General features: G+C 41.8%; 1 protein-coding gene and 1 pseudogene across 1 annotated transcript; both read right to left on the minus strand.

Annotated features, from left to right (window-relative positions):
* Positions 1-32217: 32217 nt before the first annotated feature.
* Positions 32218-45727, minus strand: LOC116219967 (alpha-tectorin-like). The gene is made up of 24 exons (XM_031564338.1): positions 45718-45727; positions 45545-45663; positions 45093-45371; positions 44815-44910; positions 44528-44681; positions 43789-44045; positions 43555-43701; positions 42870-43449; positions 42179-42762; positions 41495-42056; positions 40783-41381; positions 39855-40419; positions 38011-38207; positions 37667-37876; positions 37374-37562; positions 36965-37254; positions 36359-36627; positions 34556-34675; positions 34200-34384; positions 33827-33987; positions 33206-33451; positions 32774-32936; positions 32498-32600; positions 32218-32264 (listed from the first exon to the last, which is right to left on the minus strand). Exons 1-24 carry the CDS (start codon positions 45725-45727, stop codon positions 32218-32220), a joined length of 6132 nt encoding a protein of 2043 aa, XP_031420198.1.
* A 12659-nt stretch (positions 45728-58386) lies between these two features.
* Positions 58387-59358, minus strand: LOC116219969 (annotated as a pseudogene).
* Positions 59359-71538: the final 12180 nt, after the last annotated feature.

Here is a 71538-nt window from a genome sequence, read left to right on the forward strand (position 1 = left end):
TATTGCAGTCATTTTTCCACATTACATGTATATACTGTAAGAAGTCAAAATTAACACGAATGCCATGTCCCCTGACAGGGGCCCCTCTACCTCTACCACGGCCTCTTCCTTGTCCTCGTCCTAGTCCTTGCTGAGGTTGTTGGTGGCGGCCTCCTCAATCCATGCTTGGTATCAACTTCAATCTATTGACCTCTTTTATAGGTTGAGAACTACATGATTAGTTGTGCACAGAGAGTTCACACAGGTGCTGACGATATAGAATATAGAGAGCAGTTTCAGTAGGCTGCTATTACAGTTTTTCACAATTGTTAACACACGTTTCTCAAAACAATAACGGCTTTCTCAAAACTGCACACACAAAACTGAAAACCTCACACACAAAATGCTAAACCTGACACTCCCTTTGCAAGATGACTATTTGCCATCAAATCTCTTAGCTGTTCACAAAATGGAACTCGTGTTTTCATTTGGTACACACAGCCATATTTTCAAATGACACACACATACCATTCATTGACATGCCCGTATTAAGACTTCATGGTGCCCCTGGGCAACAGTGACTCTCTGGTGCCCACCTACCCCCACCCCGCAGAACACAAACCATACCTATCCACCGGGGTGTATTGGTCCTTGAGTAGAAATACTTTCTTACTGTACTCAAGTATTATTTCTGAGTATCTTTACTTTACTTGATTGCTTTTTTATACATACTTTTTGCTTAATACTGCTCCACTACATTTTCCATACATTGATGTTACATGTAACTATGTAAGGAATAATGCACTGGGAGCAAGTCAGTTATAAGAAAATAAACGTTCGACAGGGGGATGCTACCGTTTAACCCCCTGAAGTGCGGTTATTTTCCATAACTCACTTGCTCCCAGTGCATTATCCTGCTTATATCACAGCAAACTTGCCAAAGTAATTAATGCATATGCTGTAAATTATGTTTAATGTGAACTTATGTTATTAGAAATCATAACTCTTTTGTTGACATTAATGAAATATCATTACTAAACAGGTATATTATTCATCTAAATCATAAGAAAGTTTATACTTTTACTTTTGGTACTTAAGTAGGATATACAGACTTAAATCTGCTATAATCTACACAGAAAAGGAGAACATGAGCACATGTACAAAACAAATCAAGCTTTATTTATTTCATCGAACTCGCCCAAAAACAAGTCAGAAGCCTGCCAAGTAGCCTACGTCTTTCAATCAGTAGCCTATATGGCGACATTAATAGCACTTTCTTAACAATGCATAGTATAGGCTAGTTATCAATCTTCATTGCAATTATAGCACACCAAAAAATGAAATCTGACATTACAAAAAGCAATCCAACGTTGGATTCAGTTATCATTAAACCAACTTACAGCACCGCAAATAAGCATTGCAGTTCACAAAACTTAAATAGCTAACAAGAAGTGATGACGGCTATCAAAAACATCGGCGAGGTTATGCATTTAGTAACACACACGTACACTGTTCAAACCTTTGCAAGCGCAGTGAGTCTACTAACGAACTATCATTTCAGAACCATTGGGAGCAGACAGCACACACACACTTTGCCTTCTGAAAAACACAGATTTACACTGTTCAAACCTTTGCAAGCGCATTTTTTTTATTTTTTAAAGTGGCAGCATTTCTACACTCCTTATCTTTTTTCAACTGTCGTTTTGAATTACCGCTAAATTGCTGTCGCTTCATCTTGATAGTTCTGTTGGTGCCTCTTTCGCTGAGTTTGTGCATTGTGTTTGGAACGTCAAATTGTGCTGACGTGGGGTCAGAATGAGGTTGCTTGGTGCCCCTGGAGTCTTGGTGCCCCTGGGCAGTTGCCCAGTTGCCCATATGGTTAATCCGGCCATGTTCATTGAGTACACACAACTAAGCATTTGCTGCACACTACCAAGCATTTACAAGTGCATTTTCATCACCTAATTTTTTATCAATAATTTTGTGTTACTTCATAGTGGCATACGTTATCACCGGGGAATTACGGGGGAGAGAAGTTAGAATATTACGATTCCTAGGAATAATACAAGTCGACACCGTAATACGGAGTCCAAAGTTGGTAAGGCTCCGTCAATTCGAAACTGAAAGTCCACAACTATCTCCATTACTATATGCGCTCCACAAACGTCTCCCCACAGTTACACGTCCGTCCATCGTACCTTACGCATGAAGGCAACCTATTTTTACAGTTTACAGGGAAATAAGTGAGGGGAGCTGCACGGCATCATCACTGACAGTTTCTAAGGTCAGTCTGAGGATTCAAGTGGTTATCTATACATTTCCAACGTGTCAGTCAGTCAGCCAGTATACTGATGACTTGCTCACCGCCGCAACTGAATTATGGATTTTATGCAATTGTCATTTTTATACCGTCACCGTGTATCAAGAAATGTCATGTCTGATTTTTTTGCTAGTTTTTTGTTTTTGTCTAGTTAGTTTGTTCATCATTTAAGTATGGTAGGCTTACCGTTCAGAACCAAACTTCCGTAATTTTGCACAGATGTTTCACTTCCTCACCTTGTCCTTACTTGGGCGCATTTTGGATAATCTTGTCAGAGGTTTTTTTGGAGCCTACCTTTGGTCGATTTCAGTTATTTCTTTATTTGGTCAGGGTCAAGGAATGGCGTTGGACGATTTGATGCTTGTGGCTGAAGCCGTTGTTTCAGACATTGGGGTTTTATTTGGGGATTTTTAAATAAGCTCGTGGTATCTTACGTTTAGCAAATCGTAGTTGCCCCATCAGGCGGTTCGTAGTTTTGTTTTGTGCAGAATACAATTTATCCATGCAAAGGCATTAAAAAGTTCGAATTCAATTTCACGTGTATGCAGCTCAAGCCTCAGCGGCGACCCCAGATCCACAGGAATTGTATTGCTACTTATGGGCAGCAGAGAGCATCGTTAGCTCGAGGGAAATACTTTATCCAAAGTGAGTGAAGTAAAAAGAAAAACTTGTGAATTAACGTGAATAACAAGGTTTTTACTTTTCACGTTTCGATGGTTTTATGTGTATTATCCCACTAGTAAGGCTTATCTTAAAATTAAATTGTATCTGGTGTGCACATTTCTAGGATTGTCACTGCCCGTTGTAACTGTATATGTGACCGACTAATCTTCGAAAAACTGAAGTAGGATGCATACACACATTTATCCATAATTCCATATGTGTACTTTCGTGCATACACGCATCGCCTTCATACATTTGTTGCTGTATGCAACATTTGTTACTGCACGGTAACTGTATCATGAACTTTATTCTAAACTTGCACAGAGGTCTGCTGAAATGTAGTTAAACAGTAGCCTATCAAAATGCAAATGGTCTAGGATGTAAATAACATCGATTGAAGAGTCGCATGTCCAGCTGTTAAGTCCAGATAAAGCGCAGGTTGTTCATTCGTGGCTGTGTTGTGTACTGATGGGAAGGTTTGAAGCTCGTGTCTGTGCCTCTGCCGTAGCTCTCTTGCTGCCTGGGACGGATGGGAGTGGCTGCTGACATGATGACACGCCCTCTTTTCATGGCCATCGTGGTTACGTCATGGATGAGTATTCAGGGTCAGTGCCATACTGGCGGTTCTGGTAAGTAAGAAATACTAGCCTACTAACAACTTCTCCTCCTTCTCCTCCTCCTACTACTACTTCTACTACTACTACTACTAATAATAATAACTATTCACAGGTCATCTCAAAGTTCTACGCAGAAATATTTTAAAGTAAAACTATGCAACAATTTGACACTTTTTGAGGTATGGTTTTGTAGGCAACTAGTTTTGGTACCATACTCAAATTAATTTTGATACCTGTGTCTTTCCCACTAGCCATCCATAATATGCACTATGTAGTTCTGTGTTTCCTGGCTGGAACACCTTGCAAAATGTAAGAAAAGCTTTCACAGCATGACATTGCCAGCTATACCGCCAAAAGACACCAGTTAGTGTGTTGGCACGCTTCTATCAGTGTCAACTGGGCTGTTGGGGGTGTTTGCAAGGTTTTTGCATGCCTTTTAGATAGTTAGCGTGCTAGTTTTGGAACAGAACTCCTTATTGGTGCTTTAAATATTTAAATTTGATTAACATTTAAAGATTAATCTTGTAGATTAAACAAACCCTTCATGTCCTTTGCTAATTGTATAGGTTGTGTTTTGAATTGCCTATTCATATACACACAGACACAGAGATTAATTTACCTGCCTGTCTATTTTGCCATGGCTTGCTCCTCTGTGGCGGGACTTGATTCACTGAAAAACATGTCTGTTCTTCACACTCTTCAATGAATGTAAGTGTGTTTTTCCTTTTCTTTTAGGGGCTGCAGTGAACTGCTTATATATGCCTGACGGCAGAAGTGTTACCTGCACTGTTGATTACTCAGACGTAGAGGAACCTGGGAATTGTACGGTTACATCAAGTTACCTGTGTGATATTCATGATAAATTGAACTGCAGCATAGGAACTGGAAGAGAGGGACTCATTTTTTATGTCAGGAATGTTGAAGAAGGAGAGTATAAAGTCTCTGTTCGGACAACCTGTGGTGTAGCATGCACATTCGTCAATGTCCCACTACAAGACCCAGGTACCGTAAATGTTTCTTACAGATTTAACACATAAAATATTTTGACATTAATGCTTTTACATGAAGTACCAATATATATACATGCTTGTTATATATTTTCATGAACAATATTAATAATTCAACTTTTTCATGATATAGATGAAATTGCCAGCACAGAGGCATGTAAGTATACCAGTTTATTATTTAATTTAATTCAATTTTTTTTACTTATTTTATGTCTCGGGGGTGTAGTTTAAGTATGCATGTAGTTTAAGTAGGCACATGAGGTTTAAGTATGCACATGTAGTTTAAGTAGGCGGTTGCGGTGTCTTTACTGTTCATGCTGTTCATACACAAAGCATTCTAGTTTTAAGCGTAAGTGCTGAAGAATGATTATGATTTTGTTGATGTTCTCTTGTTTCAGCCCATTCACCCCCAGGTTCCCCAGCTCCCTCGAGGGCTCTGTGGGGAGGAGCAGGAGTCGTTGCAGTAGCAGTAGCAGTTGCAGCATTCATTATTTTGGGCATTTTAAAACCCAAGAGGCTTTTTTCAAGATTATTGAAGGTACCAGCGAGAGACACTGATGTAGAGAGTAATTGCAGTAACAGTCATGAGGAACCAGAAATACTTCTGGACACCAACACAGACGAAGCATCAAGCTGATACTAGCTCCTGACTCTTCACTCCAGATGGATGGATACACACCCATCTCAGCTTAAGCAGCCCAGCCCCTGTCACATGGAGACACAAGCAGCACTCATTCACTGCCAATAGAGGAGAAAGAGCAAGAGGAGGCTTGCTGGCAAATCATGGATTTATTTTTTGGAGATCTATCCATATGTCTTTTTCGTGTGTCTGTGTGTGGGGGGTGTTTTTGGTTTTGTGTGCGTGTGTAGGGGGTATTTTTAGTGTGAGATTGTATGTGGTTGGGGTGTTTTAGTTGTGTGTGTGTGTGTGTGTGTGTGTGTGTGTGTGTGTGTGTGTGTGTGTGTGTGTGTGTGTATGGAAGAGGGATACTCTAAGTGAAATTAATTGTAAATAAGCATTGCTCGAGTTTAAGCTACCTGACTTTACTGTAGGCCATGTAAATATGGGGCGCCGTTTGTAAAATGTTGCACGTTCTAAAACCCTGCTCAGTTTTGGTACATTTAGCATTATCATATGGGGGAAAAAAGCACAACAATATTCAAATGTCACTTTTTCAAACATTTAGAGAGATATTCATGTAAGGATAATGTTTGGCAGTAACACAAAGTTGTTGAATAATATAAATGTTTCATCTAAATGTAAATGTAAATGTTAAATGTAAATGTTAAATATAAATGTAAATGTTCAATGTAAATGTAAATGTAAATGTAAATGTTAAATCTAAATGTAAATGTTAAATGTTCAGTCTACATGTCAGATTTGAAGACTGAACCTTACAATATTTACGGTAATTGGCTTTCATAGGTTTCACGTCACGTCAGAATTACCAGCTTGCGGGCAAGAAATACACTCCACAGCTGTCTACCACTGGAATTTATACAGGAACTGACCATCTTTCATTCAAGATTATTTAATATATCCGCTTTAAAATTGTCTGACATAGGTAGTAAAATGCCAGACAGTTGTTGCCCGGTTGGCTGTTCAAATCGGCGAGGAGACAAGCCCGGCTGTTTCCAGCTGATTGTAGACGTCTTCTGGGTCAACTTTTCTCAGGCAGGCAGTAAAGTAGCCTTATTTTTGGAGCTTGCAATAAAAGCATTAACCCTGTTTTGGTCGCCTCATTTATCAGAATAACTACCTAAAACGGGAATAGATCAAGAAATAAAGTCAAGAAACAAAGCATCTACACGATTAAAATTGGATTACCCTGTTTCTGCTCTGAGATTGCGACAAGTACCTAAGCAAGTAGGCTAGGCTACTGTATTTTGTCATCCAACTGGTAATACTACAATGCCAGTAGAAAATACTTGGGAAGATAATTTCAGTTGTCATTCACCAGACCAGGTGGTTGTACTTGTGTTAACCAGGAAATTGTGTCAAATGATAAAGAACAGTGTTGGGTAGGCTAAAGGCTGCTAGCTAACAGCATGTAGCTCGCTAGCTGGTAGCTAGCTATTAAATGGCAATCATCTTTGCTCTGATAATGAAGATGTTTATTAGTTTTCACCTTCCAGACGACATCGTTATGAACCCATCCCCTTCTGAAAATTAAATTACTATCTGTGCTTTTGGTAGGCTTTCAGTTTTTGAGGTGTGTAGGGGGACGGATTTTCTATTATATATATGTAAATATCTCCAAACTGGAGCTCAGGCAGGGATTTCTACGACGTTATAGAAATACAAATATCAGCGGGTGCAGTAAAGGGATCACAGGTTCCCAAATAATATTTATTTCTAGATATCTCTGTCTGGCTATTGTGGTATGATCTGTGTTTGATGGCGATCGTAATTGAGTAGGTTGCACTGCTCGACGATGTCCACTGTTGGTCGACATCTTCGCTTTTGCCCGCAAGGTATCCCTGGTAATGTTACTGAAAGCTATGAATTACCGTAAATATTGTAATGTTCTGTCGTCAAGTCTGACATGTAAACTGAACATTTACATTTAACATTTACATTTACATTTACATTTACATTTAACATTTACATTTAACATTTACATTTAGCATTTGATATTTGTATTTACATTTAACATTTACATTTAACACTTATATTTAACATTTATATATAACATCGAACATTTACGTTTATATTTAACATTTACATTTACATTTAACATTTACATTTATATTTAACATTTACATTTAACATTTAACATTAACATTTAGATGAAAGATTTATATTATTTAACAACTTTGTGTTACTGCCAAAAATGATCCTTGGAAAAGTTATCGCATGAATTTACATGAATTTATCTCTAAATGCTTGAAAAAGTGACATTTGAATATTGTCATGCTTTTTTTTCCATATGATAATGCTAAATGTACGAAAACTGAGCAGGATTTTCGAACGTGCAACATTTTACAAACGGCGCCCCATATGTAAATAGTCTGTAAATGCTTCCATCCAATGATGCTTTTCTAGTATGCGATGTAATGGGCATTTGCTGTGCATATCTAACGTTTGTAAATATGTTCTGTGTATGGAAGGGGTGGGGAATGGGGAGAGGTTCCAGAATAGAGGCTTGTCAACTTTTTAACAGGTCAAACCTGTCAGCCTCAGTGCCAGCAGATAACAGTTGGCTCTGGATCGGAGCTGGCCTTCATCCCAAAGGTTTGCACCCAGCTGGGCCGGGTGTGTGTGAACGTCAGCCGTTGTTAGCATAGCATTAGGTTAGCATCAGAGCTGCCAAGAGGCCGTGCAGAGAAAGTTCGAGATGCAAAGATGTAAAAAATACAGATGAATATTTGGAAGCAGCACTGCCTCTTTATCGGACACTCAGATTAACATCAGCACTGAGGCACCAATGTGGAAATGAATCATGTTGATTAAAAGTGACTGTGAATTATACGCTACAAATAAGAATCATATAAATGTGATCAGGTGATTTCTTTGTGTCAACAATGCTGTATTGATAAAAGCTATTGTATTGTATAAAAATGTATTCTTCAGAATTTGTATGATGAAAATATGTTATTCATACTTTCATATCTTTTCAGTTTGACACTAAACAATGTGAACGCAATAAGGGCTGACTAATCCACGAGCCAATCAAAAGCAAATGTTTTATATTCATGTGCAATCTAATTTTTTTTTACATAAAATACATAAATAAAGGTGTTGTTTTAAAAGACCAAACTGAGTTGTTTTGGTTGTTTTGAGAGATCTGACTCACACTTGCATGTAAGCAACGGAATGAGCCATTAATGGACTACCAGCAGACTTCCTGTTATGTGTCGAAGAGTGATGACTGCCAGCAGACTTCTAGACTTTTTTAGGCTCTAGTCACTTCCTGTGTACATTGATGTATGCCACCACCATTTAATGTGCATACCCATAGGCACTTCTACACTTTATATTTATAGCATTATTACTCCTATCATCCTGTCCATAGTCCCCCCATCATTATATTCATAACATTATTACTCCTATCATCCTGTCCATAGTCCCCCCATCTTTAGATTAATAACATTATTAATTAAATTCAATTCAATTTTATTTATATAGCGCCATAACAATACAATATTACTCCCATCATCCTGTCCATAGTCCCCCCATATGTAATGGCTCTGAAACTGCTGATAGTGTTTTATTGTACTCTGTGTGTGTGTGTGCGTGTGTGTGTGACAGATGGCTGTGTATGTGTGTGTCAGATGAGAAAAGCATTGTTTCCTATGGTACGGTGCGCCTTGCGTGTGCGCCTTTTCTCCGCCGCGCGTTGCGTCTTTCTAGCGTTTTTTAGGTGCGCTTAAAAGTTGAAATATTCTCAACTTTCCAGCGCAAGGCGCGGACGCGCACCGCTCATCAATGTCACACTGGGCCCAGGCAGGTTGCACACGCAGCTCCGCTTCCTAGGCGCCGGGCAAAACAGCCTGGTGATCCTGCGAATGTTTGGCCCGCCGCACTTTGCCAAGGCGTTTTTTAACCCATTGAAGTCCACGCTCCCTGTGCAGGGATATGGTGGTTTTTATGGGGAATTGCTTTTAAAGCTCAGACAGTTCTTGTCGGAGAGACATAGAAATTACACCCCCAGAAACCTTGAACCCTTTTCTTTTCAAATGTACACAGTTTGAAACAAAAATATAAATAAGCACTTTGTAAGGAGAATAGGACTAGTCTCTTGCACTTTTCAGTCTCTGAGTGAGGTTTCAGCTCCTAACGACCCGCCTATTTGCAAATGACAGCTATTCATATGATAAGGGTATGGTAATTCAGTGATCTCTATTGGGCCATGGTGTGTCAAGAAATCCTGTGGGGGGTACGGGCCACAAAGACATTCCAGGGCCATTAGGTAAGGGCCATTGTTCTTGTCTGAGGTGTCCCAGGTGTGTTTACACCTAACTCATCAATATGCATTTGTAGGGACACTAGTTTTGAAAAGGTACAGGTCACTCTAAAATTATAAATATATAGTAGTGAAACCACACACACTTTCTAAATGCTAAACTCACCTTTGTAAAACTAACACTTATGTTTACAAAGTTCAGAGTTCAAAAGCCTTGCTCCAAAATCTTTACAATGTATTTTTTGTACAAAGTCTGAGCACCTCTGAAAGTATGTTTTTGGAAGGGTTTGTTTAGATTTGATTTAAATTAAATCTTTTTTTACTACATTCCTTTCATTCCCATGTTATTATTTCTGAGGTATTCTAGAATATAATGCCACTTTTGCCTCAATGTTTTTAGTTAGGTGAAATAAACAAAAATATCAAGGCATGGCAGACTACCTAAGAGAGTGAAAAACAGGCTCGGACTCAGTAGTGTTAAGCGTCTGCCGTTTTAAAAACGCGTTTGGTGTGTTTCAGCCCTTACTGTGGAATTTCCAGACCGGAATCTGAAGATTGATACGCAGGCTTTTAAAGAAACACCGATGTGCTCAGGAGTTCAAAGAGGAGTTCGAGGGAAAGTCATCTTCTCCGTGGAAAACTAAGTTTCACTGTTTTCAAAGGATTTTTTGGCAGTAGGCCTACTTTCTTATTTGGTAAGTCAGGGTCAAGGAATGACGTTGGACGATTTGATGCTTGTAGCTGAAGCAGTTGTTTAAAAAATTAGGATTTTATTTTGGGATTTTTAAATAATCTAGTGGTATTTGAACATTTAGCAAAACGCAGTTGTCCCATCAGACGGTTCGTAGTTTAGTTGAAAAAAAAAAAGTGTGTGTTAATGTGCGTTAACACGGTTTTTACATTTTATGTTAAGGTGGTTTTATGTTTTATTTGCCTACTAGTAAGGCTTATCTTAAAATTAAAATGTATATGCATACGCAGATGTCTATGTATGACACTGCCCGTTGTAACTGTAGCCCATATGTGACCGACTAATCTTCGAAAAATTTAAGTAGGCTGCATACACACATTTATCTAAAATTCCACATGTGTACTTTCGTGCATACACGCATCGCCTTCATACATTTGTTGCTGTGTGTAACATTTGTTACTGCACTGTAACTGTATCATGAACTTTATTCTAAACTTGCGCAGAGGTCTGCTAAAAAAAATTTAACAGTAGCCTACCAAAAATGTAAATCGTCCAGGATGTAAACAAAATCGTTTGAAGAGTTGCATGTCCAGCGCTGAAGTCCAGATAAAGCGCAGATAGTTCATTCATGGCTGTGTTGTGTACTGATGGGAAGGTTTGAAGCTCGTGTCTGTGCCTCTCCCGTAGCTCTCTTGCTGCCTGGGACGGATGGGAGTCGCTGCTGACACGATGACACGCCCTCTTTTCATGGCTATCATGGTTGCGTCATGAATGTGTATTCAGGGTCAGTGTGATTCTTGCGATTCGGGTAAGTAAGGAATTCTAGCCTACTACGACTACTACTACTACTACTAATAATAATAATAATATTAGGTCATCTCAAAGTTCTACACAGAAATATTTGAAATACCTTAATTTGATTAAGATTTAAAGATCAATCTTGTAGATTAAACAAACCCTTCATGTCCTTTGCTAATATAGTATATGTTGTGTTTTGAATTGCATATACATATACACACAGACACACAGATTAGTTTACCTACCTGTCTATTTTGCCATGGCTTGCTCCTCTGAGGTGAGACTCTTGTTTCACTAAAAAACATGTCTGCTCTCACACTCTTCAATGCAAGTGTTTTTTACCTTTTCTTTCAGGGGTTGCACTGAACTGCTCATATATACCTGATGGCAAAAGTGCGAAGGTTACCTGCACTGTTGATGCCTCAACCGCAGAGAAACATGAGAGATGTTTAAATGTTACATCAAGTTACCTGTGTGATATTCATAAGAACTACAGCGAAGGAACTGGAAGAGAAGGACTCAGTTTTGATGTCAGGAGTGTTCAAAAAGAAGAGTATACAGTGTTTGTTCGGACATACTGTGGTGAAGTATGCGCATCCGTCAATATCACACTAGACCCAGGTACCGTAAATATGTCTTAGAGATTTAACACATGAAATTTTTTGAAATTAATGCTTTTACATGAAGTACCAATATATACATACATTCTTGTTTTATATTTTCATGAACAATACTAATAATTAAACTTTTTCATGGTATAGGTAAAACTGCCAGCTTGAATGTATACCAGTATATTATTACAGTGCATGAAATGCCCTGTATTGTTATTCCTTCGTTTCTTATACTTCTTCTTCTTATTCTTTGTACCGACTTCTGCGATTAGTTCAGCTCGAACCGCTTAACGTAGAATCTTCGTTCAAACTTTGTCGCGTAGGTCTTGTAAACGACACTTATGCTATGTATTTTTCATTTTTCTGAACTTTATACTTTTTAAGATATTAAAGAAAAACTAATAAAAATGTTCCCATTGACTTACATTGGGCCATTATGACATCATAATAGGGTCATTAAACTGGCTTGCACCTGTGCTTAACTGACACCTGCGCCAAGGTTCCAAGGCTCCTCTTCTCTCTGTCCCTCTCCATTCAACTGTATAACTAGGGATATTAAGAGACACCTTCCATACTCTAATTTGTTTTCTTTCCATCTTTCTCTTTATCTCTCTCAGTCTACTTTCTCTCACACTCCATCTCTCTACTTCACTCCATTTTCTCTCCTTCTTTCAATATTTTCCCTCTTCACTCTCTCTTTATCTCTTTATCCAGAGCCACTCTTGTTCACTCTTCGTTCCTTTCTTCTTTCTTTCTTCCACTCTTCTTTCCTTCTTCCACTCTTTTTTCCTTTCTTCTTTCCTTCTTCCATTCATCTTTCCTTCTTCCACTCTTCTTTCCTTCTTCCACTCTTCTTTCCTTTCTTCACTCTTCTTTCCTTCTTCCACTCTTCTTTCCTTCTTTCACTTTTCTTTCCTTCTTCACTCTTCTTTCTTTTTTCTTTCCTTCTTCCACTCTTCTTTCCTTCTTCCACTCTACTTTCCTTTCTTCACTCTTCTTTCCTTCTTCCACTCTTCTTCCTCTCTTCTTTCCTTCTTCTACTCTTCTTTCCTTTCTTCTTTTCTTCTTTCTTTTCTTCTTCCTTTCTTAACTTTTGCTTTTCATGCACTGGTATTTCCTTCAGGAAATGCATTTTCTAGTTATTAATCTTTGTACCAAACTTCTGCGCTTAATTCAGCTCGAACCGCTTAACTTAAAAACTTCGTTCAAACTTTGGCGCGTAGGTCTTGTAAAGGACACTTATGCTATGTATTTTTCATTTTTCTAAACTTTATACTTTTTAAATTATTAAAGAAAAACTAATACAATTTTTCCCATTCACTTACATTTTGCCATTATGACATCATAATAGGGTCTTTAAACTGGCTTGCACCTGTGCTTCACTGACACCTGTGCCAATTCCAAGTAACCTCTTCTCTCTGTCCCTCTCAATTTAACTGTAACTAGGAACATTAAGAGACACCTTCCATTCTCATCTTTTTTTTCTCTCCATCTTTCTCTCTATCCCTTTCCTTCTTCCACTCTTCTTTCCTTCTTCCACTCTTCTTTCCTTTCTTCTTTCCTTCTTCAACTCTTCTTTCCTTTTTCCACTCTTCTTTCCTTTCTTCTTTCCTTCTTCCACTCTTCTTTCCTTCGTCCACTTCTTTCCTTTCTTCTTTCCTTCTTCCACTCTTCTTTTCTTCTTCCACTCTTCTTTTCTTTCTTCACTTCTTTCCTTTCTTCTTTCCTTCTTTCACTCTTCTTTCTTTTCTTCTTTCCTTTATTCTTTCCTTCTTCCACTCTTCTTTCCTTCTTCCACTCTTCTTTCCTTCTTTTACTCTTCTTTCCTTTCTTCTTTCCTTCTTTCACTCTTCTTTCTTTTCTTCTTCCTTTCTTAACTTTTGCATTTCATGCACTGGTATTTCCTTCAGGAAATGCATTTTCTAGTTATTCTTTGTACCGACTTCTGCACTTAATTCAGCTTGAACCGCTTAACGTAGATGTCACAGCCCGGCCTGGTTCACGCCCTCTGTAGTCTGTGACCTGGCAGATCAGGGCTGTTCCGTATGCTCCGTGCCAGGTTTTCCCTCTGCCCTGTCTCCTGACTGACAAGCAAGGCACCCAATCACTGGTGCCTGCTCCACCACACCTGTCTCCACTCTCCTCGTCTGCCACGGCTTTAAGAGCACACCAGGACTGACATTCAGTGCCAGATTATCACGTCATTTTTCCTGAGCCTTGTTGGACAGCTACTTCTGGATTCCGTTTTCAACCAAGCCTATTCTCGACCCATGCCTGTTTTTGGACTCTGATTATTGCCTTGTGTTTTGAAAACTTTTGCCCATCTGCCTATCTGTTGCCAACCTCCTTCTGTGTTAACACGTGAGTCAAGCCAAGTCCCTTTTTGTACCGCTGCCTGTGTTTTTGCCTACCTGTGTACCAACCTCTCTGCCTGTTTTTGACTATTGGATATTGCCAGAACGTTACCTGTACCTCTGCTGTGACTTTTGGATTTTTGAGTTCCCTTTTCGACTTTGTTGCCAACTGGGTGGCTTGCCTGACTGCTCATTATTAAAGAACACCTTAAACGTTCCTGCTGTTCCTGTCTGCTTTTGAGTTCACTACTTTTACCTGGCCTCACCGGCCCTGACAGTAGAAACTTCATTCAAACTTTGCCGCGTAGGTCTTGTAAACGACACTTATGCTATGTATTTTTCATTTGTCTAAACTTTATACTTTTTAAGATATTAAATAAAAACTAATACAAATCTTCCCATTGCCTTACATTGGGCCATTATGACATCATAATAGGGTCATTAAACTGGCTTGCACCTGTGCTTCACTGACACCTGTTCCAAGGCTCCTTCCTCTTCTCTCTGTCCCTCTCCATTCAACTGTATAACTAGGAATTACTTTCCTTCTTCCACTCCTCTTCCCTTCTTTTCTTCTTTCCTCCTTCCACTCTTCCCTTTCTTCACTTTCCTTTCCTTTCTTCTTTCCTTCTTTCACTCTTCTCTCTCTCCTCATCTTCCACTCTTCTTTCCTTTCTTCACTCTTCTTTCCTTCTTTCACTCTTTCTTTTCTTCTGCCTTTCTTAACTTTTGCATTTCATGCACTGGTATTTCCTTCAGGAAATGCATTTTCTAGTTTAAATTAATTTTCTTTATTATTTATTTTTATGTTTTGGGCTGGAAACATGAACAATATTTCCCAAGACACTGAATATGTTGTGGAGTTGTACATTAAATTACTTTAGTGCATTATTCGTCAGTTAAAGTATGCACATGTAGTGTATGTACGTGTAGTTTAAGTATGCATCTAGTTTAAGTATGCACATAGGGTTTAAGTATGCACGTGTAGTTTAAGTATGCGTATTGGGTTTCTTTACAGTTCATGCTGTTCATACACAAAGCATTCTATTTCCAAGCGTATTTACTGAAGAATGATTATGATTTTGTTGCTGTTCTCTCGTTTCAGCCCATTCACCCCAAGAATCCCGAACTTCCTTGAGGACTCATAGTAGCTGTGTCATAGTAGGAGTCATCGTTGTGGTATTCATTATTTTTGGCATTTAAAAACACAAGAGGCTTTGTTCAAGATTATTGTAGCTACCAGCGAGAGACACTGATGTAGAGAGTAATTGCAGGAGCAGTCATGAGGAACCAGTAACACTTCTGGACACCAACACAGACGAAGCATCGAGCTGATTCTAACTCCAGACTGATCACTCAGATGGATGGAAACACACCCATCTCAGCTTAAGCAGCACATTCCCTGTCACATGGACACAAGCAGCACTCATTCACTGCCAGAAGAGGAGCAAGAGCAAGAGGAGGCTTGCTGGCAAATTATGGAACAAATATTTAGCAGTTCTATCCATCTGTATGTATGTGTTTGGAGTCTTTTTGGTGTGCCTGTGTGTGGGGGGTGTTTTGGTTGTGTGTGCGTTTGTAGGGGGTATTTTTAGTGTGAGATTGTATGTGGTTGGGGTGTGATGGGGGTGTTGTGTGTATCTGCATGTTTGGCAGAGAGATACTGTAAGTGAAATGCCACTGAATTGTAAGTAAGCATGCTCGAGTTTAAGCTACCTGACTTTGCTGTAGGCCATGTCAATAGTCTGTAAATGCTTCCATCCAATGATACTTTTCTAATAGGCGATGTAATGGGCATGGGAAAATGAATCATGTTGATTAAAAGTCACTGTGAATTATATCAGACTCACAAACACTTTTCCCCCCAGGCCACCAGGCTTCTCAACCAGCAACATTAATCTGAGGCAACATGTTTCTACGATCACCTCACTGGAGGCTCTAATCACTTCCTGTATACATTGATGTATAGAATAGAATAGCAGGGAGCAGCTCTCAGACTCAGTGCAGTTGAAAAGTATAAAACAAAAACAATAAAAATATAGACTGAACTATACAGATTTACACTATACAAATACTAGCTTAGATAAAAACAAGTACAAATATTGCACAACAGAGAGACAAATACACGTCAGGTTTGTGCAGTGTTAAGTGCGATGACAGCTCTGGGATAGAAGCACCACAATGTAATGTACATACCCATAGGCACTTCTACACTTTATATTTATAACATAATTAATTTTATAATCCTGTCCATAGTCCCCCCATTTTTATATTTATAACATTATTACTTCTATTATCCTGTCCATAGTCCCCCCATCTTTAATGGCTCTGAAACTGCTTACAGTGTTTTACTGTACTTTGTGTGTGTGTGTGTGTCTGTGTGTGTGTATACAGTGTTTGCTAAACATTAACTCTGAACCTGCCCCCCTGCACCATCTGTAATGAAACAGAAGCACTTAAACAACCTCAAACAGACTTCAGACTTCTCTCTGTGTCAGAATCAGAATCGTTTTTATTGCCAAGTAAGTTTACACATACAGGGAATTTTCTTTGGCATTTTTGTGCATAACAATAAACATAGTAAGTACTGCAAGTCAAGAAACATAAGAATACAATATATAAAATATATACAGAATATGTTAAAGTGACTGTTTGAGTTGTACAGTTTGTGCAGGAATGGGCAAAAATTAAAAAAAAATTAAAAAGGTGCAGTATTAGAAGCTATGCGAATTGCACGTGTCATTGTGTAAAGCACGTCATGTGAATCATTGAGGAGAACTGGGGTGATTGTTTTTAATTTTTTCCTTGAGAATGCAATGTGTTGGAAAAGTGATACTCCCTGTTCTTCTCATCTCTGTAATTCTGTTAAATAGACACTGCCTGTAAGAGAATTCATCCGATTCTCACAGACTGCTTGCTGTTTACTCTGTGTGTCTCTGATCCTTCTGCAGAAGACTAATAAATGTTATTCTTATCTCTTATTATAAGATTGATCTCATTTGACTGGTTATTATCAGATTACCGTCACAAGCTGGTGTCAGAAGTGGGATCACTTAGATCAAACAGATAAGGTTTCTTTATATAAAATAAGAATAAAATAACAAAACAGATAACGGTTTTCTTTATAGAAAATACTAATAAAATAAAAAAATTACTTTAATAATTATTTAAGTATGGGGAATTGTAATAGCATTAAAACAAAGGATCATGGGAATAGACTGTTCCAGTCCGAATGTTAATTTTATGAGACAAAATTATGGGGAACTATCGATAAGACAATATGACATATTGGTTGAAGAGATGGGCTTTCCTAACGGAGGCAGTTTTAGTATGAGACAACTCGATCAGCTAAAATGAAGACTCATTCAAATAAAAAATATTGTAGACCTGAGTGGAAAAGTAATGTAATGTGGAAGAAAGAAGCTGAAAGTAGAGACAGAAGACAATAGGCAGGGAGAGACAGGGACTCACAAAACTCTGCTCATTGTCTTATAAAACAGGTCGATCTCTTAGAGAACTCTTAGAGAACTCTTAGACTTACGTCTTGACATCACCAGCTCTCTCGACAGAATGAAGAGCTTAAATTAGGCCTTAACACGCCCCTACAATTAGTGCACACCAGAATACCAAACCATACAGGGGTGTCTCGGGCAGGCAATACCCATTTAGCTTAAACAGCCACAACACTTACAGTTTTTCTCAGTTGTTAACACACAAAAAGCGAAAATTCGGCACAATTTGCACAACCTTCACTTCATGTACCAATCGCTCGACCCAATTTGGCACTACTTCACACACCCTTATCTGCATTAGACTCTGACTTTCCTTCTTCACACTCTGATGTCAATGACACATCACCTTGTTGTCAAAACACTACACACAATGTTCAGTTGTTGCACACACTTCTCAAGTAAAATCTCAAATCATCAACCTACAACACACAAATACTCAAATCTCTAAACATTCAGGTCTGTTGAGCAATTTGCAATCAGGACTGCAGCATAAAAGTGCCTTGAGCCTCTGTTTTGTTTGGTGAACAATGGAGAACAATGGAGAGGAGGAGGAAGAGGACAAGAAGGAGGAGGGAGAGGAAGAGGAGGCAGAGGAGGAGGTAGAGGAGTAGGAGGACAGAGAGAAGTAAGAGGAAGAGGAAGAGCAGGACAAGAAGGAGGAGGGAGAGGAAGAGGAGGCAGAGGAGGACAAGGAGGAGGAGGTAGAGGAGTAGGAGGACAGAGAGAAGGAAGAGGAGGAGGAAGAGGAGGACAAGGAGGAGGAGGAGGACAAGGGGGAGTAGGAGGTAGAGGAGTAGGAGGACAGAGAGAAGGAAGAGGAGGAGGAAGAGTAGGAGGAGGACAGAGAGAAGGAAGAGGAGGAGGAAGAGGAGGACAAGGAGGAGGACAAGGAGGAGGGGGACAAGGGGGAGTAGGAGGTAGAGGAGTAGGAGGACAGAGAGAAGGAAGAGGAGGAGGAGGACAAGGAGGAGGAGAAGGACAAGGACAAGAAGGAGAAAGAAGAAGGAGGATAGTCATCTCTAATGAAATTCGGGCCACTATGGTAGACCATGTGCTCCACCATGGTTTGAGCATGAGGGAGGCTGGCCAGAGGGTCCAACCAAACCTCAGCCGCTTCACAGTTGCTGCCATCATTAGAACCTACAGGATGGAGAACAGGTACGAAATCTATTTGCCTTGTGTACTGCAATACTGCATATCAATAGAACAGTGTGCTCACCAGGGGCGGCTTGTCCATAAGGGCGATTGGGGCGACGCACTGCCTAGGAAAATAAAAAAATTAAAAAAAACTCCTGATGTATAAACGCAATATCCTTGCAATTCGCGTAAATGATGACATGTAAATTTAAATGTAATAATTTTTTTTCGGTCGGATTCTAACACTAGACAGTCTGATCTGCCTCTGTATGTCATTGTCGAATCAGGTAACAGTCATTCAGTCAGCTTAAAGTCGTGTTTCAAATGGCCCCGCCCCTTCTGGGGCGATTTGGGGCGAAATGAAAATCGCCCCAGACCTCTCCCATTGACTCCCATGTTACAGTTTTTCTCAATTGCTAAAACACTAAACCCCATTGGCTGAACAAAGTTCTCAGTTGCCTGAACTCATGTAGCTAATTGTGGAGTCTTGTTGTCAATACCTTAAACTATTTCACATGGTAAAACACAATTTGCAGATCTCACTTAGACTTTTCAGCAAAACTCTAAACACATTCTCAGTCTCAAAACACATTCTGCACTCTAATGCACATGTCATCCATACTGGTAAACACAAGTGGCAACAATCAAATACAAATAGAGAAAACATGTCATTGATTACAGTTTTTCTCGATTGATTACATTAAAAAACTGGAACTTATGGCACAATGACCACAACCTGTAACTCATGTGCCAACTCCCTAAACCAATTCTGCTAAACTATAAGCACAATTATCTGCTTTAGACACAGATTTCAATTGTTAACCACACTTTCTTCAAAACACTAAACACCATCCTCTCTACTTTGCACACTTCATCAATGCCAAAACCTCCTTGTGTTCAGACAGAACACACTGCTATTCAATTGGCAAAACTTCCATTTCCAAGGCTGTTGTGCCATTTGAAATCAAAGCTTTAGCAATATGATGGCCACAGGTTAGCTCCTGGTTTGGAGAACAATTGATGGCAACATTGAAGTGAGAGGTGATAAGAAAGGCAGAGGAGTGAGAGTAAGAGGAGGAGGAGGAGGAGGAGGAAGAGGATAAAGAGAAAGAGAAAGAGCAAGAAAAATAATAAAGTAATTATCTCTGATGAGATTCGGGCCACTGTGGTCAACCATATGGTCAACCATGGTTTGACCATGCAGGAGACTGGCCAGAGGGTTCAACCAAATATAAGCATCCAGTTGCAAGCATATAAGCATTCAGTTGCATCCATTCTCTGGACATTCAGAATAGGGAATAGGTAAGAAACACTACTATGACAGGAAAACACTAGTTTGAATGCCTTATCAGGAGCATAGTATTCGTGTATTTTCCATTGTACTGTATCTGTAAAATTACGTAAACAAATACAAAGTGCAACCATTGATGACCAAGACATATTCCTAAACATCAATACAGTGAGCCTAGCCACAGTTTACTGTGTTCTAAGGCGGAACACCTTGAGAATAAAGCAGGTGTACAGGGTGCCTTTTGTCAGAAACTCCGACAGTCAAACAGTTATGCTATGACTATGTGCAAGTAAGTCATATACATTTCCACAACTGATTGCGTCCTATCAGCACTGACACATTACTGTACTGTATTGTAATCCAATCCAATGTTACAGTTTTTCTCGATTGCTTACACACATGAAGCATGCCTCGTTTTCTCAAAACTCTAAACACAAATCCCTAAACCACTCACACAAAATGCAACAACATTCACAACACTGTGTAGGTCTATTTCTGATAGCACATTGTCAATATTGTCTTGAGCTAGAACAGGATGCAGTAGTTTTTTGTCCTTTTTTATTTTACATTTTTCTTTCTTTTTTTTGTTGACTGTACTGGCCTATATCCTATTGTTTGTTCTGTGCAAATCATTTACACATTCATTTGTGTTTCCTGTGATGTATAGGCTACAGCACTTTTGGAAAAAATAAAGAAATATTTTAGTTGTTACTGTATATTTGTGTGTTGTTTTATATTTGAGTAAAAACATTATACAGTTATATTTTACTACAGGAGTAAGCGTATAGTAACATAATGTTCCTGATAAGGCCTTCATACTGGTGTTTTCCCATTTCATAGTAGTGTTTTCCATTGAGCACATCAGTGTTCAATCGATGCTTAGAATGTCTACTCATATAATGGGCTGTGTTTGTCATTAGAAAATAAAGTACCCTTTTGAGGTGACATAACACTGTTTTGAAAGCAAAGTTGCATTTTGCAGGAGATATAAAGGGTTTTGCATTTTGGGATTTGTGTTTAGAGTTTTGAGAAAACGAGGCATTCTTTCAAAAAATGTGTGTTAGCAATCGAGAAAAACTGTAAACACAACCACTCAAAATTGATTTCACTTGTATCAAATGATGTGACACAACCAATATAAGCCAGTTTAGAGAGCAAACAGGTTGTTGAAGGTGGGAAGGAGAAAGTCTGAGAATGGATAGAAGAAACAATGTGAGAGGACGAGGACGAGTGCGTATGCGAGGTGGGCGACGAGGAGGAAGAGGGCAAGGAAGAGGACAAAGAGGAAGAGGAGGACAAAGAGGAAGAGGAAGACAAAGAGTGGAAATATCTGATGAAATTAGAGGCTTCTTCCCCCGTTGCCTCAGGAGAGAAAATATTGCTTGTGATGTCGACGAAGTGCTCTGGCCTGACCCAGCCCAAAGACAAGAAGAAGCACATTGATGACATGTTGACTCCTTTGATTTTTGTCCCTTTTACTGTCGTAGTGTATACTGTAGTAGGCCTACAGTGCATTGTAGGCTGTATAATGTACAATAAACAAGTTGTATGGCCCTGAACAGTGTGCTTTCTATTTGTTACAGTAACAGTACTGACTGCTCAATACATTTTGACTGGTGGAGGAACAAGAGTGAGTGTGAGTAGTGAGATGCAGGGTACAGTACTATAGGGGTACAAGGAGGAGAAAGAACCAACAAAAATTAGAGCAAAGCAGAGTAGTCATTTCTGATAATTTTTTAGCTACTATGAGAGAACATGTTTTCGTTCATCAAAAGACAATGACGGATAAATATGAAATTTGTTTTGAGATTTGAAAAATGTGTTTTCAATTTTTTTGGTGTATTATTTACTGACTGCTTGAAAGTGCATATCATTTTGATCACTTTGTTTATGATTTGAGAGCAGTGTTTGATTTTGAGCACAGGTAAAACAGTTTTGAGGCGAAAGTTTAATTTTGCAAGAGGATTCAGAGGTTTTGTAAATAGTGCTTGAAGATGAGGTTTTGTGCTTACAGTTTCGAGAAAATGACTGTTTCAAGAAATGTGTTTTAGCAATCGTGAAAAACTGTAAATCCATTTTTTTCACAAAACAGAGCTCTCAATGCATTCTCTATGGCTTCCGGGAGGGCTCGCCCCTCCATGTCGTGTCATAAGTAATGGACGTAAAAGCGTATGAGTACGTCATACAGCTCGCCAGAGGCATATTCTGTCGATTCGTTCTTTGACAGAAACTCCTTTTTAGTCGGCGTACTAGGACTGGGGGAAACCGGAGTACCCGGAGTAAACCCACGCAGGCACGGGGAGAACATGCAAACTCCACACAGAAAAGAACCTGGAACAACCGGGATTCGAACCCAGGGCCTTCTTGCTGTGAGGCGACAGTGCTAACCACTGAGCCACTGTGCTGCCCACAATATGCCTTAATCATTATCAAAAAATTGCCCCCCCTGAGAGTTTTTTCTGGAGCCGCCACTGGTGCTCACAGTATTTGTATTTTGCAGGACTGAAAGAGAACCACACCGTGGAGGAAGAACACGCATTTTCACAGCCGAACAGGAGACTGCAATTGTAGATATGGTACGCTATGACACTCAGACAAATACAAACTAGGATCCTGGCTGACCGTGCTACATTTAGGAATGTCCAGACCGTCAGCCTCCCTACATTGGACCGTATTCTTCATAGGAATGCCATGCGGATGAAACAAGTGTACAGGGTCCCATTCGAACGGAACACAAATCGCATCAAGGAGTTACGACGAGAGTTTGTGCTTGTAAGTACCATACATTCAGCACAGACAGGTCATGGGTTCGATTCCCGCATGGGGCGCTGTTGGCTCTGGGGGGCAGGTCCTCCCCAGACCTTCAGTGCTCAGGTGGGCTATCTCCCGGGCCTTTCTGTGTGGAGTTTGCGTGTCCACTTAAAACCCCCAACAGAAAAAACATGCAAAAGAACAGAACCCTCTTCGTCGGTCCCTGACCAAGACAGACGGTTCACCTCACCTGGTCCCCAGGCGCTTAAAAGCTGCCCACTGCTCCTGGGGTCCTGGAGGAAGGGCAGTCCGGGATGGGATAAATCCAGAAGATAAATTCACAAACGACCTCAGGCCTGCGTGTGTGTGTGTGTGTGTCCTGTGTCGCCTCCATGTATTTCACGTGTGTTGCAGTGTAGAGTGTGTCGCTTGTGCGATTAAAGTCTGACAATTATTATTCAGGATCCGTAAACAGACTGGAAACTGAAAAAAGCTAAATGAGTGCGGTGACTTGAGAGCATAGGTGATTCCATCTCACTACATATTGAGAAACATAATGAATATAATTCATATTATATATATAATATAATGAAGCACTATGGTAATGGAATTAGCCTACTTTAAAAAAAATTCAGGGCAAACTATAGAGTCCATTCTTAAGTAAACTAGGCTACACCTTTTCCGTCAATTTGAAACAATGCCGACAACTATCTCCATAACTATCTGCGCTCCACAAACTTCTCCCCTCACACGTCTGTCCAGCGTACCCTACGCATGGAGGCAACCTATTTTTACAGTTTACAGGGAAATCAGTGAGGGGAGCTGCACGGCATCATCACTGACAGTTTCTAAGGTCAGTTTAAGGATTCAGTCACGTGATTTATCTGTACATTTTCAAAGTGTCAGTCAGTCAGCCAGTAGCCTATACATTAAGGCAATGTTGTCTTGCACACTGCCACAATTGTTGATAGGTTTGTGTGTATTATGGATTTTATGCAATTGTGTTGCAATGTTGATAGCGTCACAGTGTCACCAGATTATAAAGAAATATCATGTATGATTTTTTTGGCTAAACGAGTTTTCCTGTTCGTTGCTGAGTTAGTTTGTCCATCATTTAGGTATAGGCTTATCGGTCGGAACCAGACTTTTTACATTTTGCAAAGATGTTTTACGGTTACTCCTTGTCCTTACTTGGGTGCATTTTAGTAACTTGTCAGAGAGGTTTTTTGGAGTCTCCCTTTTGATGCCACTATTATGCTCCTATGACGCCTCATACTGATAGCAAGAAATTTTGTGAATCTGTGAACTGTACTTTAAATGGACAGACAGTGGAGTGACATGGCGCATGCCGATTTAAAAAGTAACCCCTATGAGTGATCAATGTAACTTTATTCTGATCTTTATTTCTGATTTATTTCATAACCGTATCTGAATACAGTTAATCCTACTGTACTAAAAACACAATTTTTTTATTCCGGTTTTCCACCATTTTCATCGATAGCCTATGAAACTAACCTAGTTCAGCAAAGTAGCCGACAATGCAATAAACAGTTCCATTTTGCAGCAAAAACGTGTCGCTGATCAACTTACCTGCTTAGACCTGGGCCCCGTTCGTCGTATCTCGTTTAGCGAGTTACCAGGATAATTTTCAGGATGAGATAATATAGGTCCCTCTTTTCGGTTCGTCGAAGCAACTTCAAAATCACAGGCTAATTTAAGTGAAGCTGGATAAGCTTGCCACACCCCCGGAAAAAGGAGAGATTCCATTGACCAAGGAGCGATATTAGTTAGATTAGCGTTTCTTCGTGATCGCCAAGATCCGTTATTCCATCATGATGAGTTCTTGTATGAGCGCTACCGATTCAGCCGCCAAGGTATTATTTATTTACAAGACCTTCTCGAGCCATTTGTAGATGTAGTCCCACCATAGACTACATTACCCACAATTTTCTTATCACCTTAACTTGTTAATTCAGATACGCCCCCTAGCGGTCGCGCGGCCGCGACCGGACTGATAACATCTTAATTACGTGCATGTAGCCACAAAAATAAAAAACATTTTACCATAAAAAGACTTGTATCTGAAAAGCACTAATACTGCCAGAAGCACACGTAATATCAAATGCCTGTGTTCAGCAGGTCATTAGAAAACGACCAAAAGAAAAACGTGGTGTGCCCCCTGCTGTGCCCCACCCCCTGACGCCTCCTCAAACTAATCGTCCATTTAAACATGCTATCTTTGCCAAAATGTCTTGTTTTCTGCCATGAAAAAATCGTTATCTATCCAAACAACTAAATGATGACACTGAATAGTTTAACTGAGGATATTATTGTGGTTTATTTATGTACTCACATCACAGCACAAAACATGCCTCCATTTCCCATATCATATGATCTCAATCTTCTCGAGCTCCTCATGGCCATGACAAATATATATTTTTTAAAAACATACCTGAATAATCAAAGCCATATATCTCTTCTACGAAACTGTGTAGTTTTTATTGGCCACAGTACATTTTATTCCTTGTTCTACGTTCATTTTCATGTCTAGTGCCCACAAACCAACCACTTCCTGTAACAGACGACCGCATTCAAAATGCCTGTTTCTCCAATCCAGTTACTATAAACTGATTGACACCTATTCTATCCAATAGTACTCATTCTCATGTTTACAATGGTATGCCCATTGCCTGTCTTTGAATAATATTACGATGTGATTGGTCCACGCGTAACCGAAGGTTCTCTGGTGCGCTTTCCATGCGCCAGAGCAGTCATTCCCAGCACAGGCTTTGCGCATTCAACACAAGACGTGGAGTTCGCCTATGGACACAATTGGAACAGCTGGATTGTGTCCTAGACATGACATGTAAGTATCTATATCTGCATTTATGTTTTCAGACACGCATAATACTATTAGTATGCACTTTGGTATGTTCTCACAATATTGGCTTGCCTATGTATTTGTCTGGCATATTAGCAAGCCTGCTAGCAAGTTCGCTAACGTTAGCTACATGCTATTTTTGCTGTGTTGTGTGCTCGTAATGTAAACTATGTAAATACATATCTGTATGTATGGTTTCACACACGCTTAATACTATTGGTATGCATTTTTGTACGTTTCCAAATTATTGGCTTGCCTATGTATTTGTCTGGCATATTAGCAAGCCTGCTAGCAAGTTCGCTAACGTTAGCTACATGCTATTTTTGCTGTGTTGTGTCCTACTGATGTAAACTATACATGTATCTGCATGTATTCGTTCACACACGCATAATACTATTAGCATACATTTTGGTATGTATGGCATGTTATATTTCTCCTGTTGTGTACTCTCTATGTCTGCATCTTTCTTGTTTTTAGTTGCATATTGTGTTTGGTTATTTTACAATGTCTTTATTTTTTTTGCTGGATTGCTGAGTTGTTTGTGTAACATTTGCCAATTGATTTATTTTTTCCAGAGAGATGTCCCTGCAGGAGATGCATCTGTCCGCTCCCCACTCATTTCATCTCATCTGAACAGATCTCATCTCATCAGAACAGAACTCATCTCATCTTATCCCTCCACACCCACACCCCACTACACCACCACACCCCACTACACCACCTCCACACTACACCACCTCCACACACCACCACCACACACCACCTCCACACGCCTCCACACACCACTACACCACCTCCACACTACACCACCTCCACACACCACCACCACACACCACCTCCACACGCCTCCACACACCACTACACCACCTCCACACGCCTCCACACACCACTACACCACCTCCACACACCACTACACACCTCCACACACCACTACACCACCTCCACACACCACTACACACCTCCACACCCCACTACACCCCCTCCACACCCCACTACACCACCTCCACACCCCACTACAACACCTCCACACGCCTCCACACCCCACTCCACCACCTCCACACACCACTACACACCTCCACACACCACTACACCACCTCCACACCCCACTACACCACCTCCACACACCACTACACACCTCCACACCCCACTACACCCCCTCCACACCCCACTACACCACCTCCACACCCCACTACAACGCCTCCACACACCACTACACCACCTCCACACACCACTACACACCTCCACACACCACTACACCACCTCCACACACCACTACACACCTCCACACACCACCACACACCTCCACACACCACTACACCACCTCCACACACCACTACACCACCTCCACACGCCTCCACACCCCACTACACCACCTCCACACCCCACTACACACCTCCACACACCACTACACCACCTCCACACACCACTACACACCTCCACACACCACCACACACCTCCACACACCACTACACCACCTCCACACACCACTACACCACCTCCACACCCCTCCACACGCCTCCACACACCACTACACCACCTCCACACCCCACTACAACACCTCCACACCCCACTACAACACCTCCACACGCCTCCACACCCCACTACACCACCTCCACACACCTCCACACACCACTACACCACCTCCACACCCCACTACACCACCTCCACACACCACTACACGCCTCCACACACCACTACACACCTCCACACACCACTACACCACCTCCACACGCCTCCACACACCACTACACACCTCCACACACCACTACACCACCTCCACACCCCACTACACCACCTCCACACGCCTCCACACCACCACCACACACCACTACACACCTCCACACACCACTACACCCCACTACACACCTCCACACACCACTACACCACTACACCACCTCCACACACCACTACACACCTCCACACCCCACTACACCACCTCCACACACCACTACACACCTCCACACACCACTACACCACCTCCACACACCTCCACACACCACTACACCACCTCCACACACCACTACACCACCTCCACACACCACTACACCACCTCCACACACCTCCACACACCACTACACCACCTCCACACCACTACACCACCTCCACAAACCACTACACCACCTCCACACACCACCACACACCACTACACCACCTCCACACACCACTACACCACCTCCACACGCCTCCACACACCACTGCACCACCTCCACACACCACTACACACCTCCACACACCACTACACCACCTCCACACCCCACCACACACCTCCACACACCACTACACCACCTCCACACACCACTACACCACCTCCACACCCCACTACACCACCTCCACACCCCACTACACACCTCCACACACCACTACACCACCTCCACACACCACTACACACCTCCACACACCTCCACACACCACTACACCACCTCCACACACCACTACACCACCTCCACACCCCTCCACACGCCTCCACACACCACTACACCACCTCCACACCCCACTACAACACCTCCACACGCCTCCACACCCCACTACACCACCTCCACACACCTCCACACACCACTACACCACCTCCACACCCCACCTCCACACACCACTACACACCTCCACACACCACTACACCCCACTACACACCTCCACACACCACTACACCCCACTACACCACCTCCACACACCACTACACGCCTCCACACACCACTACACCACCTCCACACCACCTCCACACACCACTACACACCTCCACACCCCACTACACCACCTCCACACCACCTCCACACACCACTACACCACCTCCACACACCTCCACACACCACTACACCACCTCCACACACCACTACACCACCTCCACACACCACTACACCACCTCCACACACCACTACACCACCTCCACACCACTACACCACCTCCACACACCACTACACCACCTCCACACACCACTACACCACCTCCACACACCACCACACACCACTACACCACCTCCACACACCACTACACCACCTCCACACACCACTACACACCTCCACACCCCCCTACACCACCTCCACACCCCCCTACACCACCTCCACACCCCACTACACCACCTCCACACCCCACCACACACCACCACAAAACATACATGATGTACTTTTGAGTACAAAACCACAAAACATACATGATGTACTTTTATATGGATCTGGATAGGTTTTTGGGTATATTTTGGAGAGGCTATAGACCATCATATGTGTTGTCACAATAAATTACAATATATTACACTGAAATTAATTCAGAATGGTTTGCTGTAGTACAGAAGGCAAGAAAAAAGTATGAATTCTTGATGTACAGTGACAGGTACTGGATTTTGTATTTGGTGAGGTTGGAGAGGTTATGAGACACTTGGAGACGTCTAAAGGTATCATATGGAAACTGATGTGTAACACTTGTAAACTTTTGTCTATTTGCTTCAAATTTTTTACACACACTGTCAAGATGTTGTTGCATCAGGAAATGTAAATGTTAGTTTCCTATGACATTCAAAACCCAGTTCTACACTGAAACATAAAAAAAACACTAGGCGTTTTATGTTTTTTTCTGACAAAAATGTTGGTTTTGCTGCACTGAAATGTAAACTAAAATGACATAATAAAACACTTTAACTGATTGCATTTGATGGGCCAAGTGTCTTCTTTAATTTAAGCCATGAATGGTTATTATGCAATGTTTAGAACCATAGATATTCAAGTTTTAAATGGGACAGTGCAATATAGGCGGAAATTGTCAAAAATACCCTTCTGAATTAACAGGTTAACTTTCTTATCTACATTTCATTCAGACAGCATTGGCTGCAAACAAGGTTGTAAAAAGGTGACACACTTTTCCCTCCCTCTCTTTCGCGGTGGTCATTACAACAGTGAATGCCATTCATTTAAGAGATACCCTCACTGCAGAACAAGGACATAGGACAACGCAACCATGACTCGTATCTAACTTTTGGCCAAAGTTCAGAAGATACTTTTACTTGTTTAGTTGCGACCTAAGTTATACCGGTAGAATTATACTGCAGCCCAGCAGTGTTCTGAGTAAGAGAAGGCGACCGGCTTCCCTTCTTCGTTTCTCCACGTCGACACAGAACTCTACATCCTTCGAGACCGATCGGACGTCCAACAAGGCCTCCACGAGTTTCAGCTGTCGAGCTGAGAAGGACACGAACATCTCCCTCGAACCTGCGTTCCGCGCTGTTCCTTGGAAGTCCGCTAAACATCGCTGATCGCTTAGCAAGAACGGTCTTCAAGAAAGGCTGACGTCTGGGCAGAGATTAGTCTTATATGTATGTTAATCTATGTGTGAAAGTATAGTTGTTTTATTTCATTTATGATTTAAATGCGCAATCTGTAATTCAAAGTTTGCACGGTCTGTGACCATGACATTATCTTGCTTTGTTTTACTTTGCTAATCCGTTAGATCGCGCATGCACCATCTCTCTCTCTCTCTCTCTCTCTCTCTCTCTCTCTCTCCCTCTCTAAATCCCTTTACATCACCATCTGAACGTATACACGTCCACATCGCCAATATGTGTAGAAAGACTAAACACATGAAATATTTTGACATTAATGCTTTTACATGAAGTACCAATATATATTTGTCAAGCCACACCTACAGCAATCAGCTGCCTTTGTGTAATCAGAATCTGGAGGTGCCTCTTTCACTGGACAGAAGGTATACATGCTTACTTCAGTCTTAATTACTTCAGAGAAAGCTAGAGAGCTTTAAGGACTGTGTTTGTGTATTTGTACTGCTGTGCTAGTTAGATTGTACTTAGATTAATCTGAATTTGCACTATCTTGGCAATTACCCTGTTTGGCAATTTAGTTTTACTCACTTGCTGGTTTGTCAAGCCACACCTACAGCAATCAGCTGCCTTTGTGTAATCAGGATCTGGGGGTGCCTCTTTCACTGGACAGAAGGTATATATGCTTACTTCAGTCTTAATTACTTCAGAGAAAGCTAGAGAGCTTTAAGGACTGTGTTTGTGTATTTGTACTGCTGTGCTAGTTAGATTGTACTTAGATTACTCTGAATTTGCACTATCTTGGCAATTACCCTGTTTGGCAATTTAGTTCTCTCGTCTCAGCTGATTCACCCAAAGATCCCCCAGCTTCCTTGAGGACTCACTGGGTCATAGCAGGAGTCTTTGCAGTTGCAGCGGCAGTTGCAGCATTCATTATTTTTGGCATTTTAAAACACAAGAGGCTTTGTTCAAGATTATTGAAGCTACCAGCGAGAGACACTGATGTAGAGAGTAATTGCAGTGGCAGTCATGAGGAACCAGAAATACTTCTGGACACCAACACAGACGAAGCATCAAGCTGATTCTAGCTCCAGACTCTTCACTCCAGATGGATCAAAACACACCCATCTCAGCTTAAGTGCAACCATAACAAAGGCAGACAAGGCCTTGGATAGGTGTGTGTGTGGGAGGCCACTGGCAGCCTGCCATCTGCTGGGAGGAAGAGGATCAACACTTTCTGTAGTTTAAATTGTATAAACAATAAATGGCTGTTTCTGTCGTCTCTGTAGTTTAAGTTTCCATTTCTGTTTTATAGAAAATAACTGAAATTGTACTGTTTCTCTACAGTTATTGAGGTACAACAGACTCAGGTTTATCTCTGTAGGGTTCCTTTCCATGTAGCCAAAAATGTGGTGTGACTGCAGATCTGTGTGTGACATGCGGTAATCATTGAAAACCTACGTGTGGCGTTCTTAGTACTGTCACCTGCAGAATGAACTGTATGTGTATTCGGGTTGCATACGACCTGTAGTGGCAAAGTAGTCAAACATCATTCCACTGTCGCATTTCTGTTTGAAATGGAACTTTCCACTCAGTATTCAAATCGGCAGTAAATGTTTTGCTCCACGCACATGAGCCCACAATGGCGACAAGGGCACATAAGGGGGGCGGTTCAGTGGACATCTATGGTGTACTTTTGTGTCTGTAGCTGGATATCAGCTGCCTCCCCTGTGATTAGCTGGAGAAGACCAAGCTGTAGCAAGGTACATATCTATAGTTATGAAGTCACTACATTACATCATAAAGACACTGAATCCAACCGGTCATACTTGTCCCCTGTGAGAACACTGTCGAATCAAACATGATCTTTTTTTATACACACATAGGAACATAAGGTAGATCATGCAAAATTTGTAACCACTTTTTTATTTGAAATTTGCCCCAAAACACCACAAACGCCATGAAAGGATGTATTTCAATCAGTAATACACCATGCTCAGCAAGAAAATAGTATACCTCTATAGTTTGTCTGGAAAATGGTTAATATTAAAGAAATATATTTGCAAGTGCAGATCATTTCAGATGTAGCTGGTATGACTAGAAGTTTTATCTGATATGAACACAGTTAATGTCTGTCTTTCCCAGACCCAGGTGATTGTCTAGGTATGTTCTCACAGTAATGAATATCAATCAGCAGGACACCCGGCTCTCCTGTATGTTACCACAGAAGGGAAATGGTGCAGCACTGTCAGATCATCTCAGAGATGACCGTCATTGAGGCAAATGGTTAATATTTAAAGAAATAGGCCAGTTGATTGTGTATCTGTGTTCTATGAATGCTGTGAATGTTGGTTTGTCAAAGCCAGGTGATTGTGTAGCTGTGTTCTGTTCTGGATGAGAGGCGTGAGAGTGAGAGCAGAGAGGATGACTATCAGAGATGCAGTCAGACCCGAGGCTTCACAGGGTTCGGGACAATCATGTCTCTCTCATCTGGAAAAAAACACAAATGAGATGACAGAATTAATTTGGATTCAAGGGAAACATTTCAGACCACAATAAGTGAATGTGGGATGGGCAGATTTCTAATCTAGGGTTGGGTAGGTTACAACCCCTAACAGCACTTAATATATACAAAGGATCAAAAAGCCTGCACACACACATACACATGCACAGACATTTGGCAACTAGCTGGGTGTAGTCAGTGTTGAATTATCCATGTTTACCTGCTCTGCCACTGGCCCAAACCAGAGGCCCCAGTGAGATGGAGGCGCTGTCATGGAAATCAACAGAGCGGCGCTGCCTATGGTGGTTACCTGGGTAACAGTGCTGTAAACAGGAAGAGAAAAGGAACAAGATAGTTTTCTTTTTAACATTTGCTCCTAAATTCAGCAAAGTTGTTTTTTATTAAAACATCTGTGACGAACATAATAGGCTACTACTATAGCCAAACCTTGTCGTTACTCTGCTAGCCAGGTGTGCTCTAGATGTGGTGAACTTACGGCTGTGCAGTCGTTGCTCGCCACCAAGCACAGGTGGATGCTGCAGTGCAGGTAAACCTTGGAGGTGTTTGCAGTGAAGGTGAACATCCTGAAGGAGAAACGACCTGATGTGCTGACGCCATTCTGAAGCATCTCCACTGTGTTGTCATTGGGGTTGGGGCACCTAGAGGGGGAATAACATATGGCAAAAGAGACAGTGAGGACAATAGGGACTTATGAAGAAGGGTATAAACCCACATGATGAGCAACAGAAAAAAGGTTGGACAAATAAGGACTCAAATTATGATGATGATAAACGTGTTATAGTGTGGTAGGATAAATAGCATGTGTTTTATATGTAGGAACTCTTATTCATTTAGGCACGTGTGATAGTCTGGTAGTAAGGTATGTCATATGGAAGAGTTGGTGTATTGGTGCATTGGTACAAATTACTCATTTCTGATGAGGTCCCAACGGATGTGGTAGTCTGCTTGATTGACAGGAGTGGCCCAGCAGGAGTCCATCACCATGGCGATCTGGCGGCTGTCCACTCCCTCCAGGCGGACAGCCACGTACATTCGCTGGTTCACCGCCACAGTCACCCTCCCAGAGAACGCATGGGAGAATCCTGCATCTTCATAGGGAATCATGCGGACACGGTAGGTTCCTTGACCTCCTGGTAACTTCTTAGACACAACGCTGTAGAAATAAACACAAAATGTTTTTTCCAGTTCATTTTCACACAGGCAGAAAGCTTAAGCTTTGATGATAGTGATAGTTCCTCTGTGAGGGGCATTCATTCGGGGGGAGTAGTTGATGAACTGTGTTTGTGTTTTGTTTTAAATATTGTGAAAGACTATCTGGATGGGGGAACTATGTTTTATGAGTGAGGAATAGTAGACTACAATCTGGATGGGGGCACTGTGTTTTATGAGTGAGGAATAGGAGAATTCAGTCTCCATGAACTAATCACTGGTTTATACATATTTCATTGTGTTTGGTCACTGGAGAAAGGCACTGCAAACTAACGAAGAAAAATTTAGACAAAAGTGCCGACATAATGGCAAAACCAACCTCTCCAGTGGGTTGATGTCCATGTCCATGGAGAGTGCCTGGGTAAGGGGGTAGACACAGCAGAAGAGCAGTTGTATCCGTCTCTCTCTGCTGATGGGGCCACCGGCTGAGTTGGCCTCCCCCTGGATTAAGTTCTCATAGATGAAGTGGGTGCTGTTGCTCTGTTGGACAACAGACAGCACATACAGGGGTCAATGCCTGGTAGAAACCAACAATGGTTTCATCCATATTCTGCTGTGAATTCTGAGTAAACATATTTAAACTGTTGGGGGCTTTGCCATTTTTTGCCAGGTATTTTGGCTTTTCTCAAAGATTAGACAATATTCCTCTAAATAGCTTATTTTGTAAATCTTTGGTGTAGAAGCTGTTGTACCCTTAGAGTGGTTCCACAAGTGTGATTCTCATTGTCGAAGAGGAACTCCACTCTGCCATCTTGGAGTGTGCCGTTGCAGCTGGGGTCGTTGAGGTGGAGAGTGTCAGCCGAGAAGCCTGCTTCAAACAGCTGGCAGCGAGACAGAGACATGGTGCCTGTGCTGCTGGAACAGTACTCCACAGAGTCTGAGAAACAGGGAAGGAAAGAGAAAGGTGGAAAGAGTTGAATAAGGTGAGGGGAAGAGTGGAATGGGAAAATAAAGGAGGAATATAATACACTTCTATCCAACATCTAGCAATATTAATAGCAGTAGTACCATTAGTAGTAACAATGTCGGTAGTCATATTACACCTTACCAAAGGACTCAGCATGAGGCTTCGGGTGATCCTCATTGCAGAAGCAGCCGTAGACTCCATCTTTCTGGCCACACCACTCGTCCTCAGCGCAGTCCAGTTCTTCACAGGGGTCATCAAGAGCTGCTCAAAAACATGGCAAATCCAGATGTATTAGTAGAATTATTCAAATAGGCATAGGCCGAAACAAGCAGGGTAAAATATGATCGGTGAACAAACCTGGATGTATCAGTAAACCACTAATTGTAACACTAAAGTAGGAAAGTCAATCTAATAGGCAGAATAAACCTAATGTGCAGTAAGTACTTTAGGTGCACTAAGTAACTTTCTGTGGTAGATTTTGATTCATGACTGGTTTTCATCACAATACAAAGCACTCCCTTCACTTGCTTTATTACAAAAGAATATATATATATATATATATATATATATATATATATATATATATATATATATACATATATATATACATATATATATATATATTCCTACCTGCTACGTGGTTTACCTGCGAAGACTATCCATGAAATTAGCCATTAGCAACATTTGCATCGTTATTTGCTGGCTGAACTACTGCAGACATCTGATGCCATGGAAGTTTTTCTGTATAGAAGTCTGTTCATCACGAATCAAAGAGGATTCCAAAGACGACTGGACATTTCACAGACCTCGAGGCTGTTGCGCGTGCAGGGTTTGGTAGGTTTAACCATTGATTCAAAATCTAACGGTATCATTTCTCTACCAAGGTAAGATATATTGTATTTTTATTTTTAAGCACAACAGTCAAATTATAAATAGCTGAATATGACAAACTTTGACTTGCTAACATGGGTAGGTAGCCTGAAAAATATACACTTAAAAAAAAAAAAATCTTGGATAGGTAGCTATCCTTACCCGTGATTATTTCGATATGTTTCGATGTAGCTAGCCTATATGCTAACTGCTGGAGTGGTCTTGGTCATAGGTTTGGTAAATGTCTGGTGTTTTGGTTGTGGCGAGTACGCTAAAGTTAGGTTTGTACCATATGGAAGTTTGTACTTTCCTGTTGGGCTTGAATAGTTCGCTGCATATTTTTGGGAAAATGTCCTTAATCCTCCCCTCCAAAATACTGGATGCTCGGGCTTTGTCGTTTGGTTTTATTGTCTACCGTTTCTTGGACCATAGTTGTTCACTGAGCGAGGCTTATCAGGAAGATCTTTTCCACTTTCGTCTGATCTGTAGTTTGTAACGGTAAAATCAGTGTCTGTCTCCCGCGTGGGGAATGATGAAACACTTAATGGAAGTGAAAGCTTGTGCTAATGCATCCATAAAGGCAAGCTCTACCAGTTAGCGCCAGGCAGATAGACCACCACTGTTTCTACCGGAAACGATACGTAGTTCTTCTGAAATTTGCAGAATAATAACAAACCTATTTGTACTATTTCTTTGCATTATGACAGTTCTTATCAGCAATCTATTTATTGGTTCATTGCAGGTATTCTATCTATATTCTATTATGTAGATCACAGCAGTCATGGTGTTTATGTAAGTCAAGTAGCTACCACTTTCAGTGCCCCAGAAGAGGAAATAACTTATGCTGCCTTAATGAATGCTTACATTAATGGCATTAGTATTTCATCACTCTCTGCAGGTGTCTATAGTACCTCCACAGCTTTATCATGCTGTTAGACCTCCTGGGGCTGACCATAATTTAATTGACTTAATACATCTATTGCTTTTAAAGTTCCAACAAAAATGTAGGCAATTAAAATATCAATGAGGTAGGCAAGGCAGGCAATGCAAATAATGTCCACTAGATGTACTCACAGCAATGCAGTGCAGAACGCCATTCTGTTGTTTGGAGCCCCAGCACAGTGCAAGCTGTCTCATAGGCCTCCACCGCTGAGCACAGCATGCCATTGGCTGGTGTGTAGGCACAGAGATCATACACGCAGGAAGTGAAGTACGCCTGTGGGTCAACATGCAAGTGGCACTGCTGGAACGGGCCGCTGCTGTTGGTGATGATGCTGCACAGATCTGTGTATTCTGCTCTGAAGAGACACATCCCGTCTCCAATCCGGTCACTGGCTCCACATCTAGGGAAGATCAGGAGAAGAACATGATCCACAATGCAGTTCGGGAGATAATGAAAGAAATCAGTATCAGACATGTTGCCAGTTTAAATGTTAAATGTGCAAATGGCAGCTTTGTCAAGACAAAATAACTTACATTTCATAACTAGGATTTTTTACTTTTTAATTAATAGTAAACTGGAAAACTGATTAATAGGCCTGTGTGCCTAAAGATAATGGTCTTTGATATAGTCTGGATAATTTTGAGCATGCAGTTTACATATTGTCTGCCATTTAATCCTCCAGTTTGAAAGTCTTACCCAATACATTTTTTTGTACTTCTCACACAAATCATACTCACCCAGGACTGCTTGCATCTGATTTCCAACTTTGACCAAATTGCCTGTCAGTCTGGGCCAGAGTGCCATTGGGCAGAACCTTGTCGTCTGCTGGGTTGTTATTGTGATTACCACACATCCCACACACAGATTGATGATAATTTGGACTCAGTCTGACTAGAAGTCTACTACGACCATCAAACTGGACCACCAGCTCCCCTGAGGCATTCACAACCACAAATCCTGACTCCCGAGTCAACTGCGCCAGGGAGCCAACCTGAATGGTGTTTGCATTGTTGTCTTGACCATCAACCTGAAAACAAAACATGAGAGAGCTACAATGAGGTGGGACAGAAGTGTTTGCATTATGTACTGAACTATAAGAACATCTTCACTGAGGAGACCCTTCATGTGCACTTCTGTGAGAGGTACCTTGACTCTCCTGTTCTGCCCAATAGTGATGTGGCTTTGTACTCCTCCACGAGAGAGCCACACATCCACAGTGGACACAAAAGACACAATTAAGTTGCCACGGTGACTATTAGCGGCTACTACACGGAAGGTCAAGGCGTCATCACTCATGTTGCCACAGGTGTGGGTCATCTCATAAGCACAGGTGCCCTGGAGATGGGAATGGAAACACATGATTATGTGCGAAGTTCAAACACACGAATTAGGACCTCTCTTTCGGTTTGATTGTTAGATTTCTTTACTCTCTATCCTACCTGAAAGTGAGTCACAGCTCCATCGAAGGTGATGTAGTGAGGGTCTCCCCAGACTGTGCAGGTTGACAGGTGACCATAGCAACCCCGGCGGCCATCTCTGACAGAGCACTCCTGAGTTGGGGGGCAAAAGGACTGGGTGCAGCGGAGGTCATTTTGGGCAAAACACTCACATCGCTGAGAGCAGGCTTGTGTCCAGAACTGTTCCCCGATCTGACAACACAAGAGAGCAATACTGACATGAAAAATACTTGCTAGAAGACAATGTGATATTGTTATGGGCTCCTTAAAATTACTGCATATGTACAATTTGACCTTGACCCTTGGTCATTTTGTAATTTAATTACCTCAAAGTAGAAGCCGTCATAAAGACAGCCACACTGTTCCACAGGGACACAGCGCCCCCCGCTCCTAACAAATCCATCATCACAGAAACAGCCCTCAGCACAGGTCCTGTCACAGCTGGCATCAATGCTGCTGGCACAGGTGTGCCCACACTCTGTGCCACACAGGTCGTAGTGGCTATTTTCTGGACACTCCATTTCTGTTGACGTGGGTAATGGCTTTGTTACTTTTTTAATTTTAACCAACATTGCAGCTGTAAAGCTGAAAGGTGGAGGACGTGATTCATATCCAATTCACATTTAGTCAAATTCCACATATTGTTCCTCACGGCCCTCCTACCTGTTCTGTGTGTCACTCAAAACAACTCTGGAGTTAACACACAGTCCTGGCTCTGTAAACTGGGAACAAAGCTAGTGGCTCAGACCAAGCAATAAACCATTTCAACCAATCAACAAGTGCCTTCAGGTACATGGAAGGGAGGGGTGTAATCAGGGGCGGCTTGTCCATAAGGGCGATTGGGGCGACGCACTGCCTAGGGGAAAAGGAAAAAAAATAAAAAATAAAAAAAATAAAAATAACTCCTGATGTATTAACGCAATATCCTTGTAAGTCGCGTAAATGACATGTAAATTTAAATGTAATAATTTTTTCTCTGTCGGATTCTACCACTAGACCGTCTGATCTGCCTCTGTGTCATTGTCGAATCAGGTAACAGTCGTTCAGTCAGCCTAAAGTCGTGCTTCAAATGGCCCCGCCCCTTCTGGGGCGATTTGGGGCGAAATGAAAATCGCCCCAGACCTCTCCCATTGACTCCCATGTTAAATCCATTTTTTTTCACAAAACGGAGCTCTCAATGCATTCTCTATGTCTTCCGGGAGGGCTCGCCCCTCCATGTCGTGTCATAAGTAGTGGACGTAAAAGCCCATACGAACGTCATACAGCTTCGACGGAGGCATATTCTGTCAAGATGGCTGCCCTGTTCATTGCAATAACTCGATTCGCTCTTTGACAGAAACTCCTTTTTAGTCGGCGTACTAATGAAGATAAATTGACAACAAAACAATTAGGACTTCCTAGACCAAATGTATCCATTCAACAGGTTTCTACAAAGGGAGGGAAATCCTACATCCAAGAATTGGAACGAAAGAAAATCCCGGTCGTGGCTAACGCGGTCTGTATTTCATATACCACTTTTCATAGGTTTCACAGTGTGTTTCACAGTTCGCTTCTTGCACTAACACTGAATAATTTTTTATGTGATGACTTATTTTGCTTTTGTAAGCCAATACTTTCAAGATCAGTCAATAAATATTGTTGGTTTTGACTTATGTTACCCCTTCTTTATGATGTTACTGGACATATCATGTGTCCTGTTAAGCTATGTTGCATCATACAACATTTGACACACGTGGATAATGAAAAAGTGGGATAATTTAATGTGGAGCCACATTTTGTTTGCTTATGAAGGCTCCTGGATGCAACTTTCTTCCATAGCTTTCCACCTGTAACTTGCTACTCTAGCTATGTAGCAAGAGGGGACATATTACTGTTGTGTGCTGCCAATAGTGGACAAAAAGCTATTGCTGTATGAGTTAATCAGCTAACTTAATGTACTGAATGGGTCGCCTTAATCATTATCAAAAAAATTGCCCCCCCTGAGAATTTTTTCAGGAGCCGCCACTGGGTGTAATATGATGAACTCAAATATCAACAACCAATTTGGCCAGAATCACCGATTGTAGCTTGAATAGATATTTGAAATACATTGTTTTGATTGCTTCTGGTGAGATGCAAAAGATTTAAACAGCAAAAAATGCGTTGTTTGAGAGAGGTCCTGGAAACTTACGGCAGGTGCTATTTTGCCGCCAGGGGTAAATGATGACATTTGCAGTTTGGCATGCGCTGACATATGCTTCCATCTCACGGCAGAGGACATCGTTTCTGCCCCCAGACAGGCACACGTCAAAGACACAGTCGTTAAAGAATGGCTGGGGGTTCACGTGGGCATGGCAGAAGCTCAGTGGTCCATTGCTAGCTCTGAGTAGCTCACACTGGGCACGGGCTCTCCAGTCATCGTGGCACACTGGGCAGGAGTTTCCACATCCTCCAGTACAGGGCATGCCGTCATCAACTTTCCAGTAGTCTCCAAAATCAGAAGCAGAGAGGGCCACAGAGCCAGAACTCCCTTCCTGGACAGTAAAGTCGTCACCCTGGAGGCCGTTGAAGTTTCCACACAGGCCACATGTGGCACCACTGTAGTTGGATGGCACTGTGATGTCCAACACCCACCGGCCATCATAACTGACAGTCAGACCAAAGTCTGTTTTCACAAACGTGTGCAGTCCGTTGGCATAGACAGACACTCTGCCCCCATCAAGAAGGACTGGCAGGTTTCTTGTCTCCCCATTCACCTGAAGTCAGAGTTACTTTTTTTGTGAGAGGATTTTATGTGTTTGTGTATAATTGCATTTGAATAGGATTTTATGACAAGCAGAGACTTAATAAGTCTATAATAATCATCTAATAACTAACTAATGTTACTTCAGCATTAATAACTAATGTTATCACAACAAATAAGAAAGCATGAGAAAATATAATTACTTATCATTTTTATATTGATTGCTTAACAAACTAGTTCTTGACAGATCTTTTAAAAATGACTTCAAGCATGATAAGCAGTCACTCGAGAAAATATGACAGGTTGAGAAACTGGTTCCACCATGATGGAATGAAAATGAAGATGATCTAAACAATAATTTGAACTTAACCCTTACCTGCACAGTCCCCCGATTGTCTTTTGAGATGTAGACCAGATGTCCAGACACATTGACGTAAACTGCCGCAGTGATGGAGACCTGCAGACCATTCCATGCCTCATTCCTGGCCTCCACCTGAAAGTGAGGTAGGCCTTGTGTTCCATTGCAAACTGATGCCAGGACATAACGACATGTACCCTGGAAGTCAAAGGTGCGTCTGTCAAAGGAGGTGTAGTGTGGGTCTCCAGAGGCCGAGCAGGTGGCTTCAGGTTTAGGATGGCAACCGTACTGTCCATCCACGACTCGACAAGAGTCCTGAGCACCACAAGAAGAGGCCATGCAATGTGACTGTCCGGTGATGCCATTACACTGGCACAGGAACTGGCACTCCTCACCATACCAGTAACGCTCTCCACTCTGTCTATAGCGCCCACCATGGTGGCAGCCACAACCCGTTGGTGGCACACAACGATCCCCACTCAGGAGGAGCCCGTCATTACACTGGCACCCCTCCTGACACTGCTGAGTACACAGGAAGGGGAAAGACAGGCTTGGGCAGGAGGCTGGGCAGGATGTTCCACATGGCTCATAATGGCTGTTGAGTGGGCAGATTACCTCTATAAAAAGGAATCAAAGGTCAGTTCAATTTCAAAAGATTCCTTTTGCTATTTACATATTTTACAAAGTCAGGATTAACAGAGGTGATTGAAAAGAACTGTCGTTCTCTTACCACAGTTAGTGATGTTCCTCCATTCCCCTACTGTGATGCCACTCTGTTGGCAAAGCAGGGTGTAGCCACGCAGTGCCTCGCACAGTGCCTCTCGAGTACCACGTGTCCTCGCTAGAGCCTGGACACAGTCTTCAATCCGTCCCCAGGGGTCCAGCCTTGCTTGGCACTGGCTAAAAGGCCCGTGTGCCCATCCCATGATGCCACAGAGCTCCCTGAACTGACTTGTGTTCTGGTAGTGTCCGGGTTCCAAGACCGGAGGTTCCACACAGAATGCTGACAGGGAGCCATCTCTCCAGCTGTCCCCAAACTGCTGTGAGTCGTAGAGGGGAACTCCAGTGGGGGAGAGGAAGTCGTCGCGAAGGTCTCCATTCAGATCTCCACACAGGCCTCCTAGAGTGCCGTTGTAGTTGCCAGGAGCGGTAATGCGGATGACATGTGGCCAGTCAGCTCTCACCATCACTCCGAAGTTGGTCTCGATGACAACACCTTTTACACTGCTGTGGTAGATGTGAATATGACCTGAGCTGACACTGAAAGGAATGCCCACTGTTTGCCCATCCACCTAATGAGAGAACATTAGGTTTATGCTTAGAGATGTGTATCACGGTATTAAAATTGAGAACTGTCTCATGTGTTAGGCTCGCTAGTTAGACATCTCTGTGTCTAAGTATGTAAACAACTTACCTTTGTTGTGGCTCCCTCCCCCATCTCCACAGAAACTTGTGTTCCTTCTGTTTCAAACTTCAGGTGTCTGGCAAAATCTCTAAGGCCTGTGGGAACTTTCTCGACACTTACTTGAAAATGAGGTAATTGTGATTGTCCCCTGACCCTTGCCAATGTCAGACTACAGGCACCTGGGTAATGAAAGGTCTTTCCATCAAAGGTGCGATACGACCCGTAACCCTCCACCCAGCAGGTGGCGTAGCTGAGAGGTCTGCAGCTCCGCACACCACCGTGGGCCCCACACACCTCCAGCTCACTGCAGCTGTGTGTCTGGCAGCTCATTGTCCCATGAGTACAGTGGCAGCGCCTCCCACAGTCCTGGTCTAGCACTACTGTCTCCCCAGCTGTATAGTACCGCCCCTCGAAGGTGCAGCCACAGTCACTCTGCAGAACACACTCCCCACCGCTTAGGACATAGCCAGCATTACAGATGCAGCTCTCCAGGTTGGGCAGTGGGCAATTCTGGGTAGCATTGGGGTTGCTGCAGGTTGCAGGGCATCCAGTTCCTTGAGACTCAAAGTGGCTGTTGGCTTGACAGGGGATTTCTACGGAAGGAAAACATTTATGTTTTCAATGCCTGTTTCGGGCAACTTTTCCAACATGTTTTGGTTACCAGATACACCATATTGTACATGAGGGAAGCAGCACTCACCACAGAATCCCTCTGTCCTCCACTGGCCCAACTGAATGCCCTCTTGTTGACACTGGGCAGCATACACGTTGAGTGCTTGGCAGAGGATGGGCTGGTAGCCGTCACCCACACACAGATCATACACACAGTTTTCTACAAAGCTCTGTGGAGACAGCATTGAGTGACAGGAAACAAACGGGCCGACATTATTGCTGAGGATTCCACAGTGGGCAGTGTTTCCGTAAAGAGTCTTTTGATCATCGGTGCAGGCAGCACAAGCCAGCCCTGCACATTGCACATCCTGGCAGCCTGGGTCAGTGTCCCCTGGGGCCTTCCAGCTGTTGGCAAACTCCACGTCTGAGCTCACAAGCTGCCCACCACGGGTTCGGAAGTCATCATGAGGGTGGTAGTTGAAGTTGCCACACAGGCCACAGGTAGCGTTCTGGTACTCGTAGGGTACTGAGATTCTGACATAGTGATTGGCATCGTAGGTGACCAGCAGGCCAAAGTCTGTACTGACAGCCACAGAGAAACCTGATTGGTAGACCTGGATGGCCCCATTCCGTAGGGTAAATGGGGTCGTCACAAAGCTACCGTTCACCTGAAGGAGAATGCTACCATTAACACTGGGCTAAATGGAGGAGAATGCTACCGTTAACACTAGGCTAAATGGAGAAGAGTTATCTGGTATGTATACTGTACTTACCAATGCTTGATAATGATGGCCTTTGACAAGCTCAATTTCCTCACCGTAAACCCACACTCTTACAAGACGGGTCCACGACACATGTGTGCTGCCCCGATGCTCATTCTTCCCTTCAATACGATAGTATGGCAGTCCATTGCCACAAGCCTGGTAGACATTTGAGCGAAAATAATTAAAGCTTCCAAACTAAGACCCAATTATCCCATCTTTTTAAAGGCAATAACTGAATCATACCTCTGAGAGTATGTACGTGCAGGTTCCCTGGAAATGAAAGACTTTCCCGTCAAAGGTGTAGTAGTGGGGGTCACCAGAGATGGTGCAGGTGCGTCGCTGAATATTCTGGCAAGAGTACTGGAAGGCTGCTGCACGACACACCTGGGAAAAGGTGCAGGGCTGTTGCTGGCACTGGAGGAGGCCTCCACTGACGCAGGTGCATCTTTGCTGACAGGTGGTATCTGTCCAGAAAGAGTCTCCAACCTGCACAGGTAAACCTAAGCGAGGTGTCTGCATTAGTTTTGTTTAGTTATTGCTTTGGTGTCATTTCTGCAGGGTGGTCCATGCTGGAGCGAAAAACTACAAAGTGCACAGCCTGGGTGACTGGTGGGAACGACAGGTGTGTCTGCACCTCACATGATCAAAGACCAATTCAATGAACTTAAAGGTGATACCTAAACTGATTGCCTATAAAAACAAACCTCATGAAGTGGCAAAATGTTGCATACTGTTTCTTCAAAATAATTATTCTTTGGCATGTCTAAACATATTCACTATTATAGTGTTTTATGAGCTTGGTGTGCCTGTGTACCGAGTGACCATTTCATGGCCATATAGAAAACAAGATCAAATTAATCTTCCACAACTTTGATCACATGTATGCATGACTGTCATATAGTAAGTTGCTGTAGGGAATGGGTTAATTCCCACACTGGTCGAATAAAGAATGTAAGGGTGCTATAATCCATTTTTAAATTACCATTATATTGGCAGTCTTGTGGTCCATCATCAACCCGGAAGGCCCAGCGACCTGGTCGGTTGACGTTGCTAGTGTGCCTTAAATTGGTGATGTTGCTCATGAAGGAGCCAGGGATTGAGAAATGATGTGTTGAGTTGATGGTGTCATAGCCAGCCTAACAAACAAGAAAGTGAGAGTTGAACCGAAAAGTACATCCATTTCTTTCTATACTGTAATGTTATAGGTCTGGCGCATTCTTGATGGGGGGGTGAGAACCTCATGACATTTAGCCTGTATGGTCTGCTTACCTGCACCTGATGGTGTGTCGCAGCAATGGCACCATAATTCATCAATGCAAATGAGCCTTGAGCCCCTGAGATCAGGACCACTTGGAATGATGTTTCCTTGGATAATGAGACAACAGTAGGATGTTGAAGTAGTGATTGGAGTAGAATTGAATAGTTTTACTTAAAAATAATTTCAAAGCCAGTTCCATTACAAGTAATGCTTCTTTTGTCCCAGACAGTCATTAAATGATTACACTGATGAAGCTTCAGAACCATAATATGGGCAAAAAAGTATTTACTGTTCCCGAGCGCGAGTAATATTCCACTTTGTCCCATGTTGCAACAAAGACCCAGGAGGCTGATAAGCTTATTTCAGGGAAGTACTGGTTGATGTCTGTTGTAGCTTGCTCGAGGACACTGCCACTGGTGTACTGGCGGTAGGATATGGTGCCTCTACGTCGATTGTCAATGTCTGTCCAGAATGGGGCAATCATGTTGCGGTGTGCATGAGCAGGAAATTGGTATGGAGTCCATCTGTACCATCCACTGTCAAAAGTGAGAAATCCGTTGTGGTTAACCTGCAACACCAATTGATTCATCAGTGAAGGAAAACTTTAATAAGCTACTATATAGAACAGTTGTAAATGGCCTGTGAAGGATACATGTTTGTTAGCCTTTTCTGGATTCTTTCATCAGATATTGACACCTTTTTACCTGGGACTCCTAATCTGAGCTGAACACATTTACTTACGTATATCTGGGTTGATGCCTGCCTGAAATAGCGAAATGGTTGTGATATGTTAGTGGATGACCAGCCATCATCGGAACGACTGGAATATGAATCCCCTGGTCCGAAGGGGTAAAATACACCTGGAGGAGATGGAAAGTTAGAGATCCATAGTCCTACATAACATCATCTTGTACAAATATACATGATGACTTGCATCACGTTTGCAGTAGTGTGGTACTTTAATTCTGTCATTTAGATTAGTTGTATAAGCAAAAGAAAGCTTTGTTTGTACTTTATACCGTTAGAGCTGCCAGTGATGGATAACAATGGTCCAGTAAAACTAGCAGTATTAAATGCTCCTTAAAATAACTTTTTAATCAGGTGTAAATATAAGTGAATATACTGGCATTCTGAACCAAGGGAAGACCTGTTTTTGAATCAGTTACCAATGGGTGTAGATGTTGTTTTACCTGGTGTTGATGGTGTTGTGGTTGGTGGAGATGCTGCAGTCGTTGCTGATGTTGCTGCTGTTGATACTGAAGTTGTTGTCGTTGCTTCAGTTGTTGTAAGAATTGAAGATGTTGGACTTTCTGTTGTTGTTGAATCTGGGAATGCTGGTACTCCTGTTGCTCCTGGAGAAGGTGGGGTGTCAGGTGTTGCCTCTGGAGATGTTGGTGCCGTAGTTGGTTGTGGAGTTGTTGTACTTGACATCAGTGTTACTGGTTAAATAGATGAATACATTGGGCCTCATTCTCGAAAGCAGAAATATCTTCTTAAATCCACTTACGAAGTTTGCCTAGGGCACCAAATGTGCTAGGTCCGGCCCTGACTTCATCTGGAGAAACTTCATTTGACTATTTTGGAATTTGTTATTCAGAGAGAGCCTTCATTGTTTTAGCATACAGTATGTGGAAAGGTAGAGGTACAAGTAGGTGAAAAGACCTGTCCCTGTAGCTGAGTGATTGGTGTATGGCCTGATTCATCAGTTTGTATTTGTTTTTTAATACTTTATCATCTTTATTATTAACAGAATCTTCCAATGGAATGTATACTTTGTTTAATGTAAAGAGGTCCTATGTGATTTTCTTTGATCAGTTTTTTGGTGGATTGACCATTTTAGATATTTTAATAAGACCAGATAAGCAGTCAAAGAAAAGCAGTTATTGCAACAATTATTAAAAGGACATGATTGGCACATTCATTTATTCAGCTGTGGTTCTTTCGGGAATATAGAATATGTAATATATGGCTAAAGCCGCTGTAAGAAGTCAACTAGCAAGCTAACCTAAAAGGCTAAACCCTTTAAACAGCAGCAAACAGCACAACAGCAACACTGTTGGCACTGAGACATTCTTGCTAGCATGCCAAATGGTGTCTTTTTACAATATAATTGGACATGTCATGCTGTGAAAGCTTTTGTTACATTTTTGCAGGTTGGTCCAAAAAGGCCAGTTTCATTAGTTCGTTTTTTTTTATTATTCTGTTGAACCACAATTCAAAAGCAATGTCTGATTTTCATTAGTTAATTTTCAGTACATCTTTATTTATTATTACTTTTGTCAGTTTCAAGTTATTTCATTGACCATTGTGGGTTTTTCTTTCTTTAACGGGAGGGTACCAACAATTTTGTCCACGTCTGTATATTATGTACATCTACCAAATGCATGCTGTGTACAACACCTTGTTGTTTCCCTTTCCCTTCTGCCACACTACACTCTCCCCACCCCCCTTCCTATCTCCACCCAGCCGACCTCAAGCAAATGGGTCCCCCCTTATAAACCGTGGTTCTGCTTAAGGTTACTTCCTGACTGGGAGTTTTTCCTTGCCCCTGTTGCCATTGTGCTTGCACTAAGGGGGTCCAGGCTCTGGGCTCTGTAAAGCGCCTTGATACAATTTTAAAGTTCTGGCGCTATATAAATAAAATTGAATTGAATTGTATGGGCCAAGGGCCCCAAAATAGGGTTGTCACTACCACTGAGGGGGATGCTCAGTATTTTTCTGAAAGCCATGATGTATCCTTGGAGTACACAAATCCCTATGAAATGTGCCAAACTGACCAGAGCCTTGTAGAACAAGTACATATCTGTCCCCTTGAGCAAAATGATAGGTATACAACATTTCTATGTAGCTTCGTGTATCTTTCCCCCTTGCCCTCTGGTAAAATACACCTGGAGGAGTTGGAAACTTAGATATCCATAGTCCTGCAGCACATCATCTTGTACAGATATGCATGATGACTTACTCTTGCAGTAATGGGGAACTTACATTCTGTAATTTAGATTAGTTCTATAAGTAAAGAAAAAGTTGTTTGTACTTCATACCACGTTAGCTGCCTGTGATAAATAACAAAGTTGCAGTAAAACTAGCAGTATTAAATGCTTCTTAAAATAACTTGTAAATCATATACAAATAGATGTGAATACATTTTCATTCTCAACCAAGGGACCTGTTTTGGAATCATAGTTACCATTTTGCCTATGTACGCCATTGGGTGTAAATGTTGATTTACCTGGTGTTGGTGTTGTAGTCGGTGGAGATGCTGTAGTCGTTGCTGATGTTGCTGCTGTTGTTGCTTCAGTTGTTGTAAGAATTGAAGATGTTGGGCTTTCTGTTGTTGTTGAATCTGGGAATGCTGGATCTCCTGTTGCTCCTGGAGAAGTTGGGGTGTCAGGTGTTGCCTCTAGAGATGCTGTTGCCGTAGTTGGTTGTGGAGTTGTTGTACTTGACATCAGTGTTACTGGTTAAAAAGATGAATATATTGGGTTGTGGAGTTGTTGTACTTGACATCAGTGTTACTGGTTAAAAAGATGAATACATTGGGCCTCATTCTCGAAAGCAGTTAAGAACAAGTTGAGAAGAAATATCTTCTTAAATCCACTTACGAAGTTTGCCTAGGGCACCAAATGTGCTAGGTCCGGCCCTGACTTCATCTGGAGGAACTTCATTTGACTATTTCGGAATTTGTTATTCAGAGAGAGCCTTCATTGTTTTAGCATACAGTATGTGGAAAGGTAGAGGTACAAGTAGGTGAAAAGACCTGTCCCTATAGCTGAGTGATTGGTGTATGGCCTGATTCATCAGTTTGTGTTTGTTTTTTAATACTTTATCATCTTTATTGTTAACAGAATCTTCTAATGGAATGTATACTTTGTTTAATGTGAAGAGGTCCTATGTGATTTTCTTTGATCAGTTTTTTGGTGGATTGAGAATTTTAGATATTTTAATAAGACCAGATAAGCAGTCAAAGAAAAGCAGTTATTGCAATACTTATTAAAAGGACATGATTGGCACATTCATTTACTCAGCTGTGGTTTATTAGGGAATATAGAATATTAATATTAGGCTAAAGCAGCAATAGCAAGTAAACTACCAAGCTAACCTAGAAGGCATGCAAAACCATGCAAAACAAAAACAACAGCACTGATGGTACTGAGTAGATCTTGCTAGCACGCTAATTGGTGTCTTTTTACCATATTGTTGGCCATGTCATGCGGTAAAAGTTTTTCTTACATTTTTGCAGGGTGGTCCATCCTGGACTGAAAAACTACAAAGTGCACAGCCTGGGTGCAGTTAGCTACACTTCAGCATGTGTGACCATTTTATGGCCATAGAGCTAACAGGTATACTTTTTATCTTGCATGACTTTGATCAAATGTATAATTATTTCAATTCATATTTAATTTATTGTTTGAATGCATTAAACAAATAAGAAGTATAAGTCAATAGGCAGGAAAATGTCAGCTATGAGGAGTACAGAAATCCCTATGAAATGTGCCAAACTGACCAGATCCATGTCTTGAAAAAGGCCCCCTCCCCCTCTGTAAAAGAGTCTGAAACTTCATAAATAATTCCCCCATCTTAAGGAGAAAAAGGAAATCCACTTAACAAGAGGTCTACTTAAGAGGCTGTAAAATCTTACATACATCAGATCCAAGTTTCCATCATAAGGAGAGATAAAGAACAGCAGAAAAATATAGTTAGCATTACACCCCCTACTGGTGGTGGTAGTGGTGACTCCTTCTGGCACATAAACTATATCTTTATATAGGAAACCATGATTTCATCTTCAGATTGTAAAATTCAATTTGATGGCGTATGGCAGGGATGGAATTTAGCAAATGCTGGTGAATTTGATCAATCTGCCTGCCACGGTGGCAGGTAAACAAAGGGGGCATTTAAAGGTACAGTGTGTAGATTTTTTGTCATATCTATTAGTGGAAATGAAATATAGTGTTCATAATTATGTTTCCATTAGTGTATAAATAACCTGTAACTATGAATCTTTGTGGGTTTTTTTTTGTTAGCTTAGAATGACCCCTTTTTATCTACATAGGGACCGGGTCCTCTTCCACAGAGTCTGCCATATTTCTACAGTATAGAACGGACAAATCAAAACACGGGCTCAAGATAGGACTATGGCTCTTCGTGTTGTTCTGGCATTTACTAGTTGTTAGGTAAAAGTGAGATACATCTCCTCCTGCATCTCAACCAATCAGAGTAAGGTTCGGGCCACTATCCGCCTATTTGATTGGGTATGAAATTCAAAGTCAGAGTGCTCTTCCTTGTCAGTCAATCGTTCATTCATTTACAAAGATTAATAGCCTAATCTGACAGACTATTTTAATATCAATGTGGCTTTATCGTAGGTGTAAAGACAAAGGCTGATGTCAGTAGGCCTACGCAAGAGTTGACAACTCAAGTTCATGAACCAAAAGTTAAAAGGTGATTTTTCAATGAGAAGAGGGGTAGAGCGGAGGCTTCGCCAGCAGCAAGACAAACAGCTTTATTGTGGGCACTAAACTTAAACTTGGAGACTATCAAGGACCACAAAACCTCCAAATGCCTCAATGAGGTGATCTGCATCATACAAGGAAAGTCACCTCACGAGAAAATGGAATCTGATTCAGATTCTGACGAAGAGGGATTTTGCTTAAGTTTAAATATTAAAAGAGTGGTAAAGTTCTGTTTCTGTTTGATGTGTTTGTGTGTGTGTGTGTGATGGAGTGAAAATAAAAAGTAACCTTAAGTGAATGAATATTAAATTACTAATTTTATGGGGAAATGTTTTTAGTTGTTATTTTTTTTATTAAAGTAAGACCAACTTAGAAAAGTCAGTTACACACAAAAGTGCGATTACTATAATACATTTTTTTTTTTAAAACGAATTTCCATCTCTGGGTTATGGTCACCTGAAGGACAGATAAACACACCTGTAATGCCGACTAGCTGCCCAGATAATTCAGCAGGTAGTTTGAAGTAAACTATAGCTGTGTACTTTATGATGGTGTTTGTGTATATTACAGTTTAGTTAATTTAAAAGAGGAAACTATTGAAATTGTATCGTGTGAATATTTGTAACTTCTATTGAACTATTTAAGGACAGTATTAGTATCCAAAAGTGCAAACTTCTATTGTAACTATTTAAGGACAGTATTAGTGTAAAAAGGTGCAACTTCTATTGTAACTATTTAAGGACAGTATTAATATTCTATTGTAACTATTTAAGAACACTATTAGTCAATCAATCAATCAATTAAATCTTATATAGCGCTTCTCTAAATACCCCGAAGTCGCTTTACAGAGTCCAGAGTCCAGTAATCATTCATACACAGTCATACCGGTGGTGGTAAGCTACATCAGTAGCCACAGCTGCCCTGGGGCAGACTGACAGAAGCGTGGCTGCCAATCAGCGCCTACGGCCCCTCCGACCACCACCAACATTCATTCATATTCATACGATGCAATGCAATTAGTGTCCAAAGGTTCAATTTTTTCCGTTAATTTCCAACCAAAAAGGAAAGGATTACTTCATTTTAAACTACCTTTCCCGATTGTGAGGAGTGGATGTAATTATGTTGGGTGTTAGTTGTTAATTGTCTATTCTCTGGTATTAAAATGAAGTCTGTAAGAGAATCTGTCAGGCCAGAAAATTACCCCTGAAATACCAATAGAGTTTGCACGCTAATAGATTGTTCTTATAAATTACTTTCTTGTTTTAAGAATAACATTATCTGTGTAGAGTGATTACAAGACTGTTCACTTGTCTATTTACTTACTGTATTATTATTTGTTATAATATGCATGGATCATTGTTCATGTCTTAAGATGATCTTAAGGTGACTTATAGCTTTACACACCTATTGTGTTTATTGTATTGTGAAAAAACGCAAAGCTGGGGCCTAAGGCCTAAGTCAGAAAACATTAAAAGGTTGAAGGTGTGGCTTCATTCCATTCATTGCTGAATCATTCTGAATTAATTGCCTACCTTGTGCCATTGTGAATTCACCTGTCAAAGAAAAAGAATAGAATATTAGTTCCAGTAGAATGGCACAAAGCAGTGAAAGTGATATTACATCCAGTATGTGTGCAGGAATCTGCCTGAACCGGCTTTACGAGGTCTTACCCATCATCAGCATCGCTGCGGATAGTGCACACACACAGATGGCAAAGCCCATGGTGACCGCTGCACCTGGTCTCTCTCACAAGCAGGACAGGATCCACTCCTCTCAGCTGCTGATTTCTAAACAGCATGCAGCATTACATCCACACAAGCATGCTTAGAGAAGCCATACACTACTTTAGGATAGGAACGCTAACAAGGACCCACTCTTAGCTTGGAGGCATGTACATTAACATGTGGAATTGTCTAAACAAACAAAGCATTCATCAAAGTGTTAAATACATATGAACTACAGTTTGCTCACTAAAGGCTATATTTACTTTTTCTTATCTGCGTGGCATAGTTATGTTATTGTTGTTATTGTTGCCAATATAAAATGCTCTGCAGGTAAACAAGTGTCTTTTGCTCAAATAAAATAATGAGATAATTCCACTCATTGACAGAGTACTGGCAGACCCAGGTAAGTATTAAGACTTTATTGTAAACTGTAAGCATCAATTATCTCTGTGTTCCTGCTCTTTTTTGTCTATATCTCTACTTTTATCTCCTCCAACTCCTATAAAAACTCTTTATGAATCATTTGTTAAGTACTCGATGCTGACTTGCTAAGGCATTCTTATCTATTTATAGTATTATTAGCGTTGAATTAACAAAATGCACATTCAAATTATGAGCTATTGTCACCAACAATTTCACCTCTATAGTTATCAGATGTATAATTAAAGAATTTGCACAAATACACCTTACCAGTATTCAGGCTGAGGTTGTGCAGAATGTGACTGTAGCGCTCTGAGTTTCCTCTGGATCTCTGAGGTCCGATTCTCCCCGTCTTTTTTATAGATGGCTTGGTACCGAAAACAGGCTGGAGGTGGGGCATCACAGCTCAGGTATGTAATCTCCAAACCTGTTTACAAAAAAGCATTGTATTGTATTGTACGGCTTCCTGTAATCTCGTAGGAAATATTCACATCTCTTCCTTGATGCTTTGACAGGTGTCAATAGTTGAGAATAACCATATTAAGCCCTGGAACCAGTGCACAGACAATAATAAAGGCCAGTTCAGTTATTACACTGCTGATTGATTAAACAGTTGATTATGCCATGACATGCGGAAAGATGCAGACATTTTGACACTAAATTCATTTCAGTTTGATTGACCTGCATTATGCCAATGGCAGTGAGCAATGCAGAAATCTGTTTATGAGGAGGGCCATTAATTCTGAAATCATGTAATCAGATATCTGTTGATGAGGAGCGTAATGAATTCTGAAATCATGAAATCAGTTATCTGTTGATCAGGAGCGTAATGAATTCTGAAATAATGAAATCAGAAATCTGTTGATGAGGAGGGCCATGAGGTGAAGCCTCACTGACGCGGGCACAAGTCCCAGCTGTCAACTCAGAGAAAGACTGCTGCAGGGAGTGCTGAGGAGGTCATGTGTTACTGAAACTTACACACGTTTCTCGAACGCATGTGTACGGCTCTTAAGTAGTACTTAACTAACACTGTCCATGTACACACTGCTCTTAAGTAGTACTTAACTAACGCTGTCCATGTACACACTGCTCTTAAGTAGTACTTAACTCACACTGTCCATGTACACAGCGCTTAACTTGCACTTCAGCAGTTACATTCCTGCACTTCTTTTTCCTTTCTAGGTCGTTTTTCTAATTCTTATGTAAAGTAGTATTTATTGTTACACCATGTTTTTTATTGCTCTTAGCTTGACTGTTCTCTCCCTTGTACGTCGCTTTGGACAAAAGCGTCTGCTAAATGTAAATACTGCTCTTAAGTAGTACTTAACTAACACTGTCCATGTACAAACTGCTCTTAAGTAGTACTTAACTAACGCTATCCATTTACATTTAGTCATTTAGCAGACGCTTTTATCCAAAGCGACTTACATATGTGCGATTTGCGATTTGTATACACATTTACATTTACACTGATGGCACACTGCACATCAGGAGCAATTAGGGGTTCAGTGTCTTGCTCAAGGACGCTTCGACAGGGAATCGAACTAGCAACCTTCTGATTACTAAACGACTTCTCTACCTACTGTACCACTGTCGCCCATGTACACACTGCACTTAAGTAGTACTTAACTAACACTGTCCATGTTCACACTGCTCTTAAGTAGTACTTAACTAACACTGTCCATGTACACACTGCTGAAACATCCCCTTATTTGGTGATATCAGGTGAAATCACTGCTGCCTTTTAAACTCATAGGACCTGCAATGTTAATTCACTTAAAGGTGAAAAAACACACATAAATAACGATTATAACAATCATAATATTACACCGCATTCAGATTTGTTTGTTGCACGATGTGTCAACATAATAAACCTACTCAAGACGTCCAACATAAGCCTACTCTTTGCCACTTGCAAGTGTCCTACAGTGAGTGGCATGCTGCCCGAGCAAGAGAAGTACTTTGAGGGTGAGGAAGATGTCGAGGGTGATTGTGGGGAAATAAGATAATGAATTAAATGAAATGGTCTCCATTTATTGTACCTTGCTTTGGGTTTAGGAGTGGCAGTGTCACAGAGGTAAAGCTGTTATTGCATCATGAAAAAATGTGGTGTGACATGCGGTAATCATTAAAAACCTACGTGTGAAGTTCTTAGTACTGTCACCTGCTGAATGAACTGTATGAGTATCAGGTTGCATACGACCTGTAGTGGCAAAGTAGTCAAACATCATTCCACTGTCACATGTCTGTTTGAAATGGAACTTTCCACTCAGTATTCTAATCAGCATTAAACGCTTTGCTCCACGCACATAAGCCCACAATGGCGACAAGGGCACATAAGGAGGGCGGCCGGGTAGAGATAGAAAAAGAGGGGGAACTTAATATATAATCTATAAATCTGGGGTTGGACCATGCAACTTTTACCCCGATTTTAGCCCTGATTTGCAATTTGCCGACTCCCTGAAGTTTGCCACCTTTGACTAAATCTTAAATCACTTTATTATAGGCTTTTAAACACAAATCCCCATGCTTGTCTGCAGATGTGTAATGTTTGTCAGGCCTGTAAATTGCCATTGATCATTGCCATGCAACTTTTACTAGCATTGTCACCAGGGGGGTTCTGTCTCACTCTGACTGTAGTTCTTTTATATGACTAATATCCATATTCTTTTTGGAAAGTTGAGCTCAAAGATTTAACATTTTGAAAGTTATACTCTGAGAAATGTCAATCACTGAACACACCTTTTTGAGTTACCTGAAGTCACATGAGCAGCTGCTTGTTTATTTATAGTGGATAATACCAAGAACTTGAAACTTGGCTTGTCTCATGACAGGAGGCAGGTGCTTTGCAGCAATTGCCATCACCCACACACAGATCCACATTCTTTTATTATAGAGACAGCCCTTCCCCTGTCCTGGCCCACGGCCAACAGCATCTTCAAAATCAAAATCATTACATGTGCACTAAGTAAGTAGTTATTTGGTGCTTCTGGCTTCTATCCATTGTACATCCCACTATTACTCTGTGTTATGCCTCTTCCTCATCTCTGCTATTTCCGACCTTTTCCTTTGGATTTTTCCACATTGGATCATCACAAAGGATCCATTTTAAAAAGCTTGAAATAAATCCCCCTTTAACTATTTAATTCAGAAACCCCTCAGCAATCATATTTCACAATGTGTGAATAATGTGTCTCATTAAATAAACCAACCAATCAGTCAGCTGGTCTATCTGTCCATCCGTCCACTAATCCCATTAATGATACTTCACTGGGTGTCACTACATTACGTCATAAAGACACTGATTCCAACCGGTCATACTTGTCTCCTGTAAGAACACTGTGTATTTTCTATACACACAGGGTAATGTTGCACGGTGTATCGATACTAGAAAGGTACCGGGGTACCCTCACGTTAAAAACAATACGATATTTTTAGTGTCGATACTTCATTAAAATAGTGCGCAATCAGAGCGCACTCACTGTTCCGCTCCGTGTCAGGCTTCCTGCACGCATTGACTGTAGGGCGGGGCTGCTAGTTCTCACATACACAGCAGGCAGCCCTCACTCACAGACAGCAGGGGAGACATGACCTCAAGTTCAGGAGCTCTTGCCGACCGCCCTCGGCTTGTTGATAAAAAAGATGGCAGAAGTAAAATCTGGAATTATTTCGGATACATCGCAGATAGTGAAGGAAAGCCCACCGACACAAAGACCAGTCTGCAAAATATGTTTTAAAGTGACTCAGACAAAGGGAGGCAACACGTCTAATGTGTCGAAGCACCTCTCATACAGACACCCCGAACTTTCCAAAGAGTTCAAAGAACGACAGGTTAGCAAATGTGATTGCAAACATGAACACCCCCAAGCTCACCCATATACTGCCTAACACAAGTAGCCTTAGCCTAGTTTAGCGACAAGCAATTTTCCCTATCACAGAATTTTGACGATGCGTAGGACAATGATCATAATGCAATGTGGTTAACGTAATGAAACCGCATTTTTCACACTAGTAATTTGAACTGCCATAATCTGAAAATGATGCATTTAATCCTCCATCGCTACTTGTAGCGACGTTACTAGCTTAACTACATTTGTCAGTAGCTTGGCGGTAACGTCGCTATTTACCAAACCAAGTAACTTTTCAGTAGCTAAGCTCTTTTATTGATCAAGTAGCGCAGTAGCGTCCTCGAAAGCTAATTTCTCCTGGACAATTCTGATGTTTTTTGTCATTTGCTGGATTATTGTGTTGACAAAGCACTGAAAAAGTATCTCACATATCCCTTTCTGCAGTTCACGTTACAACCGATCTCACAAGAGCTGAGTACAGCGAGGGCTGTCATTGTCTCATCTCCACTCACACAGCACCTGCGCGGCCAGTCTGACTAGATAACAGCAAAATATTAAAACTTTGTATTCGCGCACAAATGTTACCTCTCTCAGAATTGCATATTGTGCGCATGCGTCATCTAACGACTTCTGGTGATTTTAGGGAGAGCTAACAGCTACTTTCCTCACAGAGGAATTGGCAACACGGACACACACGCACATATAAGGCTGTATGATGGTAGTGGTAGTCACGATTGTTTTCCTAAACAGAGGTCACTAAGCTACTATGGATGACCTAAATTTCCCTCTGGATTAATAAAGTATCCATCTATCTATCTATCTATCTAGGTCGGAGGCAGTTCTTAGCAAAGTTAATTTGTAAACTCATGTGATGTTAATTTGTAAACTCATGCATTTGTTTTTTGTGTATTGGGCTATTGTTCAATAAATAAATCTAAACATATTTTAGCCTTTATCTGACTGACAGTTGTGTTGATCACTAAAATTGCATTGACTTGGCATGCAGTTTGTTTAACTGAAAGTAGCTACTAATGTATCAAACTACTTTTGACAGGTTTTTGTAACTTAGCTTGCTACATTTTTATGAGTGGTAGCTTCTGTGTAGTGAAGCTGAATTTATTGTAGAGTAGCTTGTAGCTTAGCTCACTACACATATCAAGTAGCTTGCCCATCACTGCATTTTCGATTGACAAACTTTGGCTTTGGTTGAGAATTTGAGCCAAAACAAGTGTATTTTTTTGGTGTGAGATGCATTGAAGTCAATGGAATTGTTTTTCATGCAAGTGTGAGACAGGACATAAATGTGTGTGTGACGACTCTGATAGACACTCTGGCAGTCCTACACAGCATGAGACCCAAACACAGTCTTGTCAATCTCACGCAACCTCACACGCACACTACATTCACATACCTCAAACACACCATCACACACACCTGCAATCTTGATCACCTCACAAACGCATAATTTTAACACCGGCCCAAAATATCATCACACACACAGAAAACAGACGTTTTTTTTTCGTGTTAGCCATATCCTTAGCATGTGGTCAGTTAACGTCATGTATTCCTCTATGATGCAAATGCCTCCATTGTCAATAGTACTTGACAAAAGTGCAAGTAATGCTTTTATCTCTTTTACCAGGTTTTGGAATAAGGTTAGAGCTCATTGTCAGCCGCATAGGTACACAACAAAGTAGCAGAAACAATTGCTTTGAAGAAATATTTGTTTATTTGGTATTGTAAAAGAAAGCTTTATATTTTAGTTTATTTGGTATTGTAAAAGAAAGCTTTATATATTTGTTTATTTGATATTGTAAAAGAAAGCTTTATATACTGTAATTGCTTACTATATGTGCATGCTTTAAGGGGATTCAGGCCCTGGGCTCTGTAAAGTGCCTTGAGACAATTTTATTGTATTGGCGCTATATAAATTAAATTGATTTGGTAAAGAAATATTTTTTTGGAAAGTTCCTGGAGGAGGCAAAGGATGTGGAGAGTAGGTAGGCTTTTTTTCCACTGGATTTGATTGGGATCTTAAGGCTGTAATTAACAGTTCTAAAACTTTTACCTTATAATATCCCTCAGTGTTTAGTTGTTATGCCTGCACAGATAAGAAGTACTAATTGTGTACGGTCTGGCTACGGTTTTCTGGCTTTGACGAAGAACACCCCAGTCACGTCATCCACGGCCACACTCATGTCAGCCGGCAGGGTGTAGATGCTGAGCTGCAGCAGCTGGTAGCCGCTCCCTCTCAGGCTGGCACACAACTGGACCTCGTCCAGGGGTACTACAGGGATCCGCAGCCCCGGCGCCCCCAGGTAGTAGCTCTCCCCCAGGGCGCCGATGAGCAGGAGGGGCCCCCCCGGACGCAGCAGCGAGGACATGTGCCCCAGAGCCCGCGTGAACGCCGCCAGGTTTGGACTCACGCTCTCCAGGCAGAAGCAAGACACCAGGCAGTCGGCCCCGCAGGTCGGCACAACGCCCGGGGTCAAAGGGCATTGGTGGTGCACATCAATGGGAAGGACTTCACTCACCACGGAGCGCAGTCGTGCAGCCTTCTCACCAGAAGCTGAAGGCCTGGAGGATAACAGAAGGAAAGGAGAGGGTGGAAAAAGAGAGAAGGGGGGGAATCAGTGCCACTGTTCCCAACCCAAACACCTGTAACCCTGTCTACTGAGTCTGAGGGAAGTGACCTGCCAACACATCCTGTTTCCCCAGGTGCATGAATGGAGTGGTGGAGTTGGAATGTGTCTGTGGGGAGCCTCCCCCTGTCCTCCCCCTCCCCCTGTCTTACCTCCCCTTGTCTTACCTCCCCTTGTCTTACCTCCCCCTGTCTCACCTCCCCCGTCTCACCTCCCCTTGTCTTACCTCCCCCCGTCTCACATCCCCCCGTCTTACCTCCCCCTGTCTCATCTCCCCTTGTCTTACCTCCGGCCCTCCAGCTTGCAGACGTACTCCAGGTAGGGCGTCCAGTCCAGGCTGCTGGTGCCATCCTTCAGCCAGCGCTGGAGCTCACGCCGGTTTACCTCCACGAAGTCTGTCAGCCCCACGCGGCCAAACACCTCACAGCCACTCATGACCTAGTAGAGGGTTGGGCCGGAGCCCACGTTTTTAAGGTGTTTGTTGCGATGAAATTGTGGGAGCAAGTGAAAGTTGCGAATTTCCCTCTTTGTAATTATAATTGAGTTATTTGTTGAAAAATAAGTAATTAATAAACAAACATTCATTAAAGAACAAAACCATTGAGAAATGGTCCTTTAAATAACCTTATCAACATGCCAAACAAAAGATTATCAGGACTACAAAAATGTAGCAAAATAGGCTGTTCTGCCCTCTGCTTATTTAGGTCAACAAATTGAGTTGCAGGAGGGACTTGGCGCACAGGTTTATGGGTAATAGGCAGCATCAAGGCTGCACCGGTGGTACCTTTAAAAATGGCCGTTACACTGCGTTTTTAAGGTATATTATAAACTTGACCACCGAGCATCCTGATTGGCTAACACAATATAGTACGGTGGCTCATGACAAACAAACTGCATAATCATTTAACCAAATGATCTACATCCTCGGTTCCCCCCAGGGGTTCCCCCTCAGGGGTACGCAAAGTGGTTCAGGGGGTACGCGGGGAGAAAATGTCTGCGATAACGGAAAACGGACGGAATTCGCGGAATGTACCCTTTGAAACAGAATTGCAACTTTCAGACGAAAACATCATTTTGTGCATCAAAATCGCCCAAATTCCCCTGTATTTTGCCCTGCAAGGCTGTATTTCTTTCTAATAAACACAACAACGATCGCAACGATGAACAAGCATTAATTAAAAAACAAAACCACTGAGAAAATGTCACGTCTGTGCTGAACTCCGCTCCGGCCACGCCCCCCTGTTCAACGGTTGACACACACACACCTCCGCTACAGCCTGTAAAATGAATTCGCTCATCCTTCCAATTGCCTGCAAATAATGTTTTTTAAGTCTTCTGTTCTGTTGATGGCTGGCAAACAACAACCTTAGAAGGTTTGGGTCACTTGTGGCACATATTATTCACTCATTTTAAGCCATCAATCTACCTCAGGGTGAACAAAATGAGCCGAAACGGAATAAAACGGAATTTACCTAACAGGTGAAAAGGAAAACTTATTTTTTTAAACGGGGGGGGGGGGGGGGGGAATGCAAATTAGGACATATTCAATAAGTGTGGAGCTCATGTGCATAGTATACTTTTACTATGTAAAGTTTTATTGTGTTAGGAGTAAAGGAAATAATTAAGCCTATTTGGGTGTATTTTGGGCATATTTGATAAGTGTATAGCTCATTTGCATAAAATTCATTTTCAAAGAAACTTGTAATACAAAACATTTTACTTTTCATGGGTACTTTCATTGTGTAAAGTTTGTGTAAAATACATTTTTGGGGTGTATTGTTGCCTGGCATTATTAGCACACATCTCAGATTGATGAGACTTAAACATATTTCCTAAACTAGGATTTCTTAGGACTTTTAGTATGTTGTTCTGGACACCTCATAGAAATTATAGAAAAAAAATAGTTTACAATTAGTCTGTCGTAAAACGCTACTTTGCCTGGACTATTACGTATCCACAACGAAGTGCACCTGTTGGTATTACAAAAGGACCACCAGTAAGGCTGAATAAAATGTTATTATTGTCTCAGCCTTCACATATAACGGAAAAAAACAGCCTGTGTCACTGTGATCTGTCTCGTAGTCTCACGTCCTGCCTGCGTTTCTGCCGTTCTCATTATATGCTTATCAATCTGTTTTGCTATCCTTGTTGATTTATTTTGGTGTTTATGTTGTTCAATTTCTAATTTTAATATAAAGATGTCCAATTTCAAGTAATCCATTCTTCAACACTAGCTGCTACCTTATCTTCAAACAGAAAGTAACGTTAAATCTCCACGTCAACAGCACTCGAGGGTTTGGGAAATAATCGGATTATTTATTATTCACAGCAAAATATATAATTGTCATTACATTTAATAGATGTATTACTAGACTCTAGTATCTAGACTCTAGACTATGTAAAAAGGGCCACGCACACCTCGCTGAAAATTATAAAATTTGAAGCCAGCTCTATTTGTGAATTTTCCGTATGGACATGGGCTGCGTTAGGTTTCCACGTCTGGCGTAGCCATTCTCATTGTTTACAACGGATTAGAACTCTGCTAGTGTCTGCACCGTGTCCGCAGGCCAGAATTTCCGCCCTTGATGTAGCCGCAGAAGGGAGGGAGTTGTGGGAGACGACGATTTGTCAAATTTTGCGGGAAAGTTGCGGTGATGTGTTAAAATTGCAATGTCGCGCTGAATTTGCGGGGAATCGTTGAATTTGCGTTAATAGTTGCGATCGCAACATCGCGAAATCCTGGAGGGTCTGGTTTATGTCAGATTGTTTAGGTGGATTCACGTGATGTACTTTAAATGTCTGTCTGACCATATTATATTATATTACAGACATCCCAAGTCTCCCGGAAGTTCTGGGAGTCTCCCGCATATTGATAGCGACTCCCTGATGCCCGCAAATTACTTAATATCTCCCTGAATCTAGAGCGAGCGAGCAAGACCGCGCACGCGAGACAGACGTACTCCAAACCGTGTAAGCATCTGTGTAGCGCGCGCACGACAGAGAGGGAGAGGGACCTAGAGACTGTGCGTGTGTGTGGCAGTGTGAGTGTGTGCCTCATGAAGCATCCTGATTGGCCTGTTTCGGTAAGTCAACCAATCAATTTTCAGTGTGGGCGGGCTTTTATGTCTTCTCCCGAACCGAATTAATCAGTTCAGTGTATCTAGGAACAGGAGCACCAAGGCAGAGGGAGAGTACCCTAAAAAACGAAAATATAAGACACATTTTACAGACTATACAAAAGTGTACCCCTGTCTTAGAAAACTAAATCACAAAGACAGTCTTGCTCGCTGTACAATCTGTAACAGTGATTTCAGCATTGCCCATGGCGGGTTAAATGACTGTAAAAGACATGTTGAGGTGAGTTCAACAAGTTTCATTTCATGTGCATATTATTCAGGCCGGCTAGTTGCCAGGGCTACATGAAAACAACAAACTCCTTAGACCTGTTTAAAGTTGCAATGGAATAAAAATAAAAAGCAGTTAACATAAATAGTATAAGCAGCATATAAATAGTAAAAGTAATCTACATATTTAAACATAATTAACAAAGAATTGCATAGGGCTATAGCCTATAGAATGATATTATGCTTTTATATCTTTTAGGGACCACAACTTGTTAGGGAGCGCAGGGAAATAGGCCTAGGCCAACATGAAGGCTACTGTAGGCCTGCATGTAAATAGTTTTTTTTTTTTTTTTTTTTTTTTTCGGGGGGGGGGGGGGGGGGGGGAGCCTGATCTTGTTTTCCTGAAGTAGCTGGCTGCAAGTGTTGCCGAGATGGCTGCCGAGTGGCGAGACTTGCCTTTAAGGACTTGTGTAAAAAGCATAGCTGTATTTGACCTAGCTGGAATCTCTGGGCTCAGATCTGGTGCGGTTCTGAGACAGAGGCAGCTGCTGTGTAGGTAGAGTCTACAGTGCACATGGCTGTGGGGGTTAGAGTAGGGAGTGCTAGCCCAAAGCAACATTAGCCCTATCTACAGTGCACATGACTGTGGGGGTTACGGTGGGTGTCCACGGCACAAATTACATGCGTTAAATCGAATGCGTAAAGTCGCCTGGGGGGCGTGGACAGAAAAATCACTGGCTGTTGCAAAGTTCAAATAGCAAGTTCAGGTGCAGTGTGCGCTAATGTAGCACATTAGCTTGTGAACTCCCCAAAAAATAATGATAGATGTTGCGGCAGTCAGTCATGGGCTGATTCATTTGATTCATAATTTGTTCATTTATTCTATCTAATTCATATATATCAGCCAGTTAAATCACGAAAACGTTATATGTAACTTATTTAGCAGCTAGCTAGCTAGCTAGCTACTATGTGTTTCCAATGGGTTTTCGGTAAAAGTGTTAGCGGCAAGCTAACAGTAATAGTCGAGAGCTTCAGTTCAAGTTCATTCGTGTAGCATATAAACAACAAACCGAGTCGATTAGACATATAAAAAGTTGTGTAGATAACCTTTATTCACATCAAATATTTCCCAGTAACAGAGTCCCGAGACTCCGCCATCTTGTTTCGATATTTTTGATTACTCCCGCCCCTATGAGCTACGTTGGCCTCCAAATCACACACACGCCGAACTGATTGGCTCTCAGCATGCAGCAAATCACTCTCATTTGCATAAAGTTAAAGAATGCCCAACTTTCTGCAGGCAGCAAAGACGATTTTTTTCCTCAGTATGCAGCAAATCGCTTCCATTCTATCCCAATGAGAGCAGCATGATAACGCGTGCCGTGGACACCCACCGTTAGAGTAGGGAGTGCTAGCCCATAGCAACATTAGCCTCTCTTACTCCCTTTCCCCCTCTTTCTCTCTCTCTCTCATCTTCTTCATATCTTCCTCTATCTCCCCTCTCTTACTACCTTTCCCCCTCTATCTCTCTCTCCCTCTCTCTCTCTCATCTTCTTCATATCTTCCTCTATCTCCCCTTTCTTACTCCCTTTCCCCCTCTCAATCTCTCTCTCTCTCCCACACCTCTATGCCTTGGCCTCTGTCTCTCACCGTTTGTGAGATGAGGCTCCTTTCCTTAGAGGTTGTGGCCTTTGACCTCACAGAGGTCAACTCTTCTAGGCTAGTGTCGGGAGGCCCAGTGGCACCTTGTAAGAAGCACCTGGAAGTTATCCACCTCTTTCACTCTGTCTGAAAGAAGCACAGTGCTATGATTAATCAGTGTAGACAAGCACAGTCTCCACCGGAGTCAAACTCACAACCTTGGACATGGGAGGCAGACGTGCCTGCATGGAGGTTAAAACCCATGGGTGCTAGTGTCTGTCGCTAACATGCCTCTTAAGGTGTCTGTTAAAGAAAGTATTAGTATATTTTATCATGAATGTTTTAGCTAAAAGGCTTGTTCAAAATGTTGTGTGTAAAGTGTGTAGGTTGATTTTGGAAAAACACTTAGGGCCTCATTTACTAACAGGATTGCGCCCATTTCAGGCGTAAAATAGCGGGTAAAGACATAAAACCGTATTTCCAAAGGAGGCGCACCTGAGTAAAAGCGCAGATTACCGCTGCTGGGAGGGTATAAGGGAAAGTGGGTGTTCGTCGCAAAGAGATGGGAGGAGATGTGTAAAGTGTGCCTAATTGTGTATTAGTAACGAAACAAGAGGTGTTTTAGCATGACATATCAGCTGCTAAATGAAAACTATGTGCCTGCGAGAAATTTGAAAAATACGAACATCAGAAATGTAATTTTTTTTTTATGTTTATTTTTGATATATAATTTATTAGAGGCATATACAAACTGTCCCACCAGCTAGCTGTTACCCAGAATCACCGCTCATTGTATGGTTTAAACCGTATTTTCACTTATAGTTCAAGCACACCGAGTACAGTGCACACCTTCTGCGTAGGAGTAACAGGTATCTATTCAGGAAAAGTACTTGTAGTAAAAGTACACTAACTAAACTACCGGTAAGTAAATTGTAGAGACAGAGCAGCATATTCATTTCACCTTCCATGTTTATTTTGACGTTATAGCCTCTCGAGCGCAAGCTACCCCCAGTGCCATGGCAACCAAACGTCTGAAAACTTCAGTTTCCCCTGTCCAGGCTACAACTCCAGTTTTCAAATGTATCCGCCTAGGGCAGCGTTTTTGAAAAGCATGGTTTTCAGTGCTGGAAGACGCCGTTTTAAAGTAAGGGGTGTTGTGTATTCCTACAAGACTATTTAACGGGATGCTATGGAGCAGTTAACCTGGCTATTAAGTATCCTAGCTATCTCTAGCTTAGGGAACCATCTTAACAGTTTGCAGTTGCCTGTGTGTGATTAACTAATATGTGTGAATATGAACTTGTGAACATAAACTCGTTAATATGAAACTGCACAGGCACCCTGGGGGTAACCATAGCAACCCAGAAACTCAATGTTCGCTGAAAAGATTAATTTCCCCAAATTAGCTCACCAATACAAGACAGTCTTGAATTCAAAGTGATCACAACTTTTAGTGTGGACGGAAGGGCTAAACGGAGAAATATTTATGAGTTTCTATATTTACCCGGGTAAGTTTGCTGTAACCTCTTGAACCAAAAGCTCTAATTCTAATTCATCATCCATGGTGGCAGGAACACGCAGGCTCTTTCTTCCCTATTTTAGCGGAGCGCTAAATAACACTAATGGGCAGTGTTAGGCGCTGATTACGACGAGGTTCTAAATACCACAGAAAAATACTGTGCGGTATATGCGGTTTGGCAAAAGCGCAGATTAAGCTGCGGTCGCAATGTTAGTAAATGAGGCCCTTAGTGAGCCGAGAATGTGAAACCAGATGCCTCACGTGATGTTTTTCTGACAGAAGGAGAAAGCGGGTTGTAAAATGACTCGTTGCCAGGCAGAAGTAGAATTCAGCTGAAATGCACTAATCCTAAGTGTATCCCAGCATCCTGACTGTCATACTGTGTAAACATTGTGTTTGAATAAAAGGACTTGTTTTTAGCATGGCACGTCAGACAGACTTAAGGTGTCTGTTCTCCGTCGGGGCCCTGTTCGTAAACAGTCCAGTTCACTTACATGCTGGTTTGTGTCTTTAATCTGCTAACTAACTGTTGAGGGTCTTTTCCCTGACAGTGTCGGAAGGTGAGGTTTACTCTGGCTCAACACACACACAGCGTACTGTCATGGGTAAGATGCCACACACACACACACACAGCGTACTGCCATGGGAAAGATGCCACACACAGAGATACACACACACACACAGCGTACTGTCATGGGTAAGATGCCACACACACACACACACACAGCGTACTGTCATGGGTAAGATGCCACACACACACACAGCGTACTGTCATGGGTAAGATGCCACCGAGTTCAGAGGAAGGCCGGGGATGAGGGCCTGAGAAAAGAAAAGTCAACCCAGTGGAATAATGCATCTGGAATGTTCCACTAGGTTGAGAAAAGAAAAGAAAAGACAACCTAGTGGAACAATGCATCTCTGGAATGTTTTTAGAGACGTACATTGTACACACCTGAACCACACCTAATTACTGCCATCTAGGCCATCTGTGTTTTACAATCCAAAGATTCTCGGCCTGCAACTTTTTTGCTTGGCAACACACTGTCATCAAAGGTGTGTGTATTTGTGAACATGCCCTGGTGTAAGAACACAGTGGAGTGTGGGTGTGTGGTCACAGAGTCAGCAGAGGGGGGAGAGAGAGAGAGAGAGAGAGGATGAGAGAGAGAGGGGATGAGGGAGAGAGAGAGAGAGAGAGATGGACAAGTACAGATGCAAACAGAGATGATTAGGTAGCAGAGGCAGGTTTAATCAGAGGAAAAAGAGACGGAGACTGAGAACACATTTAGCCCACAGGTAAAAGCAACAAATGGATTAGATAAGGAAGCTCTTAGCTTGACTGTTCTCTCCCCTGTACGTCGCTTTGGACAAAAGCGTCTGCTAAATGACTAAATGTAAATGTAAATGGAAGCACACACACACACACACATGTAAACATGTTCTTATTCTTTTTTGCCTCACCCACCAAAGACAGGTGAGTTTCAGTTTTTTTCCAGCAAGAGAAGTAAAAACGTAACGCTACCACTAAATGGCTTGAGACTGAAAGAGTGTTCATGCTCTGAGACTGAAAGAGTGTTCATGCTCTGAGACTTGCCTAGAGTCATCAGACAGACTGAAAGAGTGTTCATGTTGTCTTGTCAGACTTCTATGTGATGAGGGAATACAGTAGAGTTCACTGGCGCACAGTTTTTGCTGCTTTGCTATTGTAAGTGGGCCTTGTATGAAATGATTCAAATAAAGACTTGATTTCACACACGACTGATCCTGGAGAGTGTTTTTACATTTTAAATGACATTTATACATGAAAGGATGTTTGGAATTCTTTGTGGTGGATAACACTGGGAACAGACATGTGATCTGTGCTTTAATTCCTTGGATATAAACATCATGATGGTGTTTCCAACAGCCAGCTGAGCCAAACACTAATCTTCAACACTAATAAGTACTAATTCTGATCAAGTTCTCACCTGATTCAACAGCTGGCCTTCCCACGTCAAGTCAGTGTAGAAGAAAACCTGTGGGAAATGAAACACTGCCATCATAACTAACCTTTCCAAAGAGTTCAAAGAGATTATTCAGTAGATAGTATCATCTTTCAGAGAGATTATTCAGTAGATAGTGTCATCTTTCAGAGATATTATTCAGTAGATAGTGTCATCTTTCAGAGGAATTTCCACAAACAAACAGACGTGGTGAGAGAGAGAGAGACAAATGGAGATGCATGAATGCACACAAATACTGTATGTGCAAACCTGTTAGCTGAGCAAAATCGCCCAGTCCTGTGGTAGCAAACTACCTGTGTAGAAAAGGTTCCTCATCTTAGAAAGGTACACTGGATTCCCTTCAGATCCGGACTGATCCAGTACTGGTAGCAGAGAATAAACTGGACCTGTGTAGAACTATTTCATCAGTACCAGTGACGCTTGCTGCATGTCAGGAACATTGATATTGACTGATCTGCAGATTCACCATGAAAGATACAGTCATGATTATTGAGTGTTTTTTCTCTCTCTCTCTCTCTCTCTCTCTCTCTCTCTCTCACACACACACTCACACTCACACACACACACACTCACTTCTCTTTCTGCTGTCTCTTATGTCTCTTATAAAACGTTAAATTCTCGGTTATCCCCCTAATCAGTGAGATTTACTGCAGTGCCCTGATTAGAAACAGTTCTCTATATCTGTTTGCCTTAGGGCCTGGTGGTAGAAACACACATACACACACACACACACACACACCAGGCATGAAAATTCCTCACCTTTCGGCGAAATTCGCCGTTTTGAAATCAAAATAGGTGACCTACGTGAATCGTGTAGATTCAATGAGAATTTTTTTTTGGGGGGGGGGGGGGGGGGGGGGGCTGGTAGGTATTCATATTCAATTAACTGCGAAAAGGTGCGCGTGCCAGAAGGGAGCGCGAGATTCAGTGAATTGCGAACAGGTGCGCGTGCCAGAAGGGAGCGCTAGTGCATGGAAATATTAACACGAAGTTGCCTTGCATCACCAGTGCAGACCACCATCAGAAGCTGAAAGCACGCCTGCTGAAGAAGAGAAAAGGTCGAGGCTGAGACGTGGCAAAACAGCGAAAGCGGGCCATGAAGACACTGGTCGTTCAGGCAAAGAAGAAAAAATGATCTGGTTCTGAGAGTATTACGAACTGTAATGTAAATTGTTATCTTTGCCAATAAAATGTATTAAAATTAGGGCTGTCAAAGTTAACGCGTTAATCTATCAGATTATTGTGGCCAAGATTAATGCGATAAAATATTTTAAGGCAGTTAACGCAACTTTGTTTACTTCCGATGTGCATTGACACATGACACGAAACCGCCGCGTGCCTGCAGTCAGGAATAGGAGAGACCGAGACGGTAGTTGAAGATGGAGAGAGCAGAGGGATTGTTGGGCAGAAAGTTTCTGTTTAAGAGTGAAAATGAGGGAACAACCGACAAAACTAAAGTTGTATATAGCATTTGTCAAGCTGAATTTAGCTATCACCTTAATGCAAAGCACCCGACAGAAAGCAGTCCCAGGTTAGATGGTCGCCAACCCACAATCCACGACTTCACTAGGAAAATAACTAGACCAGTCCGTGAAAAGGTTACCAACGCTTACGCAGTTTAGATTGCCGGTGACTGTCGGCCCATCAACATAGTTGAGGACGGTGGGCTGTCTGAGGTGATTCGAGTTGCTTCAGGGGACAATTCTTACGATGTATCGTTGTATGACGGCGAGAGAGCACGAAAAATTCAGCTCCTCGAACAAGCTGCCAGCGTCGCCCTTACTGGTGACAACTGGACGTCAGTCAGAAATGACAATTACCTGGGTCTCACAGTTCATTTTATTGACAATGTATGGAAATTGAGATCTTTTGCATTGGACAGCGGAGGACTGTGCAGAGGAATTCATCGACGTCTCAAACAGATGGGAGATAAGTGGCAAACTGACCACTTTAGGCACTGATAGTGCCCGTATTATGTTGGCAGCTGCTAGGCTACTTCCATTTTAACATCTACCCTGCGCGGCGCACAGTCTGTACCTGGCTGGCACTTTATAGCTAGGCCTGAGCCTCTTTGAAAACACAGTTCTGCGTGTAGTTTTGTGTAAAAAAAAAAAAAATACAATTAAACAACAGTGTCTAAAATACACGCTGTCTGAAAGTGATTACTCGTTAATTAATAAGATTTAGTCTTTAGAAGTCAAACCAACTTTTAATCGTGATTAATTTAGATTAATGAATTTCAAAATGTGAGATTAATTAGTTAATTTTTTTGTCTCTATTGACAGCCCTAATTAAAATCTGAATTACATAACATTGTATTGGCTTTCAATCATGATGGAAGAGTAGACAAGTTAAGTTACAGCATGTCCACCATCTCTTGTGGGGGCTATGCATTAAGCCATTTGTGGTGCCCTTACCACATTGTGCCTCCTATACTGTATGTTAGACCCAGTGACATCAGTGCATAATACTTAGTAAGGAGGCCATAATAATTTTGGACTCATGGCTGAAGTTAAGTTTCTCCAGCTCTCCCCAGGTTGGCAAAAAAAGCCTCTCAAAATGCATCAGATTGATGCTTTAAAATATGGAATATTAAACATTTTCTTACGGGGGAGCATGGCCCCGGACCCCACTGGAGGGGTAATATCCTTCTCACCTTTTTCACCCCTGACACGTTTTCATGCCTGACACACACACACACACACACACACACACACACACACACACACAAAACACCCAGATGACTAGCAGTGGTTTGGTCACGCTTCTTTAGACACAAAACAAGGCTGCCACCACCTGAGGAAGAGAAAGCTATTACTTAACCTGAATTTCAAAGCCTCCTTCTCCACCCATAACCATAACAAAGGCAACCAAGCCCTATCATACCAGATAGGTATGTGTGTGGGAGGCCACTGGCAGCCTGCCATCTGCTGGGAGGAAGAGGATCAACAGTTTCTGTAGTTTAGATTGTATAACAACAAATGGCTGTGTCTATAGTCTCTGTAGTTTAGGTTTCCTTTTCTGTTTTATAGAAAATAACTGTTAAAACAGTCATTTTCTAGTGATTTACAGTTGCTGGCTGACGTGATCTCTAAAACCTGTTCGTATAAATGTATACGAAATATTGTGACAGAGAAATTCGTAGCAATTCATACGTTTGCCTGGTATGGCATTATTAACCACGCCCATAATACAACAGCTTGAGATGTTAGCTCAGGACCGAGATGCTTGGAGAACTCTTGTTTGCGGCCTAAGCCCCAGAAGGGGTAGTAGGCGATGATAATACAACGTGAGGGTCTGTCTCCGCCATATTGGATTGAGAGCTCCCCATTCACTTTCATTGTACCAAAATGTGTGTAATAACTTGTGTTCCGCTTCATGAAATACAGTTTTTCTGTTATATTCTTACAATTTAACATTGATTTCTCTTTAAAAATGCAATCATAACACGTTTATTTTACATCGTTTGACTTCACAAAGTGTGTTTATAGGGGCGCGGATCCATCCATTGTACCAAAATATGTGTAATTACTTGTGTTCTGCTTCATGAAATACTGTTTTTCTGTTATATTCTTATAATTTAACATCGATTTCTCGTTTAAAATGCAATCACAACACGTTTATTTTACATCGTTAGACTTCACGAAGTGTGGCGTGGCGCATACCGATTTAAAAAATAACCCCTTTGAGTGGTCAATGTAACGATTGTTAGATTTGGGCATTTTTCATATACTTTCAACTCATATGAGTTCCTCCCCCACAAGAATGTGTCACATTCTCGCTACCTTCATTAACACACAAATGGTCAGAAAGACCCTTCCTGTCTGCTGACATTCACACCTTTTCATATATAGGTAGCCCAGCATGCACACAACCAGACCACAGACACACCCATTATGCTAAGTTGTGTATTCTATTGACTATAACTGAAATGTAATTTGTATACTGAGGGTTTGTGTTGAAGAAAGAATGCCGTAGAGACACCAACCGCTACGACCGGTGAGAGAACGGAGCAAGGAGAATTGAGGAGACATCGCGGCCTGTGGAGTCAAAGGCCAACCAGAAGACAAACTACACTATGGACCATACCTCCTAATATCTCCTTCTCTCTCTCCATCGTAGCGTGTTGTGTGTGCTCGAGGTC

The sequence above is a fragment of the Clupea harengus genome, chromosome 1 (assembly GCF_900700415.2).
Source record: "Clupea harengus chromosome 1, Ch_v2.0.2, whole genome shotgun sequence".
Classification (NCBI taxonomy): Eukaryota; Metazoa; Chordata; class Actinopteri; order Clupeiformes; family Clupeidae; genus Clupea; species Clupea harengus.

Coding starts and splice junctions, on each gene's coding strand:
- LOC116219967 (XM_031564338.1), bottom strand. Junction 44,911..45,092: donor ATTACTCGCGCTCGGGAACA/GTAAATACTTTT, acceptor TCATTATCCAAG/GAAACATCATTCCAAGTGGT. Junction 32,265..32,497: donor TTGGGCCAGTGGCAGAGCAG/GTAAACATGGAT, acceptor GTTTTTTTCCAG/ATGAGAGAGACATGATTGTC.